Raw genomic sequence first — 72,089 nt, forward strand, 5'->3', positions numbered from 1 at the left:
GCTCATCCTATCGAAGACCGACGTCCGAGGGGAGGGTTTAGGCTCTTCTTGGTCTTGTTCAATGCTCACGCTGATGTATTGGGTGCTAGTGTTTTTCGCTTTGTTTGAAATCATCACAGGTGCATTTGGTGTGAAACCAAGTCCAGATTTGTTGTTGTCAACTCCGTAACCATGCTCCTTCAACTTCTTTTGAGTTTTGGTGAGGTTACGTTCTTCGTCATTGACAGTGTTTGAAACCTTCTTTCCAGCCACCGCAGAAGAAGCAAAGTCATACCCGGCCTTTGACATGAGTTTGTAGGCGTTAGGGTCAAAACCTTCCTCGGTCCTCTTGGTTGGAAGAAAGCTTGATTCCACCTTCTTTGGTAGAGCTTTTATGAAGCCTTATGGTAGTCTTGCGACCTTAGCACCCCCTAGCTGTGTCAAAGGCAAAACTGCATTTGTCTTGAGCAACTTCACATTTCCGTGTGCCACTGTGTGTCAGCTTTTTTTATTCCAGTTTCGAATGGAGATTGACCATTCTTTCTTCTTGACATCGTAATATACCGAAATATGGGTGCGTTCGGTCCTTCTGACGGCATCCTACTCCCTTTGGTTGTTGTAGGCTTAGCAAACTTGTCATTGTCTTTGCTTGAAGATGGCACGGCCTGCTCTTTTTCCTTTTTAGGCATGGCTTGCCACTCCTGCTTTTTAAGTGCTGCTCTGCCCGTGGATTTGATCTCTTCCGGAAGGGCTTCGGGTACCATCTCTTCATCCATGTAGAACTTGGCATCTGCAAAGTGTGATTCGGCTTCGGTGAATGGCTTGGTGTCACCTTGAATCACCTTCACTCCTTCTTGGTAAAATTTTAGGCATTGGTGAAGGGTGGACGGCACTACCCCATTTGCGTGGATCCAAGGTCTTCCTAAGAGCAAGCTGTAGGAAGTTCTTGCATCAATCACGTGGAATATCGTGCTTGATTTGAGCTCACCAATGGTCATCTCTACTCGGACCATGCCCATCGCCCTTTGTCCTCCTTGGTTAAAACCCTGGATCAGCAGACGGCTCAGGGATAGTTCATTCACCTTGATGCCGATTATGGTCATTGTTGATTTTGGCATGATGTTTATGGCCGACCCACCATCCACAAGCATGCGGTTGACTTTGTATTCCCTTACGTATCCTGAGACGAAGAGAGGACGGTTGTGAGGCTTTGATCCCAGCAGTAGGTCTTCGTCAGTGAAGTTAATTGCGTCATGGGTGGCACAACATGTGGCACATTCATGTGGCTGAAGCTTCGAGCCTTCGTCGTTACTTTCTCGCACTTTGTGGTCGCCGGGACCTGCCAGGACTGCTGCTAGTGCTCTTCGTATCTTTTTTGGCAATGGTAACGCTTCCTCGATGCTAAAGTGTGTTGGCAGACCTTCTTCAGGTGTGAGGGTCTTTTCTACCTCAGTGGCGATAGCTTTGCCTTTTGAGGGCTCTTCTATTTCTACTTCAACCATGTGACAGGCCACGGTAGTGCACTGTTGGAAAAAGTCATTCGGGAAGTACTCACGCAAGGAAACGGGAATGCGTGGCTCCTGCTTCATAGGTTCCCTAGCATATGTTGTTTTATTATGCTTTATGTTTCTTTTAGGCTTCGCATTGTTGCGGCCACGGTGATTTCTTCTTTGTTCCACATTTGGCTGTATGACTCGTGGTCTTGGTTTCCTTGTCTTTTTGTAGGTTACCAATATCCATCCTTCTTCATCATCAGCATGTGCATTTTGGTCGCTTCTCTCCAGTGATGGTTGTGTAGGAGGTGCCGTGCAACTTGAGCATTCACGGGAACGATCAGGTGTCGTTTGGAGAGGCACAGGATTAAACGATCCAAACGCAATTGTAGTGGTATGCGTTGCAGCCGTGTCCTCAAGGTCGAGCTCAATTTGCCCTTGTTGTGCTAGCTTCATGATGAGTTCTTTGAGAACGAAGCACTTGCCAACAAGATGGCTCACAATACGATGGTACTTGCAGTACCTAGGATCGTTTGTGCGATTCATTTCTTCAGGACGCTTGCATTCGGGTAGCTCAATCACCTTTTTTTCCAGCAAGTCATCTAACATGGCAGCCATGTCAGAGTCAGGAAAAGGGTACGTTTTCTATTCCAACTCTCTCAAGGTGCTCTTGTATCTGTCTTGGGTGCGAGAAGGCTCACTTGTCTTTATCTCCTTCGCTTTCTTCTTGAAGGAGATCTTGATGGGCGCTGAGGAGGTCTTGATAGGCGCTGAGGAGGTCTTGATGGGGGTAGTGTTGACGGTGAAAGCTTCCTTAGCGGGCTTATTCCCGGTCTTGTCTACATTTGGGGCGAATACTTTATCCTTATTGAAGTTAGTAATCGGCTCCTTTTTCCCGTGATTAGCGATACTCAACTCCATGTCGTGGGAACGAGTTGCTAGCTCTTCGAATGTTCTTGGTTTTATGCCTTGGAGGATGTAATGTAACCCCCAGTGCATGCCTTGAACGCACATCTCAATGGCAGAGGTTTCAGAAAGCCGATCTTTGCAATCCAGACTTAAGGAACGCCATCTATTTATGTAGTCGACGACAGGTTCATCTCTCCACTGTTTCGTACTGGTCAGCTCTAGCATGCTTACAGTACGACGAGTGCTGTAGAAACGGTTGAGAAATTCCCTTTCTAGTTGGTCCCAACTGTTGATAGACTCAGGTTCGAGGTCAGTGTACCAGTCAAAAGCGTTACTTTTCAGCGAACGCACGAACTGTTTGACGAGGTAGTCTCTCTCTGTCCCAGCATTGTTGCAAGTTTCAATGAAATGGGCAACATGTTGCTTCGGGTTGCCTTTTCCATCGAACTGCATGAATTTTGGGGGCTGATAACCCCTTGGCATCTTCAAAGCATCAATCTTCTTGGAGTAAGGCTTTGAGTACAGTACGGAGTCATGCGAGCTTCTTTCGTACTGTGTCTTGACAGTGCTTGCGATCATCTCCTGTAGCTGCTGGATAGAGAGAGATCCCATGAATATCGTTGCTTGGTCTAGCTTCGGCTTCTCTTCAACTTTCTCCGCTAGTGGCTCCTCTTCTTCGTTGACTTGTTTCTTTAATAGGCCAACATTTGGGTCGACTTTCACGTCGGGCAGCGCATCTAGTTGGTTGACAAGTGCGGCAATCTGCAAGTCCTTCTCTTCCACAGTCCGTGTGAGCTTTGCAATTGTTTCATTCATCTGAGCTAGCTGCTCCTCGATTGAAGTTGCTCCAGTGGTCATGACTTGCATGGTTGTACTGCCGCTCGAATCAGCGTCGGAGAGTAGGGACTCTGAGTATTTCTTCGGGCTTTCCCCCCTTGATGCCCTTAGCGAGGCTAGGGTGATCACAGGCTCGTACCTCAGGTGCTCTTGTTCATTTGACAAGGTCAATACAGGGGCGGAAGCCGCGGCAAAAAGAGCTCTTGCCTTACTTCGGGTTATGATGCCCGAAATATTACCACTTGCGGCGATGATGTTCTTGTTCTTTGCTTTGATTGTAGGAACAGCTTGATCCTTTCTTGATGCCATTTGCGTTTTTCGATGATTGGAGGATAGAGATGAGAGGTAGAGATGTCCCACTGGGCGTGCCAAGTTTGTAAACACGAAAAATTCCTGAAACAAGAAACAAGAATACGTGTACAAAATATATTTTTGTGTTTAATGATTTTGGGGTTACAATCTCTTTGTAATTTGATCCTCTGATTCTATCTTCGTAGGGTGTAGGTTTGTGGATGGGCTGCTGATCCAAAGGGTCGTCAGGGCTTGATCTAAGGATGAACAGTTGATGAATGGATCTTCAAGGGGCGTTGGGCTTGATCTTGAAGAATGGGTGTATGAGTTTGTTGAGGTTGTTGATCCAAAGGGCCGTTGGGGCTTGATCTTAGGATGAACGGATGATGAATGATGAACACTTTCTTCAAGGGGCCGTCGGGGCTTGATCTTGAGTCGGTGGAAGTTCTTCAAGGGCCGTTGGGGCTTGACCTTGAGCCGGTGGAAGTTCTTCAAAGGGCCGTTGGGGCTTGACCTTGAAGGAGGATTTGACGAAGAACGAAGAGTGTTTTCTTGATCCTTCGGGGTTTTCTTGAGAGCTTTAGAGTTTCAAGGCTTCAAGGTTTTGGTGTGATGTAAATTCCCTTCTTTCTTTCTTCCCCCAAAATGAATGCCTTGGCTTCCTATTTATAGAATTCCAAAACTTGATTTTTGGATTTAAATAATCAGATGAAATAAATCATTTCTGCCAGGTATTGACACGTGTCCTATTTGATGACTTTTCCAATTTATTTCGATTTTTCGTTGAGTCACACGCTACATATAAAATTTATGTGACACGTGAGCGTTGAAATTTTAATTATTGGTCAACATTCATTTCACCGAAATTTTGATGTCTACACACTTACCTAGACCTATATGACTCAAAACAACTTTAAAAGACTCAAAACAGCCCAAAACACTCAAATAGACTCAAACTAGACTCTAAATGGTGATTTGGACGAAATTTAACTAACTTAGACCCAAAACACTAATTTGGACAGATTCAAACACTTTTCTAACTAATCTAACACACTTAATAAAATGGGGAATTGATTTGGACGAAATTAATTAAAATGGACAGATTGTAAACTAAACAGATTAGGTACTAAACTAGGTGAATTGAATGGGAAAAAGACTAGTTAGAGGGTCCTTCTCCACACATGCACATATGCAACACAAATTGATTTCCAGATTTTATCCCTTTAAACCATGAATGACAATGCCCCAAATTAATTGTGAAAAGCACAAATTAACTTTCAGATTTTCCTATTTTCATTGAATTGGATGGAATACGCATCGACAACCAAATTATTCTTATCAAATTCCCTACATGAACTGCATAATAGAGATAAAATCAAAGATCATTAAGCTTTTTGAAAACCCTAAGCATTGACTAGGCATTCGTAACTATGAATTGCATGATACTCTTGCCTAGAATTTACTTAATACAATCATGACTAGTGATTTTCACTACTCATGAATATAAGGTCATAACGATTAGGTGAAATTCCCTTATATCCTAGCATCAAATTCATGTATTAAAACTAAGTATGCATCCTTAATCAACACACAAGAACAAGTTCTCAATAAATCAATTAAGTAAATCACATCCACAATTCAAGAAACAAAATCTGGAGGAAATCAATTCATATAAAACATATGCCCATGGCTTTGAATTCACCTCTAACTAAGAAAAACTTAGTTACACATGTTCATAACAATTGAAGAGCAAATTAAAATAAACATGGAAACGAAACAAGGGAAGAAAGAACTCCCAAATTCTCCAATGGGTGTAGATTTCTGGCGGCACAAGATGATCTTTCTCCTATGGAAGCCACGGCACTCATTCTTCTCCCTAAGAATTGCGGCACAAGGGTCTATTTCTGAATGGATGGTGTGTGGGTTGAATGAATGAATGATTTGAATGATGAATGGCTAGCTAGGGTGTCTCAGGGGGTGCGGCACAATAATAGGCATATATATATAGCATGGCCAAAAACCCTAGGAGTCAAAATTAGGGTTAAACCTAGCTGATATAAGTGTTTAGGGCCCCTAGGTTGCGGCAAGGGTTTGGGAATTAAGTCCTAACCCAATTAATCTCAGATATGGACTTATACAATCCAAATCCAAGAGAAAAAGGGCCAAATAAAATCAGAATCCAATCTGAAAAAGGTTTAAGAATTTTTGTCCAAAATTGGGCCTTCTAGAAACTAAGTGTTTTGTGGCTGATTTTGGGTGTTCTAGAAGGCATAAAAATGGGGGGGGGGGGGGGGGGGGCGGGGAAGATGTGGCACCCTTTTAGGGTCAGATAAGGCTTCTAGAAGTTAGGTTTTTAGGTCCACTTGCAGCTAGGATTAAGGTGGAACAAGATTAGGTTAGGATAAGATAGGATAAGGTTTGGATAAGATAATGTTGGATAAGGTTTTGGATAATGTTTCCTCTTTTCTTGCACTTTCCTTATGTTCTTTGTCATGAACTTTCCTTTTCTGATTTGTAGCATGTTCCTAGCCTCTTTTGACTCCAAATTCGTCCATCCACCTTGCTCCACATACAAGCTATCCATAATAAGCCCAAAACTGCTCTAAAAGGCTCAAAATTGCATTTTCTTGCCAACTTTGTCATTAGGACCTACAAACAAACGAAAATAGCTTAAAACACTATAATAAGTAGTAATTAGCTCACTAAATGTAAGGAAATAACATAACTAAGTAGCATAAATATGCTCCTATCACTACGTCATGGAAATGGTGCACTAGGCAAATCAGAACTCAGATAAGTTGCGAAGCTCAGGTGAGTGACAATAATACAAGTATGTGATAACCAATAAAAAGGAAGGCCATTGATTACAGTGTATAAATCTCAAATATAAGTTTATATTTATGAAATCATATTAAGTCACTAAAAACTCCAAAGGAGTCACCTAGACATCCAACGACTTTTCTAATTCAAACCACAAATATTCTAAAAAAAATGTCGTTCATCCATACATTAAAAACTAGGGCTAGAGGACACAGTTTAGCCAAAGCCTACATAAGTAACCAAACAGGAAGTGGCTCCCTATAGCAGATTAACCAAGCAGAGCCACCCCTAAGAAACCATGTAGGTAGTGGCCCCCCCATTGCGGATTAACCAAGCAAAGTCACTCCTACAATTTGTTAGGCAATGATCACCCATCGCGAATTAACCAAGGATGAATACCCCTAAGTATGTATGGCCATAAGGATCGCCCATCGCGGATTAACCAAGCACGATCCATAAATGATATGGTCTCCCATCACGGATTAACTGAGCAGGACCACTAGTGACCGCCCATCGCGGATTAACCAAGCAGGGTCATGGTCCCCTACTAGCCCTCAATTTAACAAACATTTCAATATGCAATTCGAATCACTTTTCACAAATATTTCCAATCCATGAATCAAATCACATTTAATAAAAATAGATCGATGGCCCATTATAAAAGAATCTCATTTTAACAGAAAACGCCTTTATAAACCAAGCCATATCCACAAAGGATATTAATATAAAGAATCGGGGTAATCACCATATCACATGTATTAAAGTCACTCACCGAGATAAGCCTGCATAGCCTCACTGAGCCCCTGATAATACTAATTTTAGTTTTATAAACGATTTGAGACATGTTGACCAAAAGTCGACTCTCGATCAATGGTGGGGCCCATAACCTACGTAATTCGATCCGAAAGATCCACTTATTGGATTTCGGATTCGGAACTTCCAAAGATCCACTTTATGCTTCTAAAACAACATACTAAACTTTCATGGTGATCCAACGGTCGGATCTTCGCCAATCGCTAGGATTAGGTGGCTATCAACAATTTGTTTTACAAACTTAGAAATCCAATTCGGGAAGATCCGTACGTCAAATTCCCGATCTGTCAGTTCCAGCTATCCTCAAATATTACGTTCTATAACGCATTGAATTTTAGTAATGATCCAACGGTCGGATTGTCTATTCAAATTTTGATCAAGTGATGTATCATAATGAAACTAAGTTCAAACAAACAAACCCCGTCATATGGATATCAAACATGAAATCAGGCATCTAATTGAACTTAGAAAGACATCGTCGGCCCACTAGCCACGCGTCGTCGGCCACCCTGACTAGCCTGAAAATTCAACTATTTTAAAAAATTACCAAATTTTACAAGCAAGTAGATCTCAGTGAGGGGAACAATTTTCATACCTGTGACCAAGGCCAATTTGGCCGGGAAAAGTCCCAATTTCACTCAAACCCGCCCGAAACCTTAGAATGTGTGAGCTTCGATTCTCCTTCCTCGGTGGTCCGCCGCCCTTACAAATGATTGGGCTTTGTTTCAGAACTCAAAGGGAGTTTAATGGTGGTAGAGATCGATGGGATTTCATTCAAAAATGGCGGATCGCCGCCATTGATGCCGTCATCATCGTGCTTCTTTTTTCATGAAATTGAACCCAAAAGCCCTCAAATTTGAGCTAAGATGGTAGATAGGGGGTTGTGGAATAGGTTGTAGGTGATGAAAGGGTAGATTTTGATTGAAAAATGGTGGAAATTGGCCGAAATCAAATCGGCGGGTGAGCCCGTTTCCCCCTTTCCTTTCCTCTCTCATTTCCCCTTCTTTCCTTCTTTCTGAATGGTCCTCCTCCCATCCTTTCCCTCCATTCTCTCCTTTTTCTTCTCTCATTTCCATCACAACAGTTCATCTATTCCCTTTCTCTTCTTTTCCTTTAATCCCAGCCACACACGTGGCATAACTCATTGCTCCAAAAATTTGGAGCCTTCTAAATGAGGCTAAGATTACAAAAATGTCTCTAACTTTAAACATTAATAACTCTCTCGTCATAACTCTGTTTCACGAACGGTTTGCGCCCACTCGTTCATGAGATCGAGCTCTATTCAAAAATATATATTGTAACCTCGAAAGGTCAATGAATTTTTTAAATAATTAATTTCCAAACTTCAAACTTCGTATCTAGTTTAATTAAAATATAAATTCAAATAAATTAATATAAATTCCCGAAAAATAATATAAAATCTTAATAATACAAATACGTAGGTTATAATTGTGAAATCCAGGAATGGGATTTCACATTAGGCCAGGGCTAGCCTTCATGTGATTGTTCACCTCCTGCATTACACGCTCACATTGGATCCAAGTAGGTGCTAGCCTATTGTACAGACTGCATTAGGCAGTTTCGACTCTTAGGTGACCCACGCATAGCACTAGCTTCATGTGATCGTAACACTAGAGCATTTATTATTACACCTAGCCTGTCGTACATGTCACATTAAGTGAGTTCGACTCATGTGTTAGCATAGTCTGATGAGCGATGGGTGCAGTCGTACGGGTCACATTAGGTGACTCTAACTGATGTGCTAGTCTAGATTACTGAGCACATGATCATATCTATATTACTATTGAGCTATTCTGTTATGGCATATATCTGGACTTACAGTTAACATGCATTTGATTTTCATACTTATACTTAGTATGATATTTTGGAAACTATACATGTTTTACGGTGAGGGGTTATAACGTTTTCAAAAATGTTTTTATAAAATTTTATTTTTAGGCCCAATCACCCTTATTTTTCGCCCCTTTAGGTTTTAACTGTTGAACGATGTTACGTGTGAAATGAGTTCATTCCCGCTCACCAACGCACTCTTATATTTAGGCACTTTTAGGTTTAAATTTATTCATATTTTCCACATCACTATAATTTATGGCTTCGTCAGCTTTCAGGTATTGGCCAGCACAGCTCGATTTGGAGTGGGCATATCGGGTTAGGGTGTGTCAGCGTAAACAAACAAAAATCAAGCGTAATATATTAATGAATGGGTAGTTGTTGAGCTTTTAGATTTCTATCTTTTGTTCTCACTTTGGTTTTCCAGGAAAATCTCGGTTTTCCTGAGAAAACGAATGAAGAAGAAGAAGGAAACACTAAGAGAGATGTTTTCCGTTAGGTTCATATTGCGTGGGCAGCTAAGACCATCGTCGGTTGCGTTGCATTCTTCATTTTACTCTTCCTTGTTATCTGCAGCTGCAATTCAAGGAGAGAGAACAATCGCACAAGGCCCCAGAAATAACTGGACCCGCGACAAGATCAAGGACGTCTGCAACTTGCCTTTCTCGATCTCCTTTTTCACGGAGTCAGTATATCTTCTTCCTCTTGCCTTTTTTTTTCTTTTGGATTTTGTTATTGATATGATTTGTAATTAGTGATTAGCTTAATCACTATTAGGCTTATTCCTGTTTTAGTGGGAGTTTGTTATAATTGGCTAGCTGGCATTCTGAGTCATGACTTCTATAAGAGCACTAGCTCTCAGTGTTGTATTGGAGGGGAATTTACAAAACAGAAACACAAAACCAAAAAAAGAATTCAAGAGCTCTGCTCTCTCTCCTTTCCCTCTCCTTCTCTATCCTCTGTGACTTGTAGGTTGATTAAGGGGTTAGAGATTTGGGTCGTATCAATGGTATCATCCTTCTCGAATCCTAGTTTCCCTCCTATGCACACCCATCCACCTATGTTTTCTGCCATGGTTGTTGTGAACAAGGATTTGTTAGAATCTTAGAATTGTTTTGAAGTTGATATTTTAGGAGGGAAAATGTTACACGGAAGAGGAAAGGATTTTCTTAGGAATGTGCAGAGCTCACTGCACAGAGAACATCAGCACAGATATTTTATAGAAAATATCAGAACAACACTTTCTGTTACAAGCAATCTTAGCCCTTAATTCATAAACGCAAATCTAAGCCTACACTTGTCCTATGAGACTAAGTAAAGACTTAACAGTTGATCCTTCCTTGTCAGCCATTAGATTAAAAACAACTTTCATTTGATTCCAACACTCCCCATCAAATGAATTTTGGTTTTGATCCCGAGCATTTCTCTGAGATGAACAAATCTGTCTTTAGGTAGAGCTTTGGTGAAAATGTCTGCCATTTGATCCTGAGACTTGCAGTAGATCAAATCAATGGTATTCTCCTGCAATGCTTCCCTTATGAAATGAAACTTCCTTTTGATATGTTTAGTTTTCTGGTGAAAAATAGGATTCCTTGTCATAGCTATTGCTGATGTGTTGTCACACATAAGTGGTGTAGCATCCACTTGCATTTCACCAAAATCCTTCAACACAAACCTCAACCATATAGCTTGAGAGGTAGCCATTGCAGCACTCACATACTCTGCCTCAGCCGTAGACAGTGCAACACTTTGTTGCTTGACAGAAGCCCAAGAAAATATTCCAGAACCAAACGAAAATGCGTACCCTGAGGTACTTCTCATGTCATCTTCACTGCCTCCCCAATCACTGTCACAGAAGCCAACTAGGATTGCTTCTTTTCCCTTCTCATACTTGATCCCATAGTCTAAGGTCCCTGAGATATACCTGAGTACTCTCTTAGCAGTTCCCATATGAATTCTTGTGGGATTATGCATGAACCTTGATAAGAGACTGGCTGCATACATAATGTCAGGCCTAGTTGCAGTCAAGTAGAGTAGACTCCCTACAATTTTCCTATAGAGATTTTCATCAGCAGGTTCAGAACCATCCATTTTGCAAAGCTTCTCATTTGTGATCAATGGTGTTCCCACAGATTTGCATCCTTCCAGATTGAATCTTTTAAGTAGAGATTGTGCATACTTTTCTTGATGTATGAAAATTCCAGTAACATCTTGTATTACTCCAATTCCCAAGAAGTGATGCAGCAACCCAAGATCTGTCATCTCATATTGCCTCATCATATCATTTCTGAATTCTTCAATCAATTCTTCACAATTTCCAATAAAAACCACATCATCAACATATATGGACACAATAAGCATATCAGTTTTCTCACCAGTTTTTGTGTACAATGTAGCTTCACTAGGACTTTTGTTGAATCCACATCTGTTGAAATAGGAGTCTATCTCACTGTACCAAGCCCTGGGGGCTTGCTTGAGTCCATACAGTGCCTTGTTTAACTTATACACTCTTTCTTCTTCATTTGGAACTTCAAAGCCTTGTGGTTGATCCACATACACTTCTTCCTCCAGTGTGCCATTCAGAAAGGCTGATTTAACATCTAATTGATGAAGTTTCCAACCCTTTTGAGCAGCAAGGGCAACCAAGGTCCTGATGGTGTCTAACCTTGCCACAGGGGCAAAGGTTTCATTGAAATCAATCCCTGGTTGTTGTGAGTAGCCTTTGGCTACCAGTCTTGCTTTATTCTTCATTATAGATCCATCCAGATTCAGCTTGGTCTTGTAGATCCATTTCACACCTATCACGGGTTTATCACTTGGTCTGTCCACTAATTGCCAAGTAGAGTTTTTTTCAATCATAGTGATTTCTTCACTCATAGCTTTCTGCCAAGATTGATCCATTTTTGCTTCTTCGAAACTCTCTGGTTCAGCAATACAGTAGTTGCAGACTGCATAGATCTCATCTAAACTTCTTAACTTTAATGGAGTTGTTCCTGGGGAGGAACCCTGCAATTCTTGTCCTTCTGCATTTGAAGTAGTGGACTGAGATCCTTGTGATGGTGTAGAGAAATCGTTTTGACTTCCACCTGTTGTAACAGGTTCATTTCCAGATTGCATAGTTGCTTGTGTTCTTTCCATAGTTAATGGAAAAGAGATGGTGTCAATCTTCTTGGTTTCCCAATTCCATGCTTCATTTTCTTTGAACACCACATCCCTTGAGATTATAACTTTATGTGTCTCAATGTTGTAGAGCCTATAGCCCTTTTCACAGCTTCCATAGCCTACAAGAACACACTTGATACTGTTGACTTCAAGTTTGTGTCTTAATTGAGATGGTATCTGTGCATAGCAGATTGATCCAAACACCTTCAAGTGCTTTACACTTGGTTTTCTGCCACTAAATGCCTCAAATGGTGTTTTCCTCTCGAGTGCTTTAGTTGGACACCTGTTTAGAAGATACACAGAAGCATTGACTGCCTCACCCCAGAAAGAAAGTGGCATTTTCTTATCATGCAACATTGACTTGGTCATTTCAACCACAGTCATATTCTTCCTCTCAGCTACACCATTCTGCTGTGGTGTGTAAGCCACTGTCAGTTGCTTCTGTAATCCTGCCCCTTCACAGAATTCTTGGAACTCCATGGAGGTGAACTCACCACCTCTGTCACTTCTCAGTCTTTTGATCTTCAAACCCCTCTGAAGTTCAACCATTACTTTGAACTTTTTGAAAATAGTAAAGACTTCACTCTTGTTTCTCATGAGATAAATCCAAACCATCCTGGTGCAGTCATCAATAAATAACAGAAAATATCTGTTCTCACTGAGTGTAGGTGTTTTCATAGGACCACACACATCTGTGTGAATGAGTTCTAGAGGTTGGCTAGCTCTCCATGCAGTTCCAGTTTCGAAAGAGTCCCTGTGGTGCTTCCCTAGTATGCAACCTTCACAAGGTTCTTTTGTTTCCTGTATCTCAGGCAGTCCAGTCACCATTTGTAATTTCTCCAAGTTCTTCAAACTGTGAAAGTTGAGATGCCCAAACCTCTTGTGCCATAACCACGAATTCTCAGCAACACTAGCTTTCAGAGCAACTGAGTCAGTGTAGTCCAGCATAAGTGGAAAACTTTTTTTTTCAGTCATGCCAACTTGTGTTACCAAGTTTTGAAGGCTTCTGTCATCAAAGATCTCCACCATGTCATCCCCAAAGAGTAAGAAGTAACCATGTGCAATCATTTGTCCCACACTAAGGAGATTTTCATCAAGGCCAGGTACTAGTATCACATCCTTGATGAATCTTTTTCCACCCTTTGTCTCTAGAACAACAGTTCCTTTTCCAGTAGCTTCCACAAGTTGACCATTTCCCATTTTAACTCTGCAATTGAAGCTTCTGTCAATGTTGACCAATAGTGATTCATATGCAGTCATGTGATTACTGCATCCACTGTCAATGTACCAGATACCTCTTTTATTTTCAGTTCTTGCAACACTACACGCATAGAAAACATTTACTTCCTCTTCTTCTGCTCTATGTGCATAGTTGACAGCTTGGTTCCTTCTTGGATTACAGTCCTTTGCCATATGACCAAATCTTTCACACTTAGTGCATTTGGGCTTTCCCTTATACCAGCAGACACCATAGTGTAGTTTGTCACATATTTTGCACTTAGTTTTAGTGGATTCACTGCTAGATTCTGATCTTGGTTGTGAAGTGAACTTGTTATCCCATTTCTTCCCTTTTCCTTTCCAGAATTTCTTTTGATTTGAGTTGCTTCCCTGAGTCTTGTAGCTGCTATCTTTGTCAGTCACACTTAGGCTTGTAAAAGCTTTTTCAGATAAGCTTTCAGAGTGCATGTTTAATCTCTGCTCATATCCTTTCAGTGTACCAATCACTTCCTGAACCTCAATAGAATCAAGGTCCTTAGTTTCTTCTATAATGGATGCAATGGAATCATAGGATTTAGGCAGGCTTATAAGTATCTTTTGCACTAATCTTTGGTTTGATAGTTCTTCACCAAGAGTTTTCATTTGATTCACTATATCAGTCATCCTAGTTAGATAAACAGATAGAGATTCGCCATCATTCATTCTAGTGTACTTGAAATCTCTCCTTAAACATTGTAGTTTGACAGATCTAACCTTTTTGTCACCACGAAATTCTTGTTGAAGAACATCCCACGCAGCCTTGGATGATTCAAAGTTTGAGATTCGAGGAAATATTTCGTCAGAAACTGCCCCTTGAATGATGCCAAGAGCTTTTGCATCTCTGGTTTCATTAATCTTCATTGAGCTCTTAACTGACTTTTGATCTTCATAACTGGAATCATCACCAGACTCTGCATTTTCGATACCCTTGTCCACCAAGCTCCAAAGATCATATGATTTGAATATGGTCTTCATCTTGATAGACCAGAAATCGTAGTTGGACCCGTTGAAGATGGGAGCCCTCAGGTCTCCTCCACTGCTCGAAGTAGCCATGTGAGACTTGTAAGAACAGTAAGGTTTTCAAAAAAATCTGGAAATGAGTTTCCCTCCTTTTCAGTAGTACGAAGCACACAAAACGCCCAGTTCTGAATTCTTGATCAGAACCTAAGCTCTGAGGCCATGTTAGAATCTTAGAATTGTTTTGAAGTTGATATTTTAGGAGGGAAAATGTTACACGGAAGAGGAAAGGATTTTCTTAGGAATGTGCAGAGCTCACTGCACAGAGAACATCAGCACAGATATTTTATAGAAAATATCAGAACAACACTTTCTGTTACAAGCAATCTTAGCCCTTAATTCATAAACAAAAATCTAAGCCTACACTTGTCCTATGAGAATAAGTAAAGACTTAACAGTTGATCCTTCCTTGTTAGCCATTAGATTAAAAACAACTTTCATTTGATTCCAATAGGATTCGCTTCACGAGACCCTGGATGCTCTATTCGCACCCTACCTTGCTAAGATCCGCTGTGCCCGTGAGTTGGCTCTCAACACTGAGGGAGACTCCACTCCAACCCCTATGTTCGCTATCAGTGATGGGGGAGTTTCTGATCCAGCCCCGACGATTTCCGATGACACTAAATCAATCGATCTCGGTCATCCCAGACTTCAAGGAAGCGACAATCCGCCAAGACTTCCATCGTCAATTGAAGTTGCTTTCGTCCCGCTGTTGCTTTCGTCCTTACCGTTGTTACAAGCCATGGCAACTTCGGCAATTAGGTCGCAATCGATTGCTTCTTCTGTAGCCAGTGTTGGAGAACAATTCACAAGTAAACAAAAATAAAATAAACAGAACTTGAAATTCTAATATTTTATTTACCAAATATACTTGATGTGCAGAATGAAATTATACAATAAATACATAAACTAATATAAAATATCAATGATACTAACTTGATCACAGAAGGTAGAGGCTAGCGTAAAAGCTATGTCCTTCGAACAGTATTTTCGTCCCACTCTTGTGCTTGTGGTTCTACAACGTCTGCTCGACCAGGATACAACTACCTAATTCTACAACCCGCACTCGATTATAGAACTCTAGCAAATTGCTTTGTGTGTTTACTCTTTGGAAATTTTGTACGAAAAATAAGGAGGAAGAAAAGATGATTCTCACTTGGATACTGTGATTGCAGATATATAGGCTATTTCACAACCTTTCAAATACCTATTCAGTGTATTTGAAAGTACACAACTCTTTCTAATAGCTGTGTCTTTTAATTAAAACGTACAACTCTTTCTAATAGATGTGTCTTTTAATCAAAACGTTTTTTAATTAATAAATTAATTAAAAAACTTAATCTAAAAATTAAAATTAATGAATTTGATTAATTAATATTAATTGTAATTAGGCTATATTATATTTAAGCTTACAAGAGGTCTCAACTAGGGTTGGGCAAACGGGTCTTAGGCCCGCGGGTAGGGGCGGGTATAGGCGGGTCGGGGCGGGTACGGGGCGGGTCCTGTTTTTAAATAGGGGGAAACGGGGCGGGGCGGGCCTAGGTAATGTTTTTCTAGGGTCGGGCCGGTTCCAGATTTATAGAAAAACGGGGCCCCGAACCGGCCCGTTTGTAATTGAAATGGACGGCCCAGATTGAATTGTTACAGACCTTCCAATCATGACCGTTGGTTTTAGGTTTACCCTAATAGAGAGTCTTTGCTGTTTGCTGCTCTCTCTCGAATCCTCGATCGACCTCTCAACCTTTCCGTCTCTGACTCTCTCATCCTCGATTTTCTTCTTGAAGTCCGACATCACCTCACCGTCTCTGCAACACTCCATCACCTCACCGTCTCTGCAACACTCCATCACCTCACCGTCTCTGCAACACTCCATCGCCGTTGCCAGTTCAGGTGAATTCTTTAACCTCTTTTTTTTTTTTTTTTTTTTTATAATAGGTTCTTTAACCTCTGATCTGATGATTCTGATCTGATGTATGTAATCTGTGCTCAATATATTGGGATGTTCATGTTTGTTCTTGCTGATTTGGTGGATTTTTTTGATTTTTTAGCTTCTTTAACCTCTGATCTGATCTGATGTATGTAACCTGCTCCTTCTGTTCCACACGGTCGTCATGTATGTCATTGTGTTTCTTTACAGTTGGTAGATTATTTCCATTACACTGATACCCTGTGTGGTTTGAATACAAAAGACTAAAATTTGTCATTTATAATTGTGAATCTGCACCACTAAGATTTTCTCTGTTGTACAGTGGGCACCATGTCATGCTGTTGTTTCCACACCATTGCTAGTTGCATTTTTTAGCTTCGTTTGTTTGCTAGAAATGCATGAGATTGAAAGACATGGCCACCTATCTGATTTTATCGTGTTGTTTCTATATTAAGGGCTGACACTCTTGAAGAACTTGGAGCTATCTGATACTGAAGTTGGAAGCAACGGGCTTCGTCATCTCTCAGGTGATGATTGATTGCATTGCATCAGAGTCTCAGACTATTGCATGGTTATGATCTGAATGTTTTCCGAGTTCAGTGTGAGGCTGTAGGCTATACATTATGCTGAAGCTTTGAATTTACTACCTTGTTAGTTTGTGGCTCAAATTCTTTGAAGGTCTCATTAGTGTTCAAAGTTAAACTGCACCTCATAATTTTTCTGCTAAGCAGTTTGTAAACTTTGTATTATTTGGTGCATGTTCATCTTTTTGAAAGCATTTCTTTTTAAGCATTAATTTGGGTGGCTGTTATCACTTTCAGGTTTGAAAAATCTCGAAAGTTTGAACTTGTCGTTCACCCTAGTAACTGACAGTGGCTTGAAAAGGTTATCTGGATTGACATCTCTCAAATCACTTAATCTGGATGCTCGGCAAATTTCTGATGCTGGACTTGCAGCTATTACAAGTAAGGATTTTTGTGTATTTTTAAGCTGTAGAGGGAAAATATTGGCTATTTGTGTAGAAAACCTTGTGATCGACGCATTGATTTCCACTTAAATTAATCATGTTCTTGAATTCTTCTAATCATAACTATATAGACAGTCAAAGAATTTATGCCGAAGGTGGTGCAGGTCTTACAGGATTGACACATCTGGACCTATTTGGTGCTCGCATTTCAGATTCTGGAGCAAACAATTGTAAGATCTGCAATAAGTAAGGTACCATATAATAATTTGTTTGCTTACTGGATGGTTATTTTTTGTTTGCTTACATATACATCTCCTTTGACATTTGAAGTAATTATTCTAATTGACAATTTCAGGTATCTCCTTTGACATTTACTCTTTTGTATCTCATATTTTAGTATAAGTTTTATTCTAAAGTGATAGTTTATATGGCTTTGATAAAATTTATCTTCTACGTTAACAAGTCTTCAAGGAAATATAAATTAATGGGATTAGAAGTTAGGACCTGTATGCAATGCAAGAATGAGAACCGAGGCCTTCTGCCTGCATATATATATATATATATAATATAATACATATACATATACATCTCACACACACACACACAGTGACACACACAATAAGTACTTGGCCAATATTGCAGAAAACAGTTTCTTTAGCAGCTGCATGTTACTGCCCTGCACACGATTTGAATTTTGAAATCTGAATTCTGATTGCATTTACTTGCATTGCTGCATTTCCAAGAATATTATATGCATTTTCTTGATTGTTTGGGAATTGGTTTCAGATTCCGGAGCCACTTATTACTGAGAAAGTTTGGAAATTGGAAGATTTTGAATCATATCCTGCTTGCTTACTGGTGAGTTCTTGGTTTGGAACTTTGGATGGTTATTTTTTGTTTTGGATGGTTATTTTTTGTTTGGATGGTTATATTTTGTTTGCTTACATATACATCTCACACACACATTACTGCTGCATGTTACTGCTGCATTGGATGGTTATTTTTTATTTCTTGGTTTGGTGAGTTCTTGCTTACTGCTGCATGTTACTGGCCTGCACACGATTTGAATTTTGAAGTACATGAGAAAAACTGCAAGTGCATGCATGCTGCTGCATGTACTTTAAATTATGTCTACTAGATTATTTGCTATTTTATTTACATGGAGATTATGCTTTTTTGGGTTTAAATTATGTATAATGTGTAGATTATGCTTACATGGAGATTATGCTATTTTATTTGATTAATGAATATAGTTCCATTATTTAATTTTTACAGATTTTTACATAATGTCTCAATCTCAAAGTCAAAGTACCCCTAGTAGTACTAATGTAGCATCATCTACGGCTACATCACCATGTCCTCCACAACCCACACAGTCAAAACCATCAATGCCTCCCCCAAACCCCTCATCCTCCAGAAAAAGAAAAGCACCACCTATTCCAAAGACAAAACAACCAACTATAATAGCTTCACTAGAGAGATCTTCTTCTGAGAGATCTTGGGTTTGGGATCATGTCACTAAGTGTACCGTCTCGGAAATACAAGAAGTAGAAAAGGATGGAAAGAAAGAGAAGGTGGAGGTACAAGTATTGAAGGCTAAGTGTAACCATTGTAGCGCCCTTTTTGCATGTGATACTAGTGGGGGTGGGACTAGTACTTACATTAAACATATCAATAAACATTGCAAGTCATATAAACCAACTGATGAGTTGCAAAAGGTTCTAGGTAGTTCTGGACCTTCTGGGGATGTCAAAAACATGCTTGTTGCTAAAGGGTGGAGCCAAGAAGAAAGTGTGGAAGGTATTATTGAGTTTATTGTGATGGAGGAGGTACCTTTTAGTATTGTGGAGAGTGAAGGGTTTAGGCGGATGATGTGCAAAGTCCAGCCTAGATTGCATGTTCCATCTCGGAGAACTATCGTGAGGGAGTTATTCAGTATGTATGATAGCATGAAAGAGCAGTTAAAAAAGGAGATACACAATCATAGAGTGAGCTTGACTACCGATACATGGACAAGTGTGCAAAATTTGAACTACATGGTGCTAACTGCTCATTTTGTGGATGATGATTGGAATATGCACAAAAGGATTCTAAACTTTTGTTTGATTTCAAGTCATGAAGGCAAAGAAATAGGGAAGATGATTGAGCAATGTTTGGTTGAGTGGGGGATTGAAAAGGTAATGTGCATTTCAGTTGACAATGCATCGGCTAATAAGGTGGCAATTGAGTATGTTGTTCGTAAAATGCAGAAATGGCCTAATAGTAAAGTGATTATGAATGGCAAGTTTATGCATGTGAGGTGCTTAGCTCATATTATCAACTTGGTAGTGAAACATGGGTTGAAAAGATTAGAGACAAGTGTGGATGCTCTTAGAAATGCCGTGCGGTTTGTGAGATCAAGTCCCCGAAGGTTAAGTTATTTCAAGAAATGTGTGGAGAATGAGAAGTTGGATAGTAGGGGTCTAGTTGTTATGGATGTGCCTACTAGGTGGAATAGCACATACATGATGCTAGAATCTTGCTTGAAGTTTAAAAAAGCATTTGAAAGGATGATCGAAGATGATGAAGCCAATATATACACCACCTATTTCAGTGAAAAGGTGTTTAGTGATGAAGGAGAAGAAGTGGCGGGTAAAGGGAGGATTGGACCACCTAAGGAGGAAGATTGGGATAGTGCAGAAGTGTTTGTGAAATTTTTAAAGGTCTTCTATCTTGTAACTTTGAAAGTTAGTGCAACTAAGTATCCCACAGCTAACACAGCTGTTCATGATGTCATTGCTGTGGAAAACGAGATAGAAAAACTTTTTTTGCCTGAATATATGCAAACTGGAGGACCTGCAGAGTTGGTGCTACGTGATATGGCATTCAACATGAGAGCCAAATATCGAAAGTATTTTGGTTCAATTGAGTCCCTTAATCAAATATTTGTAATTGCCCTTGTCTTAGACCCAAGGTTCAAATTGAGGCACTACATGCACTTGTGTAGAAAGCAATTACAACTTCTTGATGAAGAGATTGAACAAAAAAGTAATCAAGTGAAGACATTGTTGAAGACAATGTGTGATGAGTATGCTAGTGAAGCTTTCGATTCACAAACACAACAAAAGGGTCGAGAAGATTTAGTTCTTGACACTTCTTCTTCAAGGGTAAAACAATCATCTTCTAGTGTGCCAACAGAAAATCCAATGATATTTAGTCAAATCATGGATGATTGGGAAAAGGAACTAGAAGACACCGAGGATATTGCGCTTGCACATGAGGTGGATAGGTATCTCCTTGACACTGTAGAGAAAGTACCACATGGTTCACAATTTGATGTTTTGAAATGGTGGAAGTTGAAAGGGAGGACCACATATCCCACACTTGCTTTGATAGCGAAAGATGTCTTGCCAATTCAAGTGTCAACAGTTGCCAGTGAGAGTGCATTTAGTGGAGGAAAGAGAGTAATTGATCCTTGTAGATCATGTCTCCTTCCTCAAACAGTGGAGTCATTGATGTGCCTTCAAAATTGGATAAGAAGTGAACCAATTGGCAGCATTGAGTATGAAGCAAGTCCCGCGGAGCTTGAATTTTATCAAGAGTGTGAAGAAGGTAATTATCTTGTTTTTAATAGTTTGGTTTATAACTTTATATTAATTGGTTTACAATTAACGGTTGTTCTTTGTTGTAGAATATAAAAGAAAAAGAGCAAATACTATATCTACAAGTTCAACAATCTCATCAAGTGTTCCTGAAATTGAAACAACTCAAACGAATAAAGGAAAAGGAATTGCGGTAATATTTCAAACTCAAATGAATAAACTTTAAATTTCAATAATTCAATTTGAATGAGGATAGATAATATGATGTTGGATGTTAAAAATGTCATGTTTATATTCTATTTTTGTTTACAGATTCAATGAAGATTGTTGTTGGAACTTGGGTGTTGGAACTTGGATTTTCGGATATTTTGTATGTTGATTTAATTTTTAGATGTTGGAAGATGTAATATTATTATTTTGAATGTATTGTTAATTTATAAACTTGGATGTTGGACTTTGTATTTAGATTGGATGTGAATAATGGTGAATTTGTGCAAAATATGCGTAAATGCAGTTGCAATCTGTGCAAATCTGTGCAAATCTGTGCAGTTTGCAATCTGTGCAGTTTTGTGCAGATTGCAATCTGTGCAGTTTGCAATCTGTGCAAATCTGTGCAGTTTGCAATCTGTGCAAATCTGTGCAGTTTGCAATCTGTGCAGTTTTGTGCAGATTGCAAACTGTGCAGTTTGCAATCTGTAAATATGTACAATTTTTTTTTTCTTTCAAACAACCAAAAAAAAAAAAAAAAAAAAAAAAAAGGACCCGTGGACCCGGCCCGAACCGGCCCGTTTCAACCGGGCCGGGTAATGACCGGTTCTTATATTGAAAAATGTAATCCCCGGCCCGGCCCGCCCCGTTTCCTTTGAACTTAGGTCCGGTCCGGTCCCTTCAAAATTGGGCCCGGCCCGGCCCGTGCCCAGCCCTAGTCTCAACCTCTAACAGCCAGAGCTCTGACGATGGGCACAACGGTAGAGTTGCTACCAATTGGCAATGAATCAGTTGTACCTCACGCTGATGCAAGTCACCAAACAATTCAAAAACTTAAGATGCACGATGGAGACGGCAACCCACTGCGAATTCCGTCGACAATCCAGACCATTCCATTCCGGCGTTGCTCTTATGGTCACCAATTTTAAGAGCACTTGCAAATTCTCCGGTCAAGCCCCAATTGAAAGAGTTTGTGGCAGCCACAATTCCACTGCAACATTTTGCGAAAGCCATGCCTGTTGCGATGGTGACCACTATGTCGTTCCCATTTTCAGCAATCATTGGCAAAATTGCGACCTTATCTCAACTGGTAGACCAGGAAACCAATAGGAACACCACAAAACATCGCCATACGGTATTGTGATATTTGATTTACAATTTGTCAATAAGGAAGGCCAAATGGCATTGCCTTCTGCAGTTTGTTCTGGCGTATTATCTTGGTGTTATTTTGGTGATATATGATGTTTTATTGACTAAAATTAATGGATGGATTAATTGGTATCTTGTAGGAAAATTTATGAAGAAAGATTTTCATGCATTGGCACTGTTTGCTGAAATGTCTAAAAGAGAACGTGCAAACGTACATGTGCTTAGTATTATGAGTTACCACATGGTTAAGTCGATACCTTCTTCGCATATTTTTCATGATGAAAGAAAATTGGAGGTAATGACTTGCAAAGCCCTCTCAGATCATTACATTAATCTCCCTGCCATTCGTATTACTAGTGGTGCACCTGTGATTGTGGCACTCTCTTCTAAAGATGGGACAATTTTATCACTCATTGGGATAGTGAGCCTAGAAGAGTGGGATGCATTCAATGAAGTTTTTCGAAATTGCTCAAGTTTGTTGGCCATGGAAGCTACCATAAAAGTGCTTAAGTTGATGGGGCTGTTGATGACAAATAATGGCATAGTAGGGAGTGACAGGGTAGTCCAAGCTGCTTATTCGATAGTTGACGCCATTGAGACTTAGGTATGCGAGCTCACTCTTTTGAATCAAAAGGCAGCAATGGTTCTTCAAAAGCTGTTGTCTGCTGTTTTTAGCCAATTTTGTTCAGATATTCGAAGGAAGTTAGAGAATGACTTTATGATCTCCCTGCAATCTGTGGTAAGAGAAGGGGGTGAACTGTAGCCTATTAGGCCATTACCTTGGTACCCTGAGAATCATGCTGATTTCTCTGTGTTGTTCACTAGTAACCCCGACTTTCAGCTGGTATGGGATCCCGGAGATGCATCGGCTAAAGCTTTAAAGCTAGTGCTCTATCTTCAGTGCAAGGATGGCAAGCGAATGGGTACGAAACAGTCATGCTTTTGTTCGAGGCAATGTGGTGGTGATTGGCATCATGAAGCTATGCCATCACTAGTCTCTTGGGTTGTAGTTAGGTGGGTTAGGACATGGAAACCATCCCTTGCCTATCAGTACAAATTGCAGAATGAAAAAAGAGAGAAGCACATGGATAATCTTTTTGATATTCAAAGACTTTTGCACTTGCTAGCAGTTTCTTGGTACATAAGAGTGGCATTGCTATATAAGGTTGAGCGGTACAAAAGGAACACCTCAGTTGAACAGCTTGGTTGTCTTACCATCCAAATCTGATGTTCAGATTTCAATTTGGAAATAAATAATGAACTAAATTGGTCCAAATAGCACAATGGAGTAGATATTGTAGCCATGTTCCTTACTGTTGGTACAAATGTTACCATTGTACAAGAGAGCTCCATTCCCCCAACACATTGCTGATTTGGCTAGGTACATGAGGATGACTATGGTTTCTTCTGTACCAGCATTTCCTGTCATTACTGGGAAATCTTACAATGCCACAAAGATAGCAATGAAGGAAATGGATATCATCTCCACAGAGCTGTTTCTAGCGAGTGAAAGCATGTGCCCTACTATGAGGTGGAGATCTAGTCAACCTGATAAGCATTACAAAAAGCTGCTTGCGTCCAAGTCTCCTGATGGCCCTTCCAATGAAAGAAAAATTGTTACATTATGCAAATATGCTGCCAAATGCCATTTTCAAATCCTAAAGATTGCCAAATCTCTTGAAGATAGGAGCTACAAAGAGCTTAAACTAGAGCACAACAAATTCATCAATATGGTGGTGCAAATGGCATGTTTTGCAGTCAATATGGTGAATGTGGTTATTGAGCTCCTAGACAATTCTAAGCAAGAGACTATGCGCATATTGGGATGCCAAACATTGATGACTTTCATCTATAGTCAGACATATGGCAATTACACACATACCATTGAGAGTTTGATTCACGAAGTAAGCAAGCTCGCACGTCAAAGTGGTGGAGATCATCAAGGCTCGAGATCATCAAGTTTGAAATGCATTTCAGCTATGGTGCCCTTCCTAGCAGAATTTTCATATATTTTCGTTGATTTCGATGAGATTGTTCATGCCTCCTTGGATAACTCTGAGCCAAATACACATAATGAAGATGATATTAAGGTGACACAATTAAATGGCACTAAATTGAGCTATCCTGCAAAACACACATTGGTTGACACTGGCAGCAGGGTTCAACGACTTGCTATTTCTGGTCAGGAATTGGGAATATCTTATGCTGAAGCATTGAGTTGGGAGGAGTTACCTAAACATGTGGTGGCACTCAGGGAAGGTTACATTGCCGTTAAGTGGCGGAAGATGGGTGCTTCTGTGAATATATTCTCCAGAAAGGAACTTCCATTGAAAGGTCTTAATGATGAAATAAGGGCAGTGGTAGCACTGGAATTGAAAACATCTCCTTTCACAAGGGTGGTCCTGCAAGTTCAATTGCAAGATTCCTTGGACAGACATGCTAAAAGTTTAATGGTTGTTCATGTGAGTTCAGAAGAGGATTCCTTCAGTAAAACTATCTGTACCCTGTAGATTGTTCAGAGAGTTTACACGTTTGAACTTGGTGCTGCTCGTTTAAGGAGAATGATGCTCGTTCAAACAAGTCTTTCATCTTTAACCTTGAGGACAAGGTTGTTCTTTAAGGGGGGAGTAATGATATGATCTGTAATTAGTGATTAGCTTAATCACTATTAGGCTTATTCCTGTTTTAGTGGGAGTTTGTTATAATTGGCTAGCTGGCATGCTGAGTCGTGAATTGTATAAGAGCACTAGCTCTCAGTGTTGTATCGGAGGGGAATTTACAAAACAGAAATACAAAACCAAAAAATCAATTCAAGAGCTCTGCTCTCTCTCCCTTCCCTCTCCCTCTCTATCCTCTGTGACTTGCAGGTTGATTAAGGCGTTAGAGATTTGGGTCGTATCAATGGTATCGGTTATGCCCTGTTTGGTTGCCAAGAAAATAGAGAAAAGGAAAGGAGAATAACCATGATATTTTACTACATTCTCAAAATGCATAATTAATAGTTTCTGGGTCTGTTTGATTATTTTCTCTGGCGAATTTTTCTGTTATAATCTTTTAAAGTTTTTGCCAAATAGGGTAATGCATAGTTTTGGTATACTAGTTTTATTTAGACAAGAGCATGCTTTAGTAAATTTACAGTCGTGTTATCGGAGAAGATAACTATGCTAGTTAATTCCGGTTGTAATTAGTTCTGAGGTTGTTACTGTTAGTACAGAATCTGCCTAACTGTATTAAACTGTAGTACTATTAGTTCTTCTCATTGATTGAATCAGTCCAATACAACACAGTACAATACAATGCATTCATGTTTATTAAATACTTGCTCGAGGCCCTGTGTTCAAATTTCCCTTTCCCCAATACCGCTTGTAAGAAAATTACTTCACAGTTTTCCAGTCGCCACAAGTTTAACCTCTTGCTCTAGTTGACTCTGTAACGATTGTCCTTGATATTGACAGTGACACTGTCAAATGTGTGGACTACGGAGTGGCTGATAAATTATGTTTTTTTTTTTCTTCTTAAATTGGAAAGCAATATCCTTTTTGGTTTCTTCGTCCAATTCCTTGTCTTAAATTCTTGTTTTTCTACAATCTCACTATGCCAGTGGTGTAATGTAGAACTGACTCTCTTGTGTTTTCAGGCTCAAGCTCATCGACATGCTCATAATTTTAGGGAAGTGCAGCAGTGTACTCTCCTCTCTATAAAGACGGGTGGCTGTAGTGAAGATTGCTCATATTGTCCTCAATCCTCCCGGTATGACACAGGAATCAAGGCGCAAAAGCTTATGACAAAGGATGCTGTCCTGGAGGCAGCACAGAGGGTTGGTTTCTTATTCTTGTGACTTTTACCTTGCATTTAAGAGTTAAGAGTAATATAAACATCCCTAGGCATTTACAACTCATGTCATGCTTGAAAGCGAATGTGTGTTCTGAAGGTATTATTGCATTAGTTTGACCCACAGTAACTACTAACTAGTCTTACTATTTATTTGCTAAAAATAGGTATCTTTCTCCCACGGATAAGAAATTTAGGGACTATAGCAGAAGCAAAGTGGTTCAATTTACTAAAGCGTATAAAGACTCTGAGTTGAAAGACCCGTGCCAGGAAAAGTCTGCGAAAATATTGAAACATGCATGAACAGAATAATATGGTAAGAGTTTATGGGAGATCTCCTGGATATCAATGCCAGCAAGTGGCCAAGGGTCCAATATTCTGGGCACAACATTAGTGTTGTTATGTAACCATGAATATTTGCTTTTATGGCTGAGTTATGAATATCATAGATGAGTGGCTTTTGCACACGATCATCTGATCTTTGCATTGCATATATTCTCCTTGGACCCGTGTTATATGAGGCAGATCAGCAGCATTAAGCTATAAACGTATATGTCTCCAGAGTTTGGAGTCATGGACTTAAGTGTGTGAACTAACACTCGTTAGATTCAGTGGTTATTTGATAAAACTTTTGGTAGTAGATTTTCCCTTTAAAATCATGATGATACTTCTCATTCAAATTTTGATTCCTTCAAGAACTTCTGTTTTTGAGTACCATTAGTGGCACACTTGTTGTAGAGAGGAACAATAATTGACTTTATACCTTTCCAACTGTTTATTGGTCTCAAGTTGTCCATTCCTTTCTTCATCTTCGGAAATTGATTTGTCAGACTGTTCATGATTTCCTGCTTATGAGTTAATTAGATTCATGCTTTTGGAGTCTGACGATGTCCTAATTTTTGAAGTCATTATTTGGCAGGCAAAAGAGGCTGGAAGCACACGCTTTTGCATGGGTGCTGCATGGAGGGATACAATAGGAAGAAAAACAAAGGTTAACCTGATCCTTGAATATGTAAAAGACATAAGTTAATAAAACATTGCATACATTAAACAGATAAGAAGGAGAAGCTTTGCATTCAGTATAGGAAGATGAATTTCATTAAAGGAATAAGACTTTGGATCATCTTTTCTAGTATTTGATCTCAGGGTTTAGTCAAATGATCGCATTTCTTACTTTGTCATTATGAAATGAAGCATCCGCAACGTCAAAAGCATTACAGTTAGACAATGTAGTATAAGTTCCATTAAGCAAAGCGTCCTTGGAATAGAGGTTTCTAAGAAACAATTCTTCATATGCATTCTTCTATTCAATCAGCTGTTCCAAGTACTTTTAAATTCTTAATTGTCAACTAGCATCTTCCTATCTCAAATATAACAACCCCTTGGCCTTTTTTCTTTTTTCCTTTTCTCCTTTTAATATTAATATAATGCTAGTTTGTTCTGGATATTGAAATGCTACAGTTTACATATGGATAATCCCACTGACTTGGAGTTGACAGCATACAATCAGTGCATTTTCACTCTTGCTGACACTGACTATTGTTGATATGCTATCACTGCCATATTTTGGTTTTGTGCAACAGTTGACTTAGGTTGATCATTTCAGGGGTATGGGAATGGACGTGTGCTGCACCTTAGGCATGATAGAAAAGCAACAAGCTTTGAAACTCAAAGAAGCAGGCCTGACAGCTTATAATCACAATCTTGACACCTCAAGGGAATATTACCCGAATGTCATCACCACAAGGACCTATGATGAGCGCTTGGAAACCATTAAGCATGTTCAGGATGCAGGAATTAATGTATTTTCAGGTAAAATCTGTTGGAGAGTTGACTTTTTGTAATTAGTTTAGTTACCTTTTTTTGAGTCCTTATAATCAGATTGTAATTAGGTTATTTGATGTTTATTTCTTTCCTTGTAAATCACTCTTGTACATTATATATTTTCCTCCTTGGTGAGAAGAATGATATCAGAAAATTAAGCCCCAATGATAAGCTCTAATTAGCATCGTATCAGAGCAGAGATCTTAGGATTTCTGCTCTGCCTGTTCCCTCAAGCAAACTCGGCCCTCCCATGAAGAACCTACCACCATTCCATGGTGGAAACAATTCCATCCTAACTAATCCTACCCCTATACTAAACACTACTACCCTAACTGACCCTACCATGAATCCTCCTGTTTCGAGTTCTTCCGACATGCCTCTAGAGTCCTCACGTAACTATGGTTATGCTTTTAATATGAATAATTGTGATACTCAGTCCAATTGGATTATTGACTCCGGTGCCACAGATCATATGACCTATGACCCCACTGATTTATCTTGTGATACTGTTCCACTTCGACGAAATATTACTCATGCTAATGGTGTCACCTCACCGATAACTGGTGCTGGCACTGTATGCCTCACGCCTACCCTCTCTTTGCCGCATACACTACTTGTACCCTCACTAAAGCATAAATTAATGTCTCCTGGCCAAGCTACTGAGTGAATTGTTGTGTACTATTGTATCCGAAGTTTTGTCTTATTTAGGATATTCTCACAAAGGAGATAATTGGTCGTGGTACTAAGAGGGGGGATCTCTATTTTGTGGACGATGTCAGTACAGGACGGGTCAATCTCGCCCAAAGAGCCGTTGATCACAAACGGTGTCATAAATGGTTATGGCATCACTGTTTGGGTCATCCATCTTTCAGTTACCTACAGCATATGTTTCCAGATTTATTTGTTGGTTGTTCGGTTTCAGACTTTAAGTGTGACACTTGCGTACTTGCCAAGAGTCACCGTGTCTCTTATCCGTTGAATTCTAATAAAAGTGATATTCCTTTTGGTCTTGTTCATTCGGATGTTTGGGGACCACCTCTGATTACTACTTCATCTGGTATTAGGCGGTTCGTAATGTTCATAGATGATTGCACACGAATGACATGGTTATACCTTCTTAAGCATAAAAGTGATGTGTTGCTGGCATTTAAGACATTCCACACCATGGTTCAGACACAGTTTTGTACTAAAATCCGGATTTTGCGTTTTGATAATGGTGGTGAATATGTTAATAATGATTTTACACATTATTTAACTAATCACAGAATCCTCCACGAGACTACTTGTCCTCAAACACCTCAACAGAATAGGGTGGCTGAGCGCAAAAATCACCATCTATTAGAAACAGCTCGATCGCTATTGATTGGGGCGGATGTTCCCCGCTCCTCTTGGGTTGTTGCTCTTCCGACTGCCACTTACCTTATCAACCGTATGTCATCCAAAGTATTGAATTTTCTTACACCTTTGCAAGTTCTTGCTGCATTCGTGCCTCTACCGTCCGTTTTGGTGCTCCCACCGCGAGTTTTTGGATGTGTTGCCTTTGTTCATCTACATAAAAATCAACGGACAAAACTTGACCCATGTGTTCTCCGGTGTGTTTTCATGGGGTATGGATTACATCAGAAAGGGTACCGTTGCTACCACCCTTCTTCATGTCGGATGTATACTACCATGGATGTTACTTTTTCTGAGTCTGAGATGCATTACTCTTCGGCTTCTTCCAACCCTCCTCTTCAGTGGGACACACTGCATGACGAGCAGGTTTGGACCATGGCTGCTGCTACCACTGATCTTCCGTTGCTACTATTAGCCGAGCCCGCAGTGGCTGCACTGCCAGCCTAGCCAACAGAAGCTGCATCGCTACCCACAGAACTAGCGGCAGGCACTGCAGTGCCGTGCTCACCCACGACAACAGTGCTGCCACTTGCCGATCTTGAGACTTCTACTGATACTACTCCCCCTCGTCTCAAAATATAGTACCACCAGATGACCATACTCCAGAGAATATTCCTGAGGTAAGATCTACTATCCCTATTGATGTATCCGATGTTCCGAATTATCAGTTACCTTTCAAGTACAACCGGGGAAAGCCACCCAATCGATATTCACTAGAAACAACGAAAGGCTCTAAATATCCCATTGCCAACTATGTGTCATCACATAAATTATCAGAACCCGGCAAAGCTTTTGTACAACAAATATCCAATGATAGCACACCAAGTTCATTGAAGGAGGCACTATCTGATGATCGATGGACCAAGGCAATGGAGGAAGAAATGGAAGCACTTTAGAAAAATCAAACATAGGATTTAGTTCTGCTACCCCGAGGAAAAAAAAGTGGGATGTCGATGGGTGTACACCATCAAGTATAAAGCTGATGGGTCGATTGAATGAGACAAAGCACGATTGGTGGCCAAAGGATACACTCAGACGTATGGTGTTTTATATAGAAACATTTGCTCCGGTAGCAAAGATTAATATGGTAAGAGTGTTACTTCCGTTGGTGGCTAACTTGGATTGGCCATTACAGCAATTTGATGTGAAAAATGCTTTCTTACATGGTAATCTTAAAGAAGAAGTGTATATGGATATTCCACCTGGTTATGCATCGATTTCACAAACCAGACTGGTGTGTAAGTTGAATAAGGCATTGTATGGATTAAAACAATCACCTCGAGCATGGTTTGGTAGGTTCCAGACGGCTATGAGGAAGTATGGGTTCAGGCAGAGCAATTCCGATCATACACTTTTCTTGAAACGTCGAATAGGTAAATTGACGGCACTTATTATTTATGTGGATGATTATGATTGTTACAGGTGATGATAAAGAGGAAATCTCAAGGCTGAAAGATTACTTAGCAGCTGAGTTCGAGATGAAAGATCTTGGTGGATTGAAATATTTCTTAGGTATAGAAGTAGCTCGATCTAAACAAGGTATATTTTTATCTCAAAGAAAATATGTTCTTAACTTGTTAGCTGAAACCGGAATGCTTGATTGTAAATCGGCTGACACCCCTATAGTCCAAAATCACCATCTTGCCGTGCACCCTGATCAAGTTCCCATTAACAGAGATCGTTATCAAAGGTTAGTTGGGAGGTTAATTTATTTATCTCACACTAGGCCTGATATTGCATACGCAGTAAGTGTTGTTAGTCAATTTATGCATTCTCCGAGTAAGGCACATATGGGTGCAGTTGAACGCATCCTACGATACTTGAAGTCCTCACCAGGTAGAGGTATCATGTTTTCCAAGAATGATCATTACCGAATAGAGGGTTCCATCGATGCAGATTGGGCAGGCAACGTTACTGATCGTCGGTCCACATCTGGTTACTTTACATTTGTGGGAGGAAACTTAGTGACTTGGCGGAGTAAAAAATAGAAAGTGGTTGCTTTATCAAGTGTAGAGGCGGAATACAGGGGTATGGCAAAAGGAGTATGTGAACTATTATGGCTTCAGAGGTTACTTGGTGAGCTTGGGTATCCTTTGATTCAGCCTCAAATTTATTTGTGATAATAAGGTAGCTATCAATATCTCATACAACCCAATTCAACATGATCGCACAAAACACGTGGAAGTTGACAGACACTTCATTAAGGAGAAGTTGGATGGGAATATTATTCAATTCCCATTCATAAAGTCAGATGATCAATTAGCGGATATCTTAACTAAAGCTATTGCAAGTCAAGCGTTCTACAACTCTCTTGTCAAGTTGGGCATGAACGACATTTATGCACTAATTTGAGGGGGAGTGTTAGTTGACTTTTTGTAATTAGTTTAGTTACCTTTTTTTGAGTCCTTATAATCAGATTGTAATTAGGTTATTTGATGTTTATTTCTTTCCTTGTAAATCACTCTTGTACATTATATATTTTCCTCCTTGGTAGGAAGAATGATATCAGAAAATTAAGCCCCAAAGATAAACTCTAATTAGCAAAATCTGTTTTTCACTGTTGAATATAATGGCATGCTTATAGAAGTCAATAGTTGTCTAGCTTAATGCATGTGGTAGATTCTTTCATCTCCTAACCTAATATTGTAAGAACCGGACAGGCGTTCTTTCAGAACCTTCTCAAGGAAAACCTCTAATTTTTTTTTTTTTTTTCCGTAAGAAACAATCCATCTGACAAGAGGCCTCAAAAACAAAACACAACGAAAAGGACATTTGACCCAAGCTTCCCTAGAAAAAATTTAAGTTGGTAAAGACCCACCCCTTGTTTCAGGTAGAATGAGTCCCCGGGACCCTGGGACATTGGATAGAAAGAAAAAAAAAAAGAAATTTTAAGCCCTCCTTACATTTGTCAAAAGTAAACAGTCTTGTTTTATCTTGAATCTCTTAAATGATTATTTAGTTGCGAAAGGTCAATCCTGCAAAAATGTGGACTTTCTTCCATTGCTTGATGCAGATTTGTATTCTGTTGTTGGAACATCTGTACCAAAGGAGAGGTCAAACATATTTGTTTGTCCTCCTTTTTGCATGGTTTTTGTTGTACACGCAAGTTACTCACAGATTTGAAGAATTAAAGCCACGCTAGTTTTCGGAGAATGTACGAAATGGAATTTCAAAGGCTTTAATTTTTGTCCGGACATGTTCCCTTTTTCTTTCTTCAAATTATCCCCCATTTTATAGCACCATTTGAATTTTTTGAAAATTTTAACCATAAAATTATTAGAATATTATTTCCTTTGAGTTGGAATCTTACGGTAATTATCATCAGTTTCTCTTTTCAATTTTAAGCATCTATGTGTTCATCGTCCACGTTTTTAAATATGTCGGGGAGACTAAGAATGCATATTACATGGGACAGTACGGTTCACCTTGTTTATTTTGTTTTGAAATAAGAGGAATAATAGGGATTGGAGAAGCAGAGAAGGATCGAGTTGGTTTGCTGCATAATTAGCAACACTCCCAACTCACCCAGAAAGCATCCCCATCAATGCACTGGTTTCAGTGAAAGGCACACCTCTTCAAGATCAAAAGGTTAGTTCTACATCGTTTAACTCTAAACTTGGAAGCACAGGTTGTAGCAATAACTCTCGTATGCTACAATATGGACAGTGGCAGATTTTGTGGTTCAAGGTTTCTTTGCAAGTAGGTTTAAAGCACTGTTATGAATGTAGCTTTCCTAGTTGGTGCTCGGCATTGTTGATGAAATGTTTTTGGGGTGACTAGTTGATGAAATGTTTTTGGGGTGACTAGATCATCCCTTTAACGATAGTACTTGTGCGCTTTAACGGTTTGAATTTCGCTGTAATCATAAGGTCTAGAGCCATCAACCACCATGCCAATTGCATTTGCTAAATTCTATTGATGTTCCAAGAGTTGAGTAGCGTAACATAATTCAACTTGCTAAATCTTTGTTCAGCCAGTTGAAATTTGGGTGATGATTCAGATGATTGCCACAGCACGTATAGTCATGCCAAATGCAATGGTCAGATTGTCAGCTGGCAGGGCTAAGTTCTCTATGCCTGAGCAGGCATTGTGCTTTCTTGCCGGGGAAAATTCAATATTCACAGGGGAGAAGCTATTGACTACTCCAAACAATGATTTTGATGCTGATCAACTCATGTTTAAGGTGCTTGGTTTGATTCCAAAAGCTCCCAGTTTCTCTGATGAACCAGCAAACGCAGCATATGAGCCAGTTGCTTGTGAGGAAGCTGTTTGCCGCTCAGGCTGAAAGTGCTAACAATACAAGGAGTGTTTCGGTCTGTAATTTCCTACATTTTTCATTTTTAGTTTTTAGCTGAAAGAACTGTACTCAAAGCGAATTCAGTTTGAAAATAAAAGCAAAATTTAGCCTGTCAATGCATAGGTTGGTAACTCCGCAGCGTAATTGAACACCGTGAATACTTGTGACCTCTCTTTTATAATTGCGTTACCCGTTAAACCCTCACGAAATAGGTTCGCCTAAAACCCGGTATTAGCTGCAAGTGGCCCTCTACCAGTGGTGAAGAGGAGTGTTGCTCTTGCACTACGGTATGAGTTCGAACTTCGTCAGCTTCCTAATTTGACATCTAATCTAACAAATCTATAGTTTGACAAAGAAAAAAACCTGGTATTAGCTTAAACCCTGATGTGGAACCAAAAGCCTCAGGCGCCCACGATGAAATGAGGAGGGCTTTGGCCGAAGATTCTCCTATACCAAAATTAGAATTCTGAAAATAATGTGTTTAGGAGTTTGTGGGTAGCAAATGACTTAGTATTTTAGTGGAAGAATAGGCTATTTATAGGGGAGTGGCCGGCCCTATTTGAAGAACAGGGACCGACCATATATGGTGGAATTATGTGTATAATTGCAAGATATTATGTGAAATAATATCTTGCAATTAATCCTAAATTGAATAGGAAAATTGGGAGTTACCTTTTGAATGAGGATTTGATGAGGAGTGATGAGAGATTTGAATAAATACCATTTTGATCACCTTTGACTCTTGCTTGATTGAGCCGTTATTGTCCGTGTATGTGCGTGGGAATATTGGTGTACCTCAAGGGTAATTTTGTCCTTTTAACCCAAAAGTTCATGTGTCACCTCCATAATTTTCTAGATTATTTTTGGCTCCACAAATACCCCCACACCTGTTAGGCTACTCGCAGAAAAGGGCAATAGGTGTAGAGATTTTCCCTTGCTTGAGTAAACATAAGATTGTTTCCTATTTTGATGTACATTCCCACATTAATTGGAAATTAGATCCTTCTAGGAAAGGGAAATAAATCACTTCCAAAGTCTATTTAAGTCTACCTTAAGTAGATGATTAAATCAACTTCAGAGAGTAATTTATTCTACCCTACAAGAGAGAGAAAGCTAGAGGATATTTGTTCCCCCTCCCCTAGCAATCTTCCACACTTTCTTCGTCTTCACGCCACACCAAGGTAAAAAAAAAGAAAAAAATTTCCTTGTCTTCATAGTTTTTTGGAGCCTCGAGGCTTGAAATTTGGCTCGACGGGGGTCGAGGATGTGTAAAAGTGGCTGGGAAGGGCCACGCCGTTGTTGCCATGCGTGGCTTGCTATGACGGCAGCTCGGTGCGAGCCGAGGTCTGGGTGCTTCAGCGTGGGCCGCAGAGGCGAGCTTGAGCTCCGTTTGGGTAAAAAACTTCTCAGCTTAGGCCGAGGCTATAAGGCGCTGGGCTTGCACCCATGTGGGAGATGTGAGAGAGGGAGGCATGGGGGCGCCAGTCCCCTCCTTTTGGATTAGGCCCCGAGGCCTTTAGGTTGAGATAATGACAGTGGCTGGCGTGCTGGGCTTCTTGGTGCATTGGGCCGCTTAGCGTGTCGGGCTGAGAGGGAGAGATAGGAGCCAACACGGGTTGGGCTTCCTTGAACCATAAGACCAGATTTTCTTCTTTTTTTTTTCTTTTGTGTAGCCATTTAATGATTCTTCCTTGTATCTTTGTAGAAGTTCTTCAAGTATGTTTCTTCAAGCCATAAGAATGACGATGGCATGTTGCCGTTGTAACGTCAAAGCCGGTTTTTGGGTAAAGTGGGCTACTTCAAAGGTGCTCACTTTAAAATTAGCTTGGATAGCTCATTCAGAGATTTTCTTAACGCATATAGGCACGCTATTCCGTATGGGGTTCGTGTGAAGCGTGTCAAGAAAGGTAGTAGCTGTGAGCCATATAGTGGGGCTCGGAGAGCCATCAAGTTTCACCCTTACTACTTCGTGTTGGGATTTACTTTTCCCATGCCGCGTTTCTTCCAAGAAGTGCTTTGCTCCATGAAGTGTACCCCCGATCAATGTTCTCCAAATACGGTCTGTGTAATGGTGGGATTCCTCAATCTAAGCCAATTCTTTGACTTGGATCTAACCGTCAACAAATTTTGGTATTTCTTTGACATAGGCTACATTGAAGGAGTTGGGTAGCTACGATCCCACCATAGGCTATTCGATCATTTGAGCAAAAGAGATCATGACTGGGCCAAGGAGACTTTGGAGATAAGTGGAAAGTGGGAGTTTGATTCTTCCCCTAAGTTGTGCGTTCCAACGATTTTGGGTCATGATATTCACTAACCTTTCGTATCAAAAGTACACGCCTGTATGGAATTTCGTAAGCAAAGGTCCGAAAGAACTCCTTGCTCTTTATGTAACCAATTCTGCGGGTTGCGTAGCAAGTATCACAACACTTTAGGAATTAGTGTAGATGTAAACGATCATTCTGCACTTGGCAGAGGTAAAGCTTATCGATTGCGTAACATGTCGACAGTGGATAGAGCTTCATATATGCACACTAACTGTTTAACCTTTCACAAAAAATGTGTGGTTGTATAAGTTTAGCGCGGTTTACTACTTGAAAGGGAAGCCGTAGGCAGTCTTCTAGAAACCATAGGGTACCTTAGTGCACTTGGTAGCAAATTTAGGGTTCCAGGGCAGTCGTCCATAGGGCATACTGTGTAATGTGCCTCCTCCGACTCTGAGGCCTGGTTTCCCATGGATTAGGCAAAGAGACCCAAAATCCTTCTGTTAACTAAGCCTTGAAAAAGACCATTATGGTTACTTCTAAAAATCCCGGTGCAAGCCATTGTGCACCTAGTTATACTAGGGAAGCCTGACTAATCCACATCTCTACGGGCAGTGATGAAGGTTTTTCTTAGGACTAGATCTCCGAGCTGGAACTGCCGGATCTTGGTCCTTTTGTTGTAGCTGGAGATGAGCTGCTACTGGTAGGTTGTAATTCGGGTGATGACCTTCTCGCGTTCCCCTTCTACAAGATCTGGATTTGTGGCCATCTCCTTTTCGTCCTGCTCGATGCTTGGTAGTAGAGTGTTAATACTTGTCACGATGACATTAGGAGGAATGATTGCTTCTGAACTCAATGCCAAAGAGAAAGAAGTCTAACTGGTTGCTCGTCGTTTGGTTATGTGATACACCTATAGACATCCGCGAAGTTCGTCTGGCCATTTTCCCTTCTTGTCAGAATCATCTTGTTCGATGCTTCGGCCTGCTCATTGCCTTGGGATACCTCAACGTGGACATGTGTTACTTAATGCCATATTTCTGGAAGAACTTCATGAAATCTTTGCCTATAAATTGCGGGCTGTTGTCTGTGACGATGGATTGAGGGATGCCAAATTGGCAAATGATGTTCCTCCATATGAAACGATCTATGTCCGTCTGAGTTATGGTTGTCATGGGTTCTGCTTCCACCCACGTGGTGAAGTAGTCAGTTGGCATGGTCATCATGCTTCTGCCCCCAGTAACAGGCGACATTGGCCCTACCAAGTCAATTGCCCACTGCATAAATGGCCAAGGACTCGTATGGGGGTGTAGTTCACTGGCAGGCAGTGCTGGTACCAGCTTGTAGCGTTGGCAATGGTCGCACTTTTGTACTAACTCCTTAACATCTTGATGCATAGTAAGCCAGTCGTAGCCTATGTTAAGAACCTTTAGGTCGTCAGGAGGCATTAGGCAGCGGAGATGTGGTCCAGTGTAGGATCTTCAGATGAGAATGTAGTTCCACATGTAGTAATGTGTTGCCTTTGTTTGGAGCTTTCTAGACTTCAATCTTTCCATGGGGAGTGTGCCATCGACCAGGTAGTTTACAATGGAATCTTGCTAGTTTGGAATTGTACTAACCTTTGACACCTCAGCTGCTAGCTCCACCTCTATGCTCAGCTTGTCTAGATATTTCACTCGAACAGAACATTTGAAATGATGGTCAAGGGCGAAGCCTAGGCTGGCTAGCACGTCCACATAGGCATTGTTTGCCCGTGGAACTTGAGTGAGGGTGTAAGTCTGAAACGCCTCAAGTTGCTTTTGTACCATCTCTAGGTATTGGCCATCTTCGGATGTTTTGCTGTGTACTCCTCAGTGGTCTGGTTGGTGGTTAGCTAGGAATCAGAATGAATTGCAAGCTTTTTCACCACTAAGTCTTTTGCCATTCGAAGGCCTGCTAGTAAGGCTTTGTATTATGCTTCATTGTTGGATGCTTTGAAGCCTAGAGTGATTACGTGCTCGAGCATTAAACCGTTTGGGTGACAATGACCACGCCTGTTCCCAAGCCCTTGAAGTTAGATGCGCCGTCAATGTGTAAGTGCCAAAAGTCTCCATCAGGTGAAGCAGGCGAGGCTAGGGCGTGCTCGGTCGCCTCTAGGGTGCCGTTGGGTCACTCTATTGCGTCGCCTAGGCTAGGCGTGAATTCTGCTAAGGCTTGGGCCTTTATCGCCATCTGGTGAACTTTCGAGCCGCAACAACTAACACCAAAATCAATTTCTCAATCTTTGGATATCTAGTTTTCGCATCGAGAAGAGCTTTAGAAGGGTAGAATACCGGCAGTTAGGCCCCCAGCTGTTCTCGTATAAGGGCAAAGCTCACCGCTACATCCAAAACTGCCAAGTACAAGTATAAGTCCTCCGCTGCTTCCGGCTTAGATAGTAAGAGGTGATGTTAGATAGTTCTTCAAGTCTAGGAAAGCTCTTTCGCACTTATCATCTCATTTGTCTAGTTTTGCCCTCTTGATTGTTTTGAAAAAAGGCTTGCATCGATTGGTGGATAGCGAGAGGAAGCGGTTGAGTGTGGCTGCTCGTCTGGTCAAGCTTTGGATCTCCTTCAAGGAAATTGGAGACTTCATCTTTAGGATTGCTCGGATTTGCTTGGGATGTACTTCGATTCCTCGTTGGGTTACTAAGTACCCTAAGTATCTGCCTGAATATACTCTGAATGTGCATTTGGTGGGATTGAGCTTCATCTTGTACTTTCTAAGGATGTCGAAAGTTTCCGCCAAGTTGCCGATGTGGTCTGATTGCTGATTGCCCTTTACCATGATGTCGTCAACGTAGGCCACCATGGTTACTCCAATTTCCTTCTTGAACATCATACCAGTCATTGGTAAGTGGCTCTCGTGTTCTTGAGGCCAAAAGGCATGAACCTTGTAGCAATAGGTGCCTTGCTCGATCACGAACGCGGTTTTCTCCCTATCAGGCTTGTGCATGGCTATTTGGTTGTAGCCAGAGTATACGTCCAAGAAACTAAGCAACTGGTTCCTGGAAGTTGAATCTACTAGTAGATCGATTTAGGGAACTGGATAAGGATCTTGTAAGGCCCCGAGAATTTATTACCAAAGAGAATTATTTGGAAACTATTTATCGAAAAGGTCTTTATTTGAAGATAGTAGGAATTATTATAAGCTTGTGGCATTTTTGAAATACATTTCGGATTTCATATGAATTTAGAAATTACAGCTGGACCAATGAATTGATGACACATGACAACTGCTGAGTGACTAAGTTTGCCACAAAGGATTTAACCAACATGCCAGCACGAAGACATTTGTCATGTTAGTAGTATGCTAGGTGGAAAGTGATTAGATGAGGCAGCCAAAATGGCTACACAAATATAAGCAGGAGGTGGCCTTTCTTTACACATGGAAGTCTAAAAGTTAATCAACCTTTCTACGAACTAGAGGTGGAAGTAAGTTTACATGCATGCAAAGGAGAGGTAAGTGATTCATGGTTTTATTAGTAGGACGTGTATGTATCAGAGAAATTTTTATCCAAAGTGGAGATAAAAAATATCCAGTAGGTGACTTGCGTAATGCCCAAGCCTTTATCTGATTGGCCATGTTTAGATCAGAACAAATATCATGTCAATCTACACTAGTTGGCGTGTAGTTTGCAGCCGTCTCTTATTGCTATAAATAGGAGATCATCTCCTGTGTGTGTTTATATATATATATATATACGTGACTATATATTTTGACATGATAAATATGTACGCATACTTGCATACGTACTTACATGTGTCTATATATTTATATATGATATATATGTATGTGTATATATGTAGGCCGATTAGAACATAAAAGAGTGGAAGAAATACATGATAATATAGGAGTGATCAAGGAACTTGTTTAAGTACATGGAGCTTAGCTATTTCGGTAGTGATGTGGATAAGGACATGGAGCTTAGCTATTCCGGTAGTGATGTGGATCTTCGTTTTAGCTTTGGAATCTAGGTAGGGGAAATAAGGCAGACATTTACGGAAATTGATTTTATTAAATTTCGTGAAGTGCTATAATATTCTTGATCTTTTTGGTTGATTAATGTGATTGGATAATAATTGGCTAATTTCTTCAGTTAACTGTTTACTTGTTCTTGGTTATGAAATTATTGCTGGAATGCTATTCATTGAGAATATACTGTGATACATGTGAAAGATAAAATGACATTATTTGTGCATCATTCATGTTGATATGGTTGAAATTTCAGTATTCAGATTGGAAGGATGTAAATGAGGGTAGTTGGAAAGGATCTTTTGTGTAGTTGAATCTATTCATTGTGAAACTAGTTCCTGGTGTGCACATTAGAATAGGATCGACAGGAATTGTCGATGTGGGTGATTTGGGCTGGAGATCAATGAATTAGATTAGATGACTAGCAAAAGGGGTTGATGAACTTGGGATATCATATGGGGGTTAGTTTCTATAATAGAACATTCGAACCACCTCTGCAGGGGTAAAATACATGGTATGGGACATGCAGGTCCGCGTGTTTTATTATATAAATTAACGGGAGTAGTTAAAGAGTTTGCATTGCATTCATGCATTATTATCAATAATGATTTGATATTTGGCTATATGATTTCATGACACTTAATTTAATATTGTCAATTCACTGTGATAAGGTTATATCCCTACTGAGCTGTTAAAGCTCATCCCTTTATTGTTATGCAAGTTTACGAACTAGACATTCAAGAAGGTAGGCAGGATGAGATCGGATTAGATTGGAGTAGAGAAAGTTTATTCATTTATTTACAATAGGTTGTAAGGAATTCTTGATTTGTTTAAGAATCATGAATTATTTTAATAAGAGGAGTTCATTTTTCAACCCGTGTCAATTTCCTTTTATTTATTGAGCTTTTAACTTATGTTTCGGATTCGGGTTCGAGTTTTTATTACCGACCTCGAGTTCGGGGCAGGACAGATCTTTGGGGCATGCTTTGTTGAGGTCGGTGTAGTCTACGCAAACCCTCCATTTGCCCTTCTCTTTTTTCATTACTAGCATGATGTTGGCAAGCCATGCTAAGTGTGCTACCTCTTCTATGAACACGGCATCCAATAGCTTGTCGATTTTTTGTTTCGATGATCACCACTCATTCAGGTGCAAAATGTCTTCTCTTTTGGATTACCAGTTTGGAAGAGGGGTCACGTGCTATATATGGCAAGCTATCTTGGGGTCGATGCCGGGCATGTCGGAAGGTGACCATGGGAAGACGTCATGATTTTCCCTAAGAAAAGTCGTGAGTTCCTTCTTTTCTTTTGGGCTTAGACATGAGTTGATTCTAGCAGTCTTCTCTGGTTGCTATGATCAAGAATGATGTGCTCGGCGTCCTCTTTAGGTTCCAATCCTGCCTCATCTACTGGCGCGTTGATTTGGACACCATTTTTTTGATCTGTCTACTGTAATTGCTATTTGGAAGCTTCGTTTTCCTTTTGGACCTCGGTAGCCTCTACATGGGGTAATGGTCTTCGTTTTTACTCTTTTAGTACTTGCACAGTGCATCGTCGAGATGTGGCCTGGGCAGATTTGATTTCTTCGATTCATTATCCTAGGATGTAGAATCATATTTTTTTATACTTGCTGGAGGTTACGGCGTCTAGCTTTATCAGGCAAGGTCACCCTAGAATCCCATTATAGGGAGACAGGTCGCTTACTATCGTGAACATCTACTTTGAGACAACTGGCGATGTTCTCACATCAAGTGTAATGTTGCTAATAGCAGTGGAGGTGTGTCCGTTGAATCTGGTGAGTACTTCTGCTCGGCGTATGATTGTTCTTTCTAGGCCCTCTTCTAAATTATTGAGAGTTGAAGTAGGTTGACCGCACTTTCGTTGTCAACCATCATTCTGTCGACTATAGTGTGGGCTAGTTGGACAGATACCACTTGTGCGTCGTCGTGTTGGAAGTTGAAACCTTCAGCATCATGCTCGGTCAAGCTAACAATAGGTCCAGGTTGGGGGTAGACTGCCTGCACCTGTGAGACTAGTAGAGCCTGGTGGATCTTTCTTTTCTTAGAGTTGTTAGTGGCCCCCAAGTGCTCGAATTCGGCAAAGATGCCATTGATTCGAATTGTCTTGGTTAGTGGCTCTTCGTCGGCATCTGGGTTTCTTTTAGGCTGTGCAGCTGGCTTGTTTAAGTATATGTCAACCTTGCCTTCTTTCACCAGCTTCTCTAGGTAGTTCCTCCAAGTGTAGCAGTCGTCAGTTATAGGACCGGGACCTCGATAAAATGCCCAGTACTTGGTTTGGTCCAACTTGGAGGTATTTCCCTTTGATTGCTTTAGCAGCTTGAACCATGGTTCGTTCTTGATGTCGCGAAGGATTTGGTGGATCGAGATCGAGAACTTAGAGTAGTTCTTAGGCGTCAAGCCTCCTTTAGTCAAGGATTAGTCCCTGGGCTTGGCCTCTTGCCTATTTTTGTTGTTGTATTGCTTCCCGTCCTCACTTTTTTGAGCTACTACCGATTCTTATTGAGGCTACTCGGGTGCCTTGTCTGCACGTCGAGCCTCATCCCAAAGTGCATGTTTTCCTGCTAGAACGAAAGAGTCTGCCAGAGTTAGATCTTCTTTCATGATTTATTCTCCGAACAACGAGTGATCTGGTGGGAGTCCTTTTTGGAAGGCTGCACTAGCTATCGAGTCGTTGCATCTAACTATCTTTACCTTCTCTACTTTGAACCTCTTTACATAGTTGTAAAGCGACTCATTTGGGTTATTCTTCACATTGAACAAGTGGTCGGACTTCTTCTTGATAGAGCGATAGGATGAATACTCCTTGGTGAAAACCAAAGAAAGCTCATCGAAACTGCAGATGGATTGTGGTGGCAATGTGTGGAACCAATCTTGCACCTCACCTTGTAAAGTGGTGGCGAATATCTTGCACATGAGAGCATCGATCCGATAGAGGATCATTACACTTCGGTAGTGCTTTAGGTGTCTCTCCGAGTCTCCATCCCCTTTGAAGGATGTGAAATGCGACATATTGAACTTGCATAGAGGCTCTGCCTACTCGATCTCGTCCAAGAAAGGTGACCTGCTTATATTGGTTATGTCCCGTTGTAATGACTCATCAGTGACTTTGTTGCGTTTGAAATCGTGCAATCGCTCGGTTATGAGCCTCTCAACTTCTTCCTAAATTTTCCTTTGTTGCGGTGACAAAGCTCTCGGCTGCCCCTAATCAAAACCTATTGGTTTAGGCTGCTCTTCCAAGTGTTTAGCTCGTCTATGCCGCAGCTGCGGTGCATGTGGTACATTCCTAGCAAGTGAGTGAGTTCTTCACATGCTACCGATTGTACTTAAACCGGATTGAGTGACTACTTCTCTCCATCCGTCGTGTTACCTACTCCGATGTGAGGTGGATGATGCTCATTGCGGACCTAGCTACGAATTAACACTTCACCTGGAAAGATACTCATGTTGATTATCGAAGTGTGCTCCCAACCATGAATGTATGCTTGTTTGTAGGCGTAACCTATAATGCATGCTCCTCCGCGCGCTAAGACGAGAGTATACGCTATCTTGGTGGCCTAGTCGGGAGTGTACACTACCAGAACGTTGGGTTAATGACTAGTCGAGTGGCTGCTTGTTAGGACGCTGTTGGAAAGGTTCATCGTCTGCCTTTATCCTACTTCGGGACACCTCGTCTAGGGCACAATGCATCTTGGTATGTTGCAAGAGCTAATTCACCAAGGTTGTCTGATGCGTGAGGGCGCTTGTCAACTCTATGACTTGTCGAGACAAGTGTTGTTCGCCATTTGGGTTGGAAGAGCTTGGATGGTATGCGTCTCCTCGAGTAGTGGAAGTGTAATGGACTCCAGGCGCTAGATATGAGTTGGGATATGTCAAATCTACTGAGAAATGGGGTGAAAATACCCCTGGTTCAATTGTCTGTCCAAAAATCTGAAGCCGAGATGGTTGAACCAATCATGGGGCTATTGGGATTGCTTATAGGGCCACGGGAGTTGGCCGGACCTCGGGTTAGACCGCGAGAGCTGGTCAGGTCGCACTGGCCTTGGCCACTGGAGCACATGGGCGCTAGGCTCCCCTCAGCGCATTTTGGGTCTATGGGTCTTAGGCTTGGCTTTGGAGTGCGCTGGCCTTAGGCCAGCGAGTGCTGAGTTGCTTTAATTGCTGCAGCTGCTTAAGCATCAGCTGCCATTGCAACATCGTGGGCTTGTTGAATATAGGCTGGCTGCCTTGTGGCACGGGCCTGGGCTTGCTACTGCGAGGTGGCATGCTCACCGTAGGTAGTGGGCTCATCAAGGGCCGCTGCCGTGGTTGCTACTGTGGTGGTTTCCCCGTGGGGTGGTACTGCTCCACTCGTCGTTGTGTTGAGCCTCGTGGATTGTCGTGGTAGGGTTATGCCTTGATCTCCATCACTTGGCCCAAATCCTTGAACATAGGAAGTTTCGTTCATTGTGATTTCTGAATTTTTAGTCATTGTACTTTTCTTTTACGTTTTTTTAAAGAACATTATAAAAAAAATCTAGGAATAAGAATGTATGAAAAATCTACAAATGAACGAGAAATGAGAAACTTTGAATGCGAGAGTCTTCTTCGAGCGTGTGAATCAAGCTCTTAATGAAAGCACCAATTTGTGGATGCAAATTTCCGTTGTCTTCTCCTTTGACGAAAATGTATCTGCAAAATAATAATACCTAAGATTAAGGCCAAAAGCCTTACACACCCACGATGAATGAGGGGGCTTTTGCCGAAGAATCTCTGATGCCAAAGTTAGAATTCTGAAAAGAATGTGTTTAGGAGTTTGTGGGTAGCAAATGGCTTAACATTTTAGTGGGAGAATAGGCTATTTATAGGAGAGTGGCTGACCCTATATGATGGAATTATTTGTATAATTGCAAGATATTACGTGAAATAATATCTTGCAATTAACTTGGCAATTAATCTTAAATTGAATAGGAAAATTGGGAGTTAGCATTTAAGTGAGGATTTGATGAGAAGTGATGAGGGGGATTTAAATAAATACCATTTTGATCACCATTGACTTTTCCCTGATTGAGTCGTTATTGTCTGTTGCATGTGCGTAGGAATCCCGATGTGCTCGAGGGTAATTTTGTCATTTTCACCCAAAAATCCACGTGTCACCTCCATAATTTTCTTGATTATTTTTTACTCCACACTTGATTTGACGCATATGTTAACTATTGGGTTACTTAAATCACTCGTTTCAACTTTTAAACTTTTCAGTGTTCCAAAATAATTAAAATTACGAGATGGGTGGTTGTATTGCCTCCCTTCAATTTAAAGCCATCTCTGAGAATTTTAAGATGAAAAAACTTGGTTCTCTAAAACCAACCTAGTGGTTGGAGATGGTTTGGGTGGGTTTAAAATCTAAATTTTGAGGTTTTAACCCAATCGTTGAAGATGGCCTAACATGAAGCGGCAATTAAGACCGCAAGTATTGGGTCATCGAAAGATCTGCAATAATTCAGTGGTTAGTAATCGAAAAGTCATCTTAGTTTTTGGTTGCTTTCTACCAAATACCGCAAGCCCGTTAGGTTTTAACCCAATCATTGAAGATGGCTTAACATGAAATGGCAATTAAGGCCGCAAGTATTGGGTAATCAAAATCTCTGTAATAATTCAGTGGTCAGAACAGTCATCTAGCTTTCGGTTGCTTTCTACCTAATACCAGAAGCCCGTCATGATTCCCATATTTTTCAAGGTTTGGTCCACTGAAAACTACTAGTCCATTATGGGTCTCAGTATTTCAATAGGAACAAACCGAAGTCTATGAACATTTTTAGTAGCCAGCAACCAAATACCTCAGAATATTCGGTTGCGCCATTGTTCTTAGTGGGTGAATTTATTTTTTTGGGGAGAGAGGGGGTAGGGGGAAGGGTGTCTCGATTACTCCATAAATAAAGAGTTTGATACATAATTATGACTGAACCATTGTGTGTTACTTAATCCCCTCCCCCACCCCCACTCTTAGCGATAGTGTTGGGGTTATTTTCAGTAAGGAAAACAAACAAATATGAGTGTACACTGATCAATAATTAAAAAAAAAAAAAACATTTGTTACATTATTGGCACTTCCACTTCACCAATCTCAATTATCCAAAAACGTCTGGTTGGGCTACAACTCATGAAAAGGACACAGGGTTCAATCAACGTTGTCGCCCTCGAGGTATAACACTTTTTACGAATTTCGGCCCCATATTCCTTCACCACCCATATACTTTAATTTCATGTCCAATAACGTCTCTATCAAAATCAACAGTGTATAAGTGTTGGAGTTTTGAGCCTCCCTTTGTCCCACATCGGGGAACTCAAGTTCCATGTCTTTATATTAGGTTAATCATCTTTATTAGTAATTAGGTATTAGATTATTTGGAATGAGAATTGAGTTTTGGACCATTAATTGTGTGGATTAGGTTTGTGATGATTATACCATAATATTAAGTTTCGAATTAAGTTTTTAATTAAATTAATTAAAAACTGTTTTGATTAATAGACACAATTGTTTGGAGAGTTGTGTGGTTTCAGATACATCCAAAAGGTATGAAATAGCCTATATAACTGAAAACTCAGCTCTATCGTATCTCATCTTTTTCCTTTTCTATTTCTCCCATACAAAACCTTACAGAGAGTAAACACACAAAGCAATTTGTCAGAATTCTATAATCTGGTACTGATTGTAGGATTAAATAGTTATATCCTAGTTGGGCAAACGTTATCGAACCACAAGCACAAGAATGGGACGAAAATACTATTCGAAGGACATTGTTTTTGCGCTAGACTCTATTTGTGATTTAATCAAGTTAGTATCATTTAATTCCTGTAATTATTTATGTTATTTCATTATGTATTGCAAGTATTTTCCGTTAATAAAGAATTAGTATTTCAATATTTATTATTTTATTTATTTTCTGAATTGTTCTCCAACAATAAGTCCAAATTCTTTGCCAGGCGAACAGACAATGAAAAACCAAAACAAAACAAACAAAATTAGACAACATAAAGTAAACCCTTCAAATGATAGGAACCAAAAGGGTAGAAAGATTGAAAGATGCAGAAAAGAGAAATAAAGGCAGAAGCTTTTCGTTCATGCCTTTCTTACATCAGCTATACCTTATATATATAGTCCCATAGGGCTAACCACATGGACATCATCATAGAGAAAATATCCCTGAAATTTAGGGAAAATGAAAACCACAACATAACGGTTTTATTCTACAAAAGGCCTTGAAGTCTGGAAATCACAATTGAATGTCCTCCCACGTCACATCTTCTGCTTTAACCCTTGCCATATAATTAACCTTCTTGTGACGCCATGATTCTCATGTTTGAATATTCCCCTATTTTAGACTTTCTCAGGCATCCACTGAATCCTCCCATCCATGAAAGTAGGAGGTAAAGTTAGGGAAATGGTGACAGTCCTACCCAATTTCTTCTTCAAAAGTGCCACATGGAACACGTTATGAATGTGAGCATTGGTAGCAGGTCCAGCTTACATGCCACACAGCATCTTGAAAGGCCCGTAGAACTTGGGAGATAGTTTTGGGTACTGTGGACTACACATCGTTGATTGTTGCTAGGGTCGAAGCCTAAAAAAAAAACCTAATCATTGACCTGGAATTCCCCTTCTGTGCGTTTACGATCAGCATAAAGTTTCATCATTTCTTTTGCTGCTGCAAGATTGATATGTTGCTGACGTAGCAAGGTATCCTTCTCAGTTAGAACCTCCTCTGCTGCGTGCACATTAAAGGGGCTAGGAATGTAGAAAGAGATACTTGGCGGAGTTTTACTATAAATAGCTTGATAGGGAGTCATTTTGATGACAGAGTGGTACGGGGTGTTATACCACCATTATGCCCAAGGAAACGAATGGACCCAAGAAGTCGGTTTATCTCCTACATAGCAGCGGAGATAATGTTGTTGGACATGTGTCCTAAATCCAATCATATGATGATGCTTTACGGACATTTCACATGTTAAACTAAACTTGTTTAATATAAGGGTAAAGATTATTGTTTAAAGCTTTCTAATATAAATGTTATATGCTTAAACAATAAGTCCAATGAATATGAAATTTGGAAAATAAGATCTAAAGAAGTTAGATTCATGAGACCATTCTCTCTCGTACACATATCATAAACGTTCCTAATCATAGAATTGCCAATTGGGCATTGACGATCTGTTAAGATTAGTACATGCTATGCCTTATCTCTAGGAGGGTGACTAGTCTCGAGTCATTTGTGTGATTAACATCAAGACAAGTATGTACGTGCTCAATAAAGAATGAGTCCACTGAACACGATCAACGAGTGTTTTCATACTCATGTCACATGAGAACTTATAGTTAGGATAATGCAAAGCAATCGTTTGACCTGAGGCAACATAGTTATTTTTGGTTAGGTCCTTGATCTTTGACTGTGTTAAAGGCACTACATCAGAGGGTGTCCACGATATAGTTAGGGTTAAGCCACTTAACCATAGAGGCATGTGAATGCGCAACAAATGGATCTCTAACTTTCAAACCATTGAGGGAGAATACTCTATGATATAATTAAGAATTTCTAGCTAGAGTATGAATGAGATTTAGGAAGTCATTCGAAATCACATTCACATTTAAGGTAATCATATAAGTAAGAGAATCACATTGGCTAGTATATATGAACAAACTATCAAACCAAACAATGTGATCAAGAGTACTGTATTAAAGAAAGAGCTTACTGCATTTGTTATCCCAAACTAAATAGGTTCTCTAACCTCTTCTAATCGCCCATTGCCTCACTAAAAGGAACCCAAACAATTGCACACCGTGTAAGGTAATGATTAAAGAAAATAAAAAAGATTAGTAAAGACAATTAAATAGTTTAGTTGTATAAGGCAAGGATTAATTAATATGTTAATTAATCATAAGAAAGGTTCGTATGGGCTTTTACGTTAGTTTTGAGTTTCGGGGCCCAAAGGGGTTTTGGCCCACAAGGGCCATTGAGTTCAAGTTGTATGACATCTAAAATTAAATGGAAATTAACCCAAAATTAAAGCCAAAACCGGCCTTGCACAAGAGGGAGTGGTGGTGGACTTATTACAAGTTTGCCACTCACTTAGAAAGAAGTATAAAGGCAACTTTATAGCCTTAACCTCTTTAGAGTTTTCTTTGAGAAAAGATGAGAGAACTTTTTCTCTCTCTTTCTCTCTAGTAGGCCAGGCCTAAGGGAGTGAATATCTAGCAATCTCTTCCTTTTTTAGTCACTCACCTTCTTCCTACAACCATCATTGGCGTTGGAACTTAGAGGCTCTCAATTTTGGGAGCATTTGGAGAATCCATTCCTCTATCCAAATCTAAGATGTTATGGGGCCAAGAAGCAAAGTTTTTCCATCCAAATCCATGGAGCCAAGGTGTAAGCAGACAAAGGAAAGAAGGCCATCAATGGGTGAATATCTTTTGCTAAGCAGAGAGGTGCTTCAAAAGTATAAAAGTTTATCAACTCTCTTTGTATTTAGAGTAGACTCTTGATTTACCACCACTACTAGGCTTTGAATTTCATGGTTTGAGTTTTGTTTTAAAGTGCATATAAGCATTCTTCTGCCGTTTAATTGTTAAATGCATGTAATACGTTGCTTAATGAACTTAGTTTTCCTAAAATTTTCCTTCAAATGCTCCAAAGTTATATTCAGCACTTCAGTCTGCCCATCAAATTAAGGATGATAAGCTGAGCTATGTCAAAGTTGAGTTCTTTGAGCCTAGAAGAAGGATATCTAGAAGTTGCTAAGAAATGTTGGATCCCGGTAACTCACTATTGTTTGTGGCATTCTATGTAACTTAAACACTTCCTTGATAAACACCTATGCTACTTGAGCTACCATATAAGGGTGCTTGATTGGGATGAAATGTCCATACTTGGAGAGCCGGTCCAGTACTAGCAAGATGCAATTCTTTCCTTGGTTTGATGGCAGCCCTTCCACCAAATCCATGGCAATATCTTGCCAAAAAGCTTCCAGAATAGTAAAGGTTGCAGTAAGCTACCTTTGGCGTTGGCAACTATCACAACCCACTACATATTGTTTGACTTCTTTCTTGAGACCTGGCCACCAAAAACTTCTGGTGATTCTCTTGTAGGTACGAAGAACACTTAAATGGCTTCCACTTGGTGTATCATGAAATTTTGTAATTATCCGTGCTTGCCATTGCGATGAGGCTGGAATAAACAGTGCGCTTTTATATTTAAGCGAATCCCCATCCCAGCTATATTGTACTCACCATGTCGATAAGGTTGGAACACAAACGTAATGCAATACACACATGTGTAATGTACAATTGAGTGAGATACCTTGATACCTTATGGATTAACAACTGTGATTGGGGAAGAATGAGATGAGGAAGCAACTCCAACGGTGAGGGAGTGTGAGGTTTTGAGTGGGAGGTGAAATTACATAGGAAATTTCAACAAAAACCCATTTCCAAGTCCAAAATCACAAAACCCCTAGATTTGGACAAAACAAAATCCCTCAGATGCAAAACTCAAAGAACTTACTAGGAAACACTAACTTTTTTAGGTAAAAAGTTTCTTCAAGTCAAATGGAAAAATTGAATATGTTTCTACTAGTTCGGTGGTTTTTCAGCAAGCAGAGATTTAAGAGCAACAAAAAGCCCAGGTGTGGACAAACGGAGATCTATGTGAGCTGGAATAGAGAATCTGAGTGTGATTGGTTTCAGATCAGAGGAAGGCAAAGGGGTGAAGAAGAAAGAGAGGTAGAAGAAGGAAAGGAGAGAGAAAGGCGGTGGCTTTGACTGTAGGCGACAAAGAAAATAGGGGGAATGCTTGAGAGCGAGGTTTTTGAGTGAGAAATGGAGATGGAAGCAGAAGTCACTCGAAGCAGACCCAATTCAGCTGCCTTCTATGATGATCAACAAGGGATTATAGGGGCATTTTCATAACTGATGCGATAATTATACACACACAAACTAAACCCTATTTGTGACAATTGTAGTAATGATGTAAGTAGGGATCGTTCTAACCGGGGATTAACTAGGGATGCTAAATACTTGACTCAAATAAATAAAACTAACTTTTAAAACACTAAGACAAACTAAAAGACTCAAAACAAGTTTAAAAGACTCCAAATACTCAAAAACATAAAATAAGACAAATCAAATGATTAAGACTTAACAAAATAAGGGGGGGTGATTGTGGTTGGACGAGATTAAATTAAACGGACAGATTATAATTTAAAACAGATAGTAAAGATGAATGTGATGAAAATATGGATGATGGAATAGCTAAGGGGTTCTTCTCCACACATGTTACACTTGCATACAAGATTGATTTTCGGTTGGTCTTTCGATAAATTATGAAACTCAATGCTCCAAGTTAATTAGGTCCGCTTAAATTAACTTTCAGATTTCCCTAGATTCGTTGGATTGAATGGAATACGCATTACAACCAAATTATTCTTAATCAAAGTCCCTAACTATGGAATACGCATGATAGAGACATTCAACAAAGATCATTAAGTTCAATGAAAATTATAACTGTTGACGAGGCATTCGTTACTATGGAATACGCATGAAACTTATGCCAAGAATTCGTTTAACGCGATTGTTTATAAGCAACCTCCACTACTTGTGAATATAAGTTCGTAACTATTAGGTGAAACTCACTTATATTCTAGCGTCATATTCATTCAAACGGTTAAACAGATTGAATCCACAACTTATGAAATTCCAACCAAAAGTAATCAATTCATATTGCAAGCATAAACATGTATTTTGAATCACCCCCTAGCTAAAGGGGGGTTTAGTTCCTCATAACTTTGAAATCAAAGAAACACCTAAACATTCCAACAACTCAAACTTGAATTGTATGAATGTTTAGGCACTCTTCTCTTCCATTACAAAACAAAGAAAATTGAATTTAAACATTGAAATCAAAGAAACACCTAAACATTCCAACAACTCAAACTTGAATTGTATGAACGTTTAGGCACTCTTCTCTTCCTTGTTGTTGTAGCACAAGGTCTAAGGTGAGCTTTGGGGATTATGTGAAGTGTTTTGGAGGGATGGGAAGTGGTTGGATAGTGGCTGCAATGGAGGAGAAAAACTGCACATAAATGGAAGGATATGCACGGCTATGGATGTGTGTTTGTGTTGTGTGTTGTGTTGTGAATGGAATGAATGAATTGTGGCTGAAATGCATGCTTATTTATAGGTAAATGAGAGGGAACATGACAGCTAGGAATAGGTGGAAATGTGGCTGCAAGTTTGGTGAATGATTATGAGTGAATGCATGTGAATGTGGCTAGGTTGGAAAGCTGAAATGATGAAGTGAGATGCTGGAAATGCAAAGGAAGCTCACGGCATGGACTTGTTTTGGGTGATGGGTGCATGTGTTGGCTGAATTCTTTGTTGGAAAAGCATGTGAGGGACAACTAAGGTGAATGATGATAAATGCATGTGGAAGTGTGGCTGAATTGAAGGATACATGTGGCTGAAATGAAAGGGAAATGCAAAGGGAAAAACTGGAAAGGGAAGGGTAATGCACGGCAATGAGATGTTTGTGTTAGGTGATGGGTGCATGTGTTGAATTGGTGGTGCAATGATGAAAGAACAAGTGCATGTGGCTGAATTGAATGAATGCAAAGTGAATGAATAATGAAATGGGAAAGCATGTGCAAGGTTGTTGTTGTGATAAGTGATAAGTGTATGGTTATGTAGGTGATAAGTGAATGATATGTAGGTGATAAGTGTATGGTTATGTAGGTGATAAATGAATGATATGTTAAGTGATAAATGAATGATATGTTAAGTGATAAATGAATGATATGTGGTGATGATAAGTGTAATATTGTATGATAGGTGGTGATGATAATTTGGTCTTCAATTTCGTCCATCCCTTTTTCTCCAAACATAAGCTATCCATTCCAAGTCCGATTTTGCTCCAAAATGCTCCAAAATGCATCTTTTTGCTTCCTTAGCCATATGAACCTAAAAACACACGAAAGAAGCATAAAGGACTAAAATAACTAAAGAAACATAACGTAAATGCACGAGAACAAGCCATTTAAGTCGCATGAATATGCTCCTATCAATAACCCAAGCCAAATCCCACATTAGGCCCAAAAGTAGCAAATGGCAAAATGGTAAATAAATCAAAATCAACTCAAATTCACTATAGCTTATGAATAGTTCCAATTTCTCCCCAACTTTAAACTACAGTAATGCCTATGATTAAATATCGCTATTTTCCCTCTTGATTAACTTCCAAGTCAAAATTAAAAAAAATGATCTTGTTCATCCCTATAAGTAGACCTAGCAATTTCTTAAAAATGATCTTGTTCATCCCTATAAGTAGACCTAGCAATTTCTTACACGACTCATTAACACAACACGTAAACAACATGAAAATAATGAGTTTCGGGTCGACACGATAACTAATCAGATCGTTATTGGGTCACATGATAAGAACCCGTTAATAACGGGTCCTTAACAGGTTTACACGAGGTTGACACAGGGGTAACCCGTTTCGACACGTTAAGAAAAATGTTATTTTGATGATTTTAATATTTTAAACTAATAAAAAAACTTACTATAAAGTACAATAGTCATAGTGTGTTTATCAAATATGTATTATTGTATTATTATTCTATACAAATTTAAAATTTAAAGTTTTATTTATTTATTTTTATAGAATACTATAGGCAAAGAGTGAGATTAAAAAAATTATAAAACACATTAAAAATAAAAATATCAAGTATTTAAAAATACCAAACACATTAAAAAATTATAATAATTTTTACAAGTGCAAAAAATGTGAAAAAAATGGCAAACGCTCGTGATAGCATCCTCTATGCTTTGAGGATGGGTACGTTGCCATTTAAATTTTTAGAACCATACAAAACCTCATGAATAGTATATTTAAGGGAGTTCAAAATAATAAAATTGATAATCATTAATGTACAAGTTTGAAAAATGTGAAAGCATATATAAAACGCTCATGATTGCATCCTCAACCTTGAAACACAACTCATTTCATTTTGTATATCCTTGAACATTTGGTATTTTGTAGTAATATGCTAATGTTTTTTCATTAGTTTCTTATTTTGAGATATGTAATACTTGAAAGACAAATGTTTTTTTTTTTTTTTTTAATGTTTTGAAGTAATATTTATGTGACAATATGATATGTATATATTAATTTTTGGTCAAATTATAATTTTCCTTTTCATTATTTATTGATTTAAAATATATTTTCTTTAATGGGTAACATGTCAGGTCATATTACTTGATAATATTAACGGGTTGATTTCGGGTCGGGTTGACACAACCCGACCTAAATCAAGGTGTGCTAGCCGTCACGTGAAGGTGACGTAGCCATGTACGCAGTGCGGAAGTGATAAGAATATAAAATGTGAGTAAATAAAAACCAAGCTAACTAATTTACACTACATGAAAATAGGCGCGAGTGACGAGATTTAAGTGTAAACACACCTAATTAGAGCATAGGTAGCCTAAGTGTAGTCCAGCAGGACAAATACTAATTACACAATACCAGAAGGATGGTCCTACATTAAATACAGTTTGTTAGAACTGCCGAAGTCTCCTCGCAAGCCACCAACAAGCACGCCTACCAAAAACCTAGAGGGGCGCAAAACAGAAAGTGTGAGTGGGCAAAAACAAAGCTTTTCAAAACCATTTCATTTATCAAAAGTAGTAACCCCTCGCTGTAAAACCCGCATAATTTTTCAGAAAATAGAATACATATCTATATCGAAACCATACTCGTAATACCCAAATCCACAAGTATGTCATGCCAAATATCTCAACATAATGAAATAAGTAAGCCAGGTGAAGTAAATCAACGAAAAGCAATATGTCAACTGATCCACCTATTGTGGCCTGTACGGCTGAATCTTTAACTCATCAAATATTCCTGCACATGAGTCAGAACCACCTATTATGGTCTGTACGATAGGACTAGGTGTAAATAAGTAGGCTCAAGTGCTACGATCACGTGAAGACTGTGCGAATAATCGTGGGTCACCTACGAGTCGAAAACACCTATTGTGGTCTATACGACAGGACTGTGCACTTAAATTGGATCCAAGGTGAACGTGCGGTGCAGGAGGTGAATATCACGTGAAGGACTGTGCCCTGGCCACGGGCGGGAGCACTAACACTGAGGTGCAGGTTTATGAGCTCTAAACGCATCAAATATAATTATAACCATGCAACTCATATCCACAATCTACAACTCACCTGGAACTTACCTAAGCGTTCGCAGCGTCAACCATAACATATGTAAGTACTAAATGCATATTCTAAGTATAACACATTTGACATGGCAATTCCAAAATATAACGTCATTTAAAATACGTTTTCTAGGAAAAACGTAAAGCATATATATACTTATATAGAAAACCGAAAGCCCACTCACTGGTATGTGGCTGGGTCATAACCCCCGAGTCTCGCTTGACTGTGTTCGTCCTCTCGAAACGTCTCACCTATATGTGACACCACTATTTTAACGTTATTTTAAGTACTTAACCAAAACTAGGAAATAACTTCTCATACGTTGCTCAAATAAGGTGTTTGAATACACCATCGTGGCTTACTCGACACCACAAATATCCCTATATTTTTAGAAAAAAAATTCTAAGTTCCCATGTGCCCTCACGCGCCGAGCAAGGCACAGCAACATGCGCCACCCACGCGCAGGCACGTGCCTGGCACACTAACGGATTCCTTAACGGTATTAGGGAATATTTCGTTAAATAATGGAATATACCGTTTAATTTACCTGACGCCGTTAGCATGTCCCATCAAAATTGATTGAATATTCTTCTCCTTCTTCGTTAATTCGCTAGGAGTCCGACGTAGGCCACCACTGCTATCGCCGGTTTCTGGAAAATCTTAGAACTTCAATATCTCATCCATTTCTCAACCAAAATTCATGAAATTTTCACCAAAATGAAGCTTTCAACTAGGAGAGTAAGATCTTACCACTTTGGAGACCTAAAACCAATGGAATCTCGTCGGGAAATTTTGTGAAAACTGGCCAACCCTGCAACTCGATGGACTCGAGTATTCTGACGTCCAAAATCACTCCAAAATTTACCTAGGATCCTTATGGAGTTGGTTAGAGACTTCCTCAAGCCTTAAAACACCTTAAAACATCCATGATTAGACTATAAAAGTAAAGCACCTCACCAAAGATTATGGATTCTCGGGTTTCCGAAGTCTTCACGTCCAACCAAAGCTATAGCTTGACTCCTGAGCTTAAAAGAAGCATGAAAATAACATCCACAACCCCGATCCATGAGTAATGAGGTGGGTTGAGGGAGTGACCGTACAGTTTGTACAGAAAATGGAAGAAGGATCGAGAGGAAGAGAGAGAGAGAGGTCAACGTATGTGTGTGGGTGTGTGTGGTCCAGGTTTGGGCAACCAAACCAAAACAAACAAAATCTTAAGTTCCAATTAGGTCCAAATACTTAGGAAGAAAATGAATTGGTCCAAAACCTAAGCTCATTTACACCATCACAACTCAACATTCAAGGGCACAAAAGTAATTCCACGCTATCGAGGATAAAATAATCTATATGCCGAGACGGGTTGTCACACGGGTCATATTACCCGTTTACTTTAACGGGTCGATTTCGGGTCGAGTGATATTACCTGTTTACTTTAACGGGTGTTACACGACACGACCTGTTAAAATATCGGGTATGTCATGAAAACGACACAAACACAGAAAACATGACACGAATATCAGGTCTACCCATAAGGTACAATCTTTTCTTTCTCCATGTATATCCATTGTTCCCTATATAATAGTTACCTACACACATAATTGAAAAGAAAATATAATGTTTTTCTCTAGTTAATAAGTAAAGAAGTATATTTTTTTTTCATTTACAAAACTAAAGTTGTTTACTAACCATAAAGTGGATAAAGAAATTTCAAATTTGGTGTTCTCTACAATTTATACGTGAATCATAAGCAACACACCGTCCCATCTAGTCCAAACAAATGTGAAACACATGTTGGGTCCAAATAAAAACTCTCTCTCAATTTTTTTTTATTTTTTGAAAAAAGGAAATCCAACATAACAAGAAATAAGAAAACAAAGAAGTTGCTACTTAGAATTATGGTCTAGTGATATTCCTCTTCACATGTACGTAAGGTACCATTTGGTACATGGGACATGACAAAACGGAATGGGACGAGGCGTTCTGTCCCACGTTTGGTCCGCCGAAAACTTGTGGAATGCGTTGTTCCACGGGACAAGGTTTGGGTGAATTTTTGTTTTGCCTCTCCCCCCTGGAACGACTTGTTCCACCCTCATGGAACACAACATTTTAAGAAAAAAATGCCCCTTATCTTTTTCAATATTTACACCATCAAAATCACAAAACAAACCTTATCATCTTCTTTCCATCTTTTTTGCTGCTGCCTTGCATCTCCCAGGTCTCTCACAACCTTCCTCCTCATCCTCTCCCTATCATCTTCTTTCCATTTTCTCAAAGCTCTGTATCTCCATGTTCGATCTCTACATCCAATTCGAATCTCATTTTTTTTTTCCTTCATAAGATTATCTAATTCAATTGAAACCATGAGGTAGACTATGTGTTCAAGGTGTTACTGATATGAGACTTTGCGGTGGGCAAGTCTCAAATTTTGGCCAGGAGTGTCAAGGCTTAGATCTGGGACACTGCTGACCAAGAACGCTCTCTCTCTCTCTCTCTCTCTCTCTCTCTCTCTCTTCAGTTGTAGCATACAACCCTTTTTTTCAATCTGTTACTTGGGTTTTTTGGATTGATAGTTTGCAGCAAGTTGATTCTCTAAAATGTCTCAGGTATGATTTTTCACCCAGACCTTGAAAATTTTCTTTTCAATTCTTCCAAACTCCGAATAATTTTTTTTCCTGCATCGTATGTTTCGAAAATGAACTTGTGATTGTTGATTGAAACAGGAATCACAATTTATCTTTGTTTTGTGACTTTCACTTACCACTTTTGTGGGTACTATGCATATTTGGCCTCCAAGTTGTTTGATTAAATGCCTCAAAGAAGTATATCGGAATCATATTGGGGGAGTACTGTAACTTGCAAAAGTTCTAATAAGAGCACCTTCGAGTTAGGTCAGGTGACGCACTCTTGGTAATACTTTCTCCTTGTGTATATTGCAACCTGCAAAAATTTTGGGTTTATTGAACACTAAAAACTATGATTTGTTAAGTACTGGGTGCAAAATTTTTGGGTTTATTGAACACTGAAATTTTCTGGGTCTATTTGTCATCATCTTTGATTTGTTAATTACTAGGTGCAAAATTTCTGGGTTTATTGAACACTGAAAATTTCTGGGTCTATCTGTCATCAGCTTTGATTTGCTAATTACTGGGTTTTGTCAAGAATTGTGCAATTGGGTTTTGTGAAACTTTACTTTGTCTATGGCTTTAGAACTGCTATAAAATTCATTAGGAAGTTATGCATCTAAAACGTTTCTGATTGTGATTTGTGTAGTTTTTCTATTTTATTATTACTTACCAATGCTCTTTGCTTTTCATTTTATAGGTCTCCATGTATGTTGTTGCAATAGATTAGATTATCTTCAAGATCCAGTCTTGTCCCAAATAGCATTTTATTAGATGAATACTCAAGAAACATGAAGTTATTGCTTCAGGCCATGGGTCTATTGACTGATATGTACACATTAGTATGGGTCTGTTGAGATTGTAGGAAGGCTGTTAGTCTGTTGGGATTTGTAGGGATATAAGGAAGTTAGTTGGTTAGTAGTTGATGAGTGAAGCAAAGAATACTTGTATAAATAAAAAACACCTCTCTCTCTCTCTCTCTGTGTAATTCATTCATTGTTCAAGGAATACAATCTTTAGTCATTCACTTTCTCTCTTTAAATTCTCTGCCATTGTTTTTCGTTTTACTTCTTCTGCAATCTCCAAAAGCTAATCATGGTATTGTTGTAAAAGATGACGGAATTCATGGCATAATATATCTTCAGCCATGTGCTAGTGTAAAAAATATATCATAGATAAGCATATATGTGTTCAAATATGGAAAGTTAAAAAAAAAAAAAAAAAAGTCTCGTCATGTCCTACAACAGATGGAATAAGGGTAAGTTAGTCATTTAATCCTTTGGTTCCGTTCCGTCCAGCGTGTACCAAACGCAAAACGAAACAACAATCCTGTTCCGTCCTATCCCATCTCATCCCATCCCGTCCCGTCTTGTCCCGTCCTGTCTCGTCCTGTCCTGTCCCATCTCGTTCCATCCCGTCTCGTCCCATCCCATCCTATCCCGTCCCGTCTTGTCCCGTCCTGTCCCGTCTTGTCCCATCCCATCCCGTTCCATCCCGTCCCATCCCGTCTGCGTACCAAACGGTACCTAAGCGATCTTAGGTTCGATTCTCGTCAAAGGCGAATTTAAACCACATTATTACTAGTCCATTGTGAGACATAGCTCACCCCATTTTCCTTGGTATAGATAACATGTGATTGAAGGAAATATCTGTGAAAACTAGTTCATTTGAGCAACATCTATGCATGCAATTAACAATTAAAGGCGGAATCATTCTTGTATGCACTCAAAAACAAAACGTTACCCATGAAAATCAAAGCCTAGTAGTTACGGTGAACCAAAACTCAACTCAAGATCTAAGAGAAAGAGTTAAGATTTCTTTATACCTTGAAGCACCTCTTTACTTAGCAAAGGTTAATCACCCGTGTGAGGGCCTTCTTTCCTCGGTCACCTTACTCCTTGGCTTCATGGATATGGATGGAGGAACTTTGCTTCTTGGCTCCATAACTTCTTAGATGGATGAAGGAATGGATTCTCCAAGTTCCCAAAATGGAGAACCTCTAAGTCTCCACACCAAGGAGAACATTGATGAAGAGATGAGTGACCTAGAGGAAGGAAGATTGCTAGCTATGTTCCTCTAGGGTGGCCGACCTTCATTAGAGAAAAGAGTTTTTTTGTGTTCTCTTCTCTTCCCTTAGAAAACCTCAATGATGAAATGGCTATAAAGTTCCTTTTATACCACCTCACAATGGAGTGGCAAACTTGCAATTAATACAAGTTTGCTACCCTCACCAATATGGTTGGCCATTGCAGTTTAATTGGGCTTTGAAGCCCTTTGTGTTTTCAAGTTGTCATACAATTTGAGTTATTGGGCTTGACATTCAAATCCCATTAGACCTTGAGGCCCAAAACTAACCCGAGGTCTTATACGAACTTATTCGTTTGATTAATTACCATATTAATTAATCATAGCCATAAATAATTAAACCATTTAATTATCCTTACTCATCTCTGTTGTTTCTTCAATCTCTACCTTACTCGGTGTATGATCCATTAGGTTCCTTTTAGCGAGGCAGTGGGCGATTAGAACTCTTCAAATCGATTGTGAATTGAAACTTACTTTCAATTCTCCCTTTAGTGATTAAACACCTTTAGGGCTTCCACAAACCATGAGTGACACTTAGCAGTATATCATGGCTACCCAAGCTAATCAAAAGAGGTGGGAGAACCTATTCAGTTTAGGATTACAATGCAATACGGTCTTTCTCTAATACAATACTCTTGACCACATTGTTTGGTTTGATAGTTTATTCATGTCTACTATCCAATGTGATTCTTTTACTTATATGATTACCTTGAATGTGATTTGGAGCAACTTCCTAAATCTCATTCGTACTTTGGCCAGAGATTCTTAATCATATCATAGAGTATTTTCCCTCAAATGGTTTGAAGGCAAGAGATCCCTTGTTGCGCATTCACTTGCCTTTGTGGCTAAGTGGCTTAACCCCAACTATGTCATGGACACCCTCTGACGGAGTGACTTTGATATAATCAAAGATCAAGGACCTAACCATAAGACAACTATGGCGCCTCAGGTCAAATGATTACTTTGCATTATCCCAACCATGAGTTCTCATGTGACATGAGTATGAGAACTCCTCGTTGATCATGTTCAGTGGACTCATTCTCTATTCAGCACCTACATGCTTGTCTTGGTGTCGGTCACACCATTGACTCGAGACCAGTCACTCTCTTTAAGAGAAGACATAGTACATACGGATCTTAATGGAATGTCAATGCCCAATTGGCAATCCTATGATCAGGAACGTTTAGGATATGTATACAAAAGAGAATGGTCTCATGAATCTAACTTCTTTAGATCACATTCTCCCAATTACATATTCCTTGGACTTATCAGTTAAGCATATAACATTTATATGAGACGGCTTTAAACAATATTCTTTTCCCTTTTATATTAAACTAGATTAGTTTAACATGTGAAATGTCCTTAAAGTATCATCATATGATTGGCTTTAGGGCACATTTCCAACAGTGACAACCCGTCCCTAATTTTCCATGTAATTTTCTCCCCGAGTGTGTAAAATGATGTTTATGCCCTTTTTGGCAAAAGTGGAACTTGGCGTGGACATAGTTATTTGGCTTTAAATTATTTTTCTCGTTATCGTAATTAAATAGTACTCATTGTTACGAGTGCATGAGCACAAGTTAGACCCAAATCGAACTTGTAACGAAAAAGTTACGTTTAGTTAAAGTGCGTTAACATCGGGTAGATTTGTACACATACGTGTTAATTATTCAATGTTTGAATACCATTGTTTTTTATAAGGCACGTTAGATTTCGTCTGATTCCAAATTGTACAAAACCTTATCATTTCTCCTCTTTAAACTGGACATGTGGCTTGTTTTGCCTCACCAATCACTTTCACTCCTATTTTCCCTCACCCAATCAGAAATCAGAAACTTTCATTTCTCTCTCTCTCTCTTTCTCTCTCTCTCTCTCTCTCTCTTCCCCTCCTTCTCTCTTCACCCATCACTCTCTCTTCTCTACAACAACAAGGACCACCTTTAAAACTTCATAGATTGACCTTTAAACCACCACCATCATGTTCCTCTCAAACCCATGATCCCATTAGTAAAACCGATCAAGAAATAGACGAGTTTTGAGTGTCCAACTCGGAACTCCGACTCGGGTGTAGATTCTCCGACGTTTTCCGTGCGAGTTACAAGGTTTTCGGAGTTTTGGAAGCACCTACGCAACTCCCTGTGGCCACTAACCTAAGTTGGGAAAGGAGCCAACGTTGAAACACACAATTTCAAGGAGTAGAAACTAGGTTCGAGACTTTTGATTGATTTTACGCCTATCATGCCATATTTTATTTAATTTTAAAAATTGCATATTACTGTTGCGATTTATATATTATCATGGCATGTTCATACAATTTATATTTTCTCATCATGCATGCTTGCACCGGTGTAGCACTTGCCCTGGCCAGGGCCAAGCTTCACGTGTATGTACACATTGCACCGCACGCTCACCTTGGATCCATTGTAGGTGCCAGTCCTGTCATATAGTTTGCATTAGGCAACTGTGACTTGTATGTGATGCGCCTAGTGCCAGTCTTCACATGATTGTAGTACTAGAGCGTATATTATGATTACACCCACTCCTGTTCATGTCAGATTCCCTCTACATGAACTCGTGTATTAGCATAGATTGATGAGCACCTAATTTTATTATGCTACTGTTGAGATATTGTGATTTGGCGTATTTCTGGATTTATTGCTGATTTACATTTGATTTCATACTTATACGTAGTATGATCTTCTGAAAATTATACATGTTTTACAGGGAGGGGTCAGTATGGTTCGAAAATAAATGTGTTTTATAAACCTTTGTTTTTGCCCACTCACCCTTTAGTTTTTTGCCCCTCCAGGTCCTAGTTAGTTGATTTATTTTGTGGCGTATGAGGAATATCTGGTGGTTCTGACATACCCCTAAATGTATGTAGGAGTTTTTCTTGTTGTGTAATAAGCACTTTAACTAGTTTTGACTGCACACTTTTATGTCATATATGCTCTCAACTCTTGTGTTTTATGGGTTCTTCCCACTACTGCACACTCGCTACTTTAGATTAAATAAATGTTAGTTTTAGTTTAAATTTATCCACATTTTTATGCTTCATTTTCCTTTTTGGCTACGTCACGACATGCCTCGACTCTGGTCGAGGTGTGTTATAATATCGTTTGTTAATCCCCAAAAAAAAAAAAAAAAAACAAAACAAAAAAAAAACAAAAAAAAAAAAACAGAAGAAAGAAAAGAAAAAAAGATCAGAATTGTCAACGCTGTATTAAAGAGGACCTTCCCAATTGATTCTCTCCTTCTTTCTGGGTTTTGCTTTCTTCTGCTACTTTTACACTTAACAATTTTCTTCTTCTCCAATCATGGCTGAAGAAAGTTCCAAATCTGTTTACGAATTCACTGTCAAAGTATTGGGTTTTCTTTATTTTCTTTGTTTCTTCTCATATATTATGTTTGGTTGCTGAGAAAATCTGAGGAAAAAGGATTTCAGTTTTTTTTTTTTAATTGTTTGCAAAGTAACATTCAGTTGTCAAATTTGTTATTTTTTGATATTCTTATTTTTGAATTTCTGATAATTTTTTTCTTTTTGAATTTGGAATTATTTCTGATTTTTGTTGTTACAGAATTAAATTTAAAAAGATTTAAGTTTCATGATAGAAATAGAATGAAAGCGTTGGCGGTTCCGGCAAGATCAAGTGGGTGTCAGTAGAATTTCCCTGGAAATATTTAGCGGAGTGTTTTGCTGTCGCAATTGCTTGGTTATGCTTCTTCCGGGATTTTGGGAAACCGAGCTACAAATTTCTCTAGTTATTTTGCATTATATTTGATAAAAGGACTTTGGAATTTCAGATTCAGTACTGATTGAATACATTCAAATTCTAGACTATTCTATTTGACAATTTATTTTGAAATATTATGTACGTATTGAATTTGATTGCAGGATATTCATGGTAACGACGTAAATCTGAGTGAATACAGTGGGAAGGTTCTTCTGATTGTGAATGTTCGAAATCGTAACTAACTTGATCTCTTCTGTGACTGATTTCTTGAGATTTGTGTATCCCTTCGTTTCCGGTTCTCCTCTTGCCAGCTACTGCTTCTTAGCTCTTTTTCACAGCTAGTTGGATTGTTGGTTTTTGGATCACCGGCCCCACCCCATTCTAACGATATCGATACTGTTCTCAACTTTATTGCATACCCAATCCGTCAAATGTGAGGTTTTATCACAAAAAATCTCGGTATTAATTAGAGTAGGATAATTCTATTTAAACTCATTGGGTTTCTTTGAACCTCATTTAGTGGTTTACACATGGAGATCCACATCAGTCATTAAAATTCAGAGGTCAGCTCTAATGGAGTCCAAAACTTGTTTTCAATCTTTTTCAGGAAATGCCTTTTTAGGAACTCAGAGGCCGACTCTATGTTAAGAGTCCAAGCTTGTTTCCAAGCCCCTCCTGGTGACAAGCCTTTAGCTTGCACGGGCCCGAATCTTGGCTCTGATATCATGTTAGATTTTTGGATCATCGGACCCGTCCCAATCTAACGACACTGATATTGTCCCCAACTTTACCACCTACTTAATCCCTCAGGTGTAGGATTTTACGATAAAAGATCTCGGTATTAATTAGAGTATGGTAATTCTATTTAAACCCATTGAATTTCTTTGAACCACTGATGAGGGACATTTCACATGGATGACAGATGGTGACATCAAACTTTCAGTCGCCATTTTACTCAAAAACCAAGAAAGTTCATATTTCCAAGAGATGATCCTTCACAAAATGATGCCAATCCTTGAGGAAGAACTTTTCATCTCCTATCTTCCAAACCTACTGTCCACGATTCTCCACTAAGACCTCTCTCTAAGAATGAATTGCAGGGAGGTCGTACATTGAAATTCTCCATAAATAAAGGTCTAAATGACGAACGGAGAGAATCTTGGGTGGAAAATGAACTTGGGAGGAGGGGAATCTTTTCTATGTGGTGGCAACGTCTGAAGTCGCCGGAGTCAACTGGAAAAGCCGTCAGAATTTTTGCCCAGAAAACGGGTTGTTTCACGGGTTGAGGGAGGAAATCCGGGTCACACGGGTCCAGTTCTACAAATGGAAGGCTGCTACAAAAATTTGGGGTCTTCTATTTATAGAATGTCTAAATGACTGAATTGCACCGACTCTGCTCGCTTATTTCTTCTTCATTACAATTTCGATTTGCAAATGACTTTCGCCTACGCATTCGTGAGATCGAACTCTAACAAAAACTACTAAGTATGACCTTGCAATATCTATGGGTTTTTAATGGCTAGTGACAAAAATTCAAACTTAAATAACTAGCCAAAACCTCTTAAATTCACAAATAAAATAAAGGCAAAATTTCAAATTATGGAAATCAAATAGTGAAATCCAGACATGGAATTTCACAAAATTTTCTTGGGAAACATTAGATCATCCTTAACCCTTGGATATAAAACCTAACATTTTTAGTTCATAAAATTTAGGTTTTAACCCAGAAACAACTTTTCTACTCCAACTTTTCTAGTTAAATTTTTAACCCCAGATTATTAAAGAATGAATTTATGCTAATTTTTATTAAAATAACTTATTTTAAAAAGAAAAATATATAGACTATCCTAATTAATTGTACGACCATTTTACCCTAAAAATATTAAATAATTTATCCTTTTTAAAAACAAAAATAAGTTATTTATAAAAAATTATGTAGACTATCATAAAATAATTTTATGAACATTTTACCCTAAAAATATTGAATTCTGATAAACATTGAAAATTCACTAAACCGACACATGAAAGTCATGAAACACTATGAAACACATGATAGAGATGCATAAACACAAAACACATGAAACACATATGAAACGCACAAAACACAGATGAAACACATACAAAACACATGATAGAGAAGTATAACACACCAAACATACGAAAAACATGCCAAATACATACAAAACACACAAACCTACACACATAGAAACACAAACCTTCAATCATCCTCTATATATGCATAGGTTGAATACCTAACCATCACACAACATATTCACCAATCATCCTTCTTTCATAGTGTTTATGTTTTCTCAAAATCATCCAACTTTGATAATGTTTTTGTTTCCTCAAAATCATCAATATCATATCAATGGGTGATAAAAGAAGGCGTAGCTTGACAATGTAGATGGCACAATACAAAGCAAATGTTGTAGCTGGGGAAGCAGAAATGAACGACGAAGTAGCCGAATTTGCAAACTTGCTTATGTAATTTGAGCACCATGCTGAATCTAACTATTGTGGTTCTGACAGGGGTTGTTCATTTGTGCAGTATGATAGAGAAGAGTCTTAACATGTGCTTATAGTGTTTCGTGTTACCCGTGTGTAAACCCGAACCAACCCATTATCTTAACAAGTGCTTATCGGGTTACCTGATAACGACCCGATTCATTATCATGTCGACCCGAACACCTGTTAATTTTGTGTCGTGTCGTGTTGGGTTATCGGGACGTGTCAAGAATTACCAGGCCTACTGTTGTTGGAGGATTCATGGTGAGAGGAGGCCTCATCGAGGACAATGATCCTCTCCGGATCCTCTTTGTGGGGATCTGGAGGATGAATCAATCGTGTTCATTTATCGTACATTGTACGGTCAATTTTTGCCAAGTATTGTTTATATTTAATTTTAAATAAAAAATTAAAATAATTTTTAACCGTACGATATACGATGAATGAACACGATTGATTGATCCTTTGAATCCCCACATATAGGATCCGGATAGGATCCTATTTACTTCATCGGAGCATTTACTTGGCCAAGAATGCCAGGCGCACCAGGTAGAGCCATCATTGGCATCATGGGTGGAGCAGAGCCCTATCCTCCCTGACTACCATGGGATTCTAAAAGACTATTAGCATATAAAGAAATTGCACTGTTACAGATGAAGTGTGCCATTTATAAAACTCGGCGTTGAGATATAATAAATCAGGCAAAGAAAGTTTGTTAGTTTGTGTCAAGGTAAGAAAAGCTGATGAGAATTTTAGATCAAGAGAGTAATTACCAAATGTTAACAAGATGTTAACAGTATTCTTCGGTTTCAATTTCTCTTCTTTCCGGTACTTCTTGGGATTTCATATATTTCAATCTTTATTATCTGGTTCGCTTATTTATTTAAGAAAGGAACAAGTTTCAAACGAGCGCGCGAGCACTCTTAATTTATAGCTCTAGCCTCTAGTCAGCAAACAAGCCAAGAATCTAATATTTCCCCTGATTATATAAAATAGGATAACATAATTCTGTATATGGTGGTATACCTTCGAATGAAACTCAGCATTTCAGGAAAGTAATCAAAGTATACAGAGACAGATGTAAGGAACTATAAAAGAAATATATAAATAATTAAATTATCATCGGATAATTAGCAAAAATATATGGCCAGAATGTAAAAGGAAATTGGTTAGAACTCACAACTCTACAGGTGATGGAGGAAAATACTTCTTAATAGGTCATTAACAGCTAAGTTCTATCAGTTTCACTTGTCGTCCGCAGCAATTCCTGAGCTATTTTCAATTTTCCATACCTCCGGAACGCAGTCTCAAAAGAATCTCTCACGTATGCTGGTGGGTGAAACCCCTTTCCAATCATTGATTTTAGCTTCTCATATGAAGCCTCTAACTGGTCATCTTTACAGAGCTTCTGCAACGTCTGTGTTTCCAACTTCCTTTCCAACTTAAGACACATATCCATCTGCCCGTTTTCCCTCAAAATTTTGTCCACTAATCTATAAGTATGAAAATGTGGAGAGTAGCCCAACCCAAGCATTTCTATCAATAAGCCATAAGAAGCTTCCCAATTTTTAGCTTCACCATAAGCATGGATTAACGCAGAATACGTCATACTATCCGGAAGACATCTATTCTTGTTCATCATCTTAAAGACACTTCCGGCATCATCCAAATTCCCTAGTTTACAAAGCATGCATATAATTGAATTATAAACAGCCAACTTTGGTTTCATGCCTTGGGATAGCATCCTCCCAAACATATGGCTTGTTTCCTCAACGTGACCGTGTTCACACAAAGCCTTCATCACAATACAGTAGCCCTCTTCGACACAGCTCAGCTTCTTACCCTCAACAGCCTTCAAAATCTCAACAGCCTCTTCCACTTTTCCCAGTTGACAAAGCCCCGAAAGAAGCCGGATTATGGCAAATGTACTGGGTAATAATCCCACTTTATACACTGCCCAAAAAACTCTAACTGCAGGCTGTATAGCATCACTGTTTCCACCCACTTTTGGAACTAAAATCGTAAAGGTTCTACAATAATTTCTCACTCTTACTTTCCTAACAGCTCCTTCTTTCGCACTGAATGAACACAACTCTCCAATAAAAGCATTCACTGCAGACCGAGTAGGAACCAAACCAGACTTATACATATCACCAAAAACTTCAATGGCAGTCTCAAATCTACCAAACTTACATAAACCAACAAGAATATTACTATACGAATAAGTATCAGGCGATTCAATTGTCCGAAAAACTGCAAGCGCAAAGTCAATTAAATGGCCAGACGATTCCTTCTTACAAAGCACGTAGAGCACATTATTGTACACAAGATTATCAGGTTTACAACCAAATTTTGATTCCATTTCTTCAAACATACAAAGGGCTTCTCTAATCCTCCCCTGCCTACCCAGAAACCTAATGCAAATGGACACAGCTCGACACGAAACTCGACCCTTGTGGGAGGACACAGTCAACAGAAGACACTTCATATCATCAAAAAGCTTCCTCCTACCTAAGAAATCAGCCATGTACTCAACCACACAGTCATCGAACCGAAAACCCATCTGAAATCCAGCCCAGGAGAAGAAATCCAATGTCTTGCTCCTACCCAATTGCTTATAATTCATCAAAATTTGGAGCACAAGTTCAGAACTCAACTTTTTTTTTAATTTTTTCAACAAAATATCAATACTTGTGGTTTCTTTGGTATCTTTAGAGAGCAAAGAACATACTGAGCTGACAATTGAAGAACTTACTGCGTCTGGAGCTTGTGGGACTGTTGCAGGGAGTGGAATTGATCTTCTTGTGGTGAATTTTTTTGGGATTGTAGCGATTTGATTCTGGGTTGCGAAATTTGAATTGGGTTTGGAAGAAAATGGAGAAAAATGTGTGACGAATTTGAAGAGAAGTGACGAATGGATGAGAGGTCCTCCATGTTTGGTTCTACTGCGAGAGAGCATTAAGGTGAGTGGGAAAGTACAAAAGGGAATTAGGTTTAGGAAAGGCAAGTGCCCGTCGGGTTTGCCATTTTAATATTTCTTCCGGCTCCGGAGCAGAAATTAGGGGTGTAGCGTGTGTGGGCATAACTCGGCCGTTCCTCCGAAACCCGAACCGTTAAACGGCTTTGTTCCATTTGGTTTTGCACAAGAATGGTCACAATTGAAGTAAGCCGAACCAGTCCAATCCTGATTCGGTTTGATTGGGTAGGCCAGTTTCTTTTCTGGACAGCGAAATTTATAACTAGTTTAGGCTATGGTCGAAAGTGTTTGATGAAAACATTTTTGATGAAAATGTTTTAAGAATTTTTTTTTAGTAAAAATGCAAGTTAGCTGACACACTTTGTTCCCGATATCCATGTGGTCATCGAAACTGAGGTATGTTGGTTGATACCTAGAAGGTAATGAAGTTATAACATGTAATTGACATGTATAAATGTGCTCAGGTGTGTGATGAATCCCTTTAACTCGTTTGATAATCTGACACAGACCAATGTAGTGGGGACTTAGCTTTTCTTTCTTTCTAGCTTTTCTCTCTTTTGAAACGAACAACACCTCTCCACGGTGATAGCTTCAGGAACATACAATCTCCTACAATGTACACTCGATCGGCCGAATGTTTGTCTGCAATGCTCTTCTGTCGATCATGTACAACTTTCTATTTTCTCTTGATCACTTGTATGTTTTGTGTCGTCTTGTCCACCAACTATGGACCTTCTAAGTTCTCTCTCCGACCTCTGATCCAACACAATGGTATTTGGCACGGTTTGCCATACAAAACCTCGAATAGTGACATACCAATACTCGAGTGATAATTGTTGTTGTAGGCAAACTCTATCAAAGGTACTAACGAACTCAAAACCTCCACATATCCTCAAGCGTCTAAAATGCAATTTCAAAAAAAAATGCTTTCAATTATTTTAAGCACTTCTAAATGAGCTCTTAATTTATATGGGGAGGATTCGAACTTAAGTAAAAAATTGTAAGTGTCACTTGCCACTTAACAGTTAATACTATGGTGGAGTAGTGTCACATCCCAGCCTAGGCCCCCACCACATCCCGAGCTTGACTTCACTGTAGCATGATATTGTCCACTTTGGGCCCCGACCACGCCGTCACAATTTTGTTTTTGGGAACTCACAAGCAACTTCCCAAGGGGTCACCCATCTTGGGATTGTTCTAGCCCAAACTCGCTTAACTTCGGAGTTTCGATGGAATCCGAAGCCAATGAGCTCCCAAAAAGCCTCATGCTAGGTAGAGATGGGAATATACATATAAGGCTTATAGGATCCACACCCCTGGGCGATGTGGGATGTTACAATCCACCCCCCTTAGGGGCCCGACGTCCTTGTCGGCACATTCGCACCACACGGCAGAGTGGCTCTGATACCAAATTGTCACATCCCAACTCGAGCCCCCAGCACATCCTGGGCTTGACTCCACCGTAGCACGATATTGTTCACTTTGGGGCCCGACCATGCCCTCATGGTTTTGTTTCTGGGAACTCACGAGCAACTTCCCAGGGGGTCACCCATCCTGGGATTGCTCTAGCCCAAACTCGCTTAACTTTGGAGTTCTGATGGAATCCGAAGCCAGTGAGCTCTCAAAAGGCCTCATGCTAGGTAGAGATGGGAATATACATATAAGGCTTACAGGATCCACACCTCTGAGCGATGTGAGATGTTACAAGTAGTATTTCCATTCACATATAAGTGTGTTAGATTTGATTCTCGTCAATAACGAATTGAAACCATTTTCCTCATAAAATTTAAATGATGATATAGCTTGCTCAAATTTGTTTTCTTTTTACGAACCGTTTGTAGTTGCACACATGCACTTGTAAAAAAGAAAGAATCCAATGCTTCATCAATCTTCAATTTGGTTCTTCCCTTTGAAAAAAGAACTCGTTCAAAACTTGGTCTAGTTGCCATTTAGTATTACAGTCTAGTGGTATTCCTCTCCACTTATAACTGAGAAGTCTTAGGCTCGATTCTCGCAAAATGAGAATTTGAACCACGTTGTTATGGTTGGCCCAATATGAGGCCAAGTCCACCTATCTAGATCAACTTTTTCCATGAATTTGTATATGTTGATGCACAAAATTGGTGAGGACTTTGGTACAACAGAAAGTGTCAAGTTTTGTGACCTTCGCTAGATTGCTCTAGTCATTAGTATGGATAAGTATGTAAATGAATAGAGACAGGGAAGCAAACAACACAAGATGTACGTGGTTCACCCAGATTGGCTATGTCCACGGAGTAGAGGAGTTCTCATTAGTTGTGAAGGGTTTACACAAATACATAGGTTCAAGCTCTCTTGGTGAGTTCTAGTGAATAGTTTAGTACAAATGACATTAGGGATTATTGTGGGAGAATGATCCCCTTTTATAGAAAAGAGTTTCTAGCTTTGTTCTGACATTCACACGTGTCGTGTTGTGATTGGCCTCTGATATCGACACGTGTTGCGCTGTGATTGGCCTCTGACACTGACACGTGTCACGTTGTGATTGGCCTCCATAGTTGGAGGAAAAGTCTTGTGGGTCCTTAATGGTATACTGTTGACTGTTGCTCAGTAGTTTCGGGATTGGTCAAGTATGGTACAAATAATACTCCCCTAAGTTCCCAAGTGAGGGAAGCTCCTTGGTTGGGGACTTGCAAGATCCAAGCCATTGAGTAATCGCGAAACTTCCAAGTACCGAAGTGTGGTGTCGCCTTTACTTGCCTTCTCTGTTTTGTACGTAAATGTGGCATCTTTTCTTGGAAGTACTTTTCCTTCATCTAGGACTGGTATCTTTAGTTGGCGTTGACGCACAAGGTAATGTATCATTTTCATTTGAAGCTTACTTGTAGTTTCAGGTTTGGTCAAGTGCGATCCAAACCATATAGTAGGAGTCCCCTAAGTCTCTAAGCGAGGAGATCTGTCGAAGGAGGTGACAAACAAGGTAAGCAATCAGAGTTCCAAGCAATCAATCTCAGATCGATAGGTTGATCTTGGGTTTCGGCTAATTGTGCTCATTCTCCT

General features: G+C 39.5%; 1 protein-coding gene, 1 long non-coding RNA gene and 1 pseudogene across 2 annotated transcripts; 2 read left to right on the top strand and 1 right to left on the bottom strand.

The window, feature by feature from the left end:
- Positions 1–9,478: 9,478 nt before the first annotated feature.
- Positions 9,479–33,595, top strand: LOC125477909 (annotated as a pseudogene).
- Positions 16,748–17,558, top strand: LOC125477910. The gene is made up of 3 exons (XR_007258766.1): positions 16,748–16,883; positions 17,178–17,321; positions 17,488–17,558. It is a non-coding gene; the product is annotated as an uncharacterized LOC125477910 (long non-coding RNA).
- Positions 33,596–67,154: 33,559 nt separating the features above from the next.
- On the bottom strand, positions 67,155–69,177 carry LOC125477908 (pentatricopeptide repeat-containing protein At3g53700, chloroplastic-like). Its single transcript, XM_048585404.1, has one exon. It carries the CDS (start codon positions 69,030–69,032, stop codon positions 67,302–67,304), a length of 1,731 nt encoding a protein of 576 aa, XP_048441361.1. The 5' UTR covers positions 69,033–69,177; the 3' UTR covers positions 67,155–67,301.
- Positions 69,178–72,089: the final 2,912 nt, after the last annotated feature.

This window comes from the organism of the source record quoted next, unplaced genomic scaffold, assembly GCF_019419815.1.
Source record: "Pyrus x bretschneideri cultivar Hongxiangsu unplaced genomic scaffold, Pyrus_bretschneideri_v1 Contig223, whole genome shotgun sequence".
NCBI classification, from domain to species: Eukaryota; Viridiplantae; Streptophyta; class Magnoliopsida; order Rosales; family Rosaceae; genus Pyrus; species Pyrus x bretschneideri.

Coding starts and splice junctions, on each gene's coding strand:
- LOC125477908 (XM_048585404.1), bottom strand. CDS start 69,032: ATGCTCTCTCGCAGTAGAACCAAACATGGAGGACCTCTCATCCATTCG.